This window comes from Eurytemora carolleeae, unplaced genomic scaffold (genome assembly GCF_000591075.1).
Source record: "Eurytemora carolleeae unplaced genomic scaffold, Eaff_2.0 scaffold1004, whole genome shotgun sequence".
Lineage (NCBI taxonomy): Eukaryota > Metazoa > Arthropoda > Copepoda > Calanoida > Temoridae > Eurytemora > Eurytemora carolleeae.
In genome coordinates this window covers 27,840-99,928 of record NW_019396892.1, presented here as the reverse complement: position 1 = coordinate 99,928, position 72,089 = coordinate 27,840, and the positions used below count along the sequence as shown (strand labels likewise).

General features: G+C 31.2%; 3 protein-coding genes across 9 annotated transcripts in view; all 3 read left to right on the top strand.

The window, feature by feature from the left end:
* Positions 1–14,003, top strand: part of LOC111709846 (T-complex-associated testis-expressed protein 1) — a 25,058-nt gene extending 11,055 nt beyond the window's left edge. The window contains exons 9-16 of one of the 4 annotated variants that reach the window (XM_023483764.1): positions 1,503–1,628; positions 3,734–3,865; positions 7,273–7,304; positions 9,851–9,944; positions 10,750–10,856; positions 11,243–11,296; positions 12,550–12,624; positions 13,676–14,003. In XM_023483764.1, the coding sequence (XP_023339532.1) occupies positions 1,503–1,628; positions 3,734–3,865; positions 7,273–7,304; positions 9,851–9,944; positions 10,750–10,856; positions 11,243–11,296; positions 12,550–12,624; positions 13,676–13,745 (690 nt within the window). In that variant the 3' untranslated portion in view covers positions 13,746–14,003. The remainder of the gene's footprint in view (positions 1–1,502; positions 1,629–3,733; positions 3,866–7,272; positions 7,305–9,850; positions 9,945–10,749; positions 10,857–11,242; positions 11,297–12,549; positions 12,625–13,675) is intronic. The other 3 variants (XM_023483763.1, XM_023483766.1, XM_023483765.1) reach the window with 3 other exon arrangements.
* Positions 14,004–15,772: 1,769 nt separating this feature from the next.
* LOC111709845 (uncharacterized) lies at positions 15,773–35,289 on the top strand. Of its 4 annotated transcripts, none has more exons than XR_002766953.1 (8): positions 15,773–15,898; positions 28,607–29,145; positions 29,579–29,632; positions 31,376–31,450; positions 32,233–32,325; positions 33,546–33,660; positions 34,497–34,966; positions 35,175–35,289. XR_002766953.1 is itself a non-coding variant. In XM_023483760.1 (7 exons), exons 2-7 carry the CDS (start codon positions 29,092–29,094, stop codon positions 34,655–34,657), a joined length of 552 nt encoding a protein of 183 aa, XP_023339528.1. In that variant the 5' UTR covers positions 15,773–15,898; positions 28,607–29,091; the 3' UTR covers positions 34,658–35,281. The 4 variants fall into 4 exon arrangements, 2 of the variants coding, with proteins under 2 accessions (XP_023339528.1, XP_023339529.1); XR_002766952.1 differs by having other exon boundaries at positions 35,161–35,289; XM_023483760.1 differs by having other exon boundaries at positions 34,497–35,281.
* Positions 35,290–43,696: 8,407 nt separating this feature from the next.
* On the top strand, positions 43,697–63,634 carry LOC111709843 (tachykinin-like peptides receptor 86C). The gene is made up of 12 exons (XM_023483759.1): positions 43,697–43,772; positions 46,545–46,676; positions 48,044–48,155; positions 49,311–49,415; positions 50,398–50,538; positions 52,257–52,328; positions 54,129–54,162; positions 56,462–56,552; positions 56,845–56,950; positions 60,157–60,288; positions 61,635–61,706; positions 62,509–63,634. Exons 1-12 carry the CDS (start codon positions 43,739–43,741, stop codon positions 62,561–62,563), a joined length of 1,086 nt encoding a protein of 361 aa, XP_023339527.1. The 5' UTR covers positions 43,697–43,738; the 3' UTR covers positions 62,564–63,634.
* Positions 63,635–72,089: the final 8,455 nt, after the last annotated feature.

The following is a 72,089-nucleotide window of genomic DNA, read 5'->3' as shown; positions in this document are numbered from 1 at the left end:
CAATCTTTTAAAGCAAATACAAGATGGACGCTTTATTTTATTTCATTTTAAATTCAGTTATTATATTCAGAAATAATGGATTATTATAAAAAATCTAAAAAAGTACTTTTCTAATCATTTTTAATTTTAAAATGTCCTATTCCTGAACTTGTGAATAATGTTTTGTAAACCTGAACATGGTTTAAAAATTTGTTCCTTTTAATTAATTTTCTAAATTTGACTGCTCTGGTTTGTATTAAATATGGTCAAAATATATGAAATTGTTGTTGTTCCAATCCTTATGATCAACGTCATGTGTCCAAGTAACGGCAGCAAATGTTGAAGGGCTGCCCTACATATTTGCAACCTGATGTCGTAGACCTGTGATATTTTAAACTACATATTCAAATAGCCTAAGTGTGAAAGCAAAGGTTTACATCACCTGGTTGCAAAGAAATGGGGGCATGACAATTAGAGTAAGTTGGGATGCGTTTTTTAACTAAAGGAACTGGAACAAACCAAAAATAACGTTTTGTTAATTTTAAGTTTCACGGAAATGATATTTTGAATTTTCAACTTAATTCTTAATATTTAAATAGAATATGCTGGATGTCGCAAGAAACATGACAGGTGGTGAATAATTTTTATGCTTTCTGCCATATTTTGTAGATCAGATTAAAGACTTCTTGTAGTTTATTTCTTTGAAAAATCTTTCAATCAAATTATTCACTAACTACTGTCATGTTTCATGGGACACCCGCAGAATATACAATTTTTATCAAATATGTTTAAAATATGTATTTAATATTTATCAAATGTGTATTTAGATATTTAGGTATTTATTAAATATTTTAATATTAATAAGATGTAGAAGTTGAAAAATGAAAATGAAGGAATTCTGTTTTGGGATTCTTAGGATTCTATTTTTTAGAAATATTTAGTAACTTATTTCTTTTTCAAATATTTAGGAAAATAAAAACATTTTATTGAATCCTCCAGGGTTGGAAACTACACCCCCCATGAAATCATTTTTATTCGTTGCGTGGGGTGGGGTGGAGAGTGTGTGACATCAGATTCAGTTCTCGTTAGATCACTGAAGTTAAGCACACTTGTCCACAACCAGTAACTGGATTGGTATCCAGACTGGTGTGCACGGGTTCGATTCCCGTACTCCACTCAAGCATGTGGTTTCAAAAACATCTGAAGCATCTGGTTAAGCAGTTATGACCACCTGACGGATGTAGGAGGACAGAAGGGCGGCTGTAAACAACTCTCGCAGAGAAAGGGTGCTTCTACTAAAAGAAGCTTCAAGTGAATTGATCCAAGTGAATGATGACGAAGAGCTGGAATGGTGGAATGGTGGGCCGCTGAGGAAATCTGTGACCCCTGCTTAATTCTGTATAAGCGCCCTTGATCGATATTGATTATAGATCCAATACATGGTTACTTGTTAAATGACATATAGATTTCAGTAGCTACGAGATTAATTAGATTTACCATTTCATATTTGTTTATATATTCAGGTGAAAAAGTGTGGACTAGAGTTTCGATGGAGTATGTTTGGTTTGACAGAGAAGGATGCAGATAATATTGGGACAGGGTTAGAACAGATAAACAAGATTAAACTTATCAGTATTAAGAATAGCAAGGTTAGGATTTTGAAATTCTTTAAAGGGAGTGTTCGCGGCGAAAAATGAAAGAGGGTATAGTCTTAATGCAATAAAAAAAGCGCTTTTGATCGCTACTACTTCTATCTTACTTCTATCTGTTGCGTCTATAAGGTGAAAATTGTTAAAGACGTCTCGACATACCGAATAACTTAGCGCCCATACAGAATTAAAAAAATTGCAACATACGACTTAGACCGTAAAAAAGCAATTTAATTTCAATCAAATCATTCAGATATTACAACTAATAGTCAGGGCAGGGCTTAAGTTACTTAACCCCTTGGGCGGTCTGGGTCTCCCATATTGGGGGGGCTTTCAGATTTAACTCTTTATCTTTATCTTAATAGTCATCGCTTATCTTTCGCAACATTTGTATATAGTTTATATTTTATAATATTATTTTTTTAAGAAAACGTTTTTAACGGATTTCGAAAAATGTGAGTGGTGCGCGGCATTCTTAGATAGTTGCTCAAGAGCAAGAATGTAATGCAAGGAAAGTTATTTCAGAAGTGTACACATCTTTTGTACTGCAGTGTACTCTCTCTGGGCGCTAATGTAAACACAAGACGGATGTCGAAGCCTGACATGGGATCCATCTTTTACATAAAAAATCAATGAAATATTCTGGTCATAGGAAACAATTATGTGAATTTTTAAAAATTATCAAAATTTAATGCTTTTAACCTCCTCGGATACTAAACGAACACTGATGCATCTATTATTGTTTACAAATTCCGCCCAGAGAGAACTGGTTTTAATATGTACACAGAGTATACACAACCGCAATTGACTTTCCTTGCATTACACCCTTGCGCAAGAGACAAGAGAAATAATCAAATTCGAAACAAATTAATTAAAAAATATTATAAAATATAAACTATATGCAAATGTGGCGAAAGATAATCGATGACTATAGATTGTAATATCTGAATGATTTGTTTGGAATTGAATTGATTTTTTTACGGTCTAAGTCGTATGTTGCAATTTTCTGAATTTGTATGGGCGCTAAGTTATTCGGTATGAGACGTCTTTAACAATTTTCTCCAGGTTTTCAATGATAACGGCATTTCTGATCACTCATTTTTCAGTTCGAAAAATAAAGATTTCTCCTCCAGGATCATACAAATTGATCAGACGTCAAGTTGAATGGATATCGTTATGAATCAGAAACGAACCTCAATTAAAATAACGTATACGGTCCATTTAAGTTGTCCTGCTCTAGGTGTCTGACTATCCCATACGGTCCCTTTAAGTTGTCCTGCTCTCAGAGTCTGACTCTATATCCTGTAAAGTCCCTTTAAGTTATCCTGCTCTAGGTGTCTGACTCTATCCTGTACAGTCCCTTTAAGTTATCCTGCTCTAGGTGTCTGACTCTATATCCTGTACAGTCCCTTTAAGTTATCCTGCTCTAGGTGTCTGACTCTATCCTGTACAGTCCCTTTAAGTTTCCCTGCTTTAGGTGTCTGACTCTATATCCTGTACAGTCCCTTTAAGTTATCCTGCTCTAGGTGTCTGACTCTATCCTGTACAGTCTCTTTAAGTTATCCTGCTCTAGGTGTCTGACTCAATATCCTGTACAGTCTCTTTAAGTTATCCTGCTCTAGGTGTCTGACTCTATATCCTGTACAGTCCCTTTAAGTTATCCTGCTCTAGGTGTCTGACTATCCCATACGGTCCCTTTAAGTTGTCCTGCTCTTGGTGTCTGACTCTATATTCTGTACAGTCCCTTTAAGATGTCCTGCTCTAGGTGTCTGACTATCCCATACGGTCCCTTTAAGTTGTCCTGCTCTAGGTGTCTGACTATCCCATACGGTCCCTTTAAGATGTCCTGCTCTAGGTGTCTGACNCTAATTTATTACTAGGTGTCTGACTATCCCATACGGTCCATTTAAGATGTCCTATTCTAGGTGTCTGACTATCCCATACGGTCCCTTTAAGTTGTCCTGCTCTAGGTGTCTGACCATCCCATACTGTCCCTTTAAGATGTCCTGCTCTAGGTGTCTGACTATCCCATACGGTCCCATTAAGTTGTCCTGCTCTAGGTGTCTGACCATCCCATACTGTCCCTTTAAGTTGTCCTGCTCTAGGTGTCTGACTCTATCCTTTATATGGTGCTGGACGGCCTGGAGAAGATGAAGTTGATTACAGTTCTAGATTTCCCAAATAATATCATCACAGATGAGAGTATTGAACCTCTTGTCAAATTTATCACAGGCAAGGTAAATAAACTCAAGGCACGGTAAACTAGAGGTCTTGGTTAAGTGCCTAGTAAGTCTAAACATTAGAACCCATTTTAAACCATTGCATTTAAAAATTACGAATTTACTATTTCATACTTTATTGTTTATATATTTATATTTAATTATACAAGATCTACGTTATTTTTTACGGATTTTAAATGAGAGATCAAAATGCAACTAAAAATATTCAAATAGAGACATCATGTATTTCGATGTAGTTAGTTTTACGTGAAGGGGTGGAGTCACGGCGTTTTAATTTTTCAAATTTTTTCTTTATTGAATTATCTGCAGGAAAAGATTTTCTCTTGTTCAATCCTTAGAGGGGTTTGGAGGGAATTTTGTGAGCTACCAGTGTTTTAACTTCTCAAGTGAAAACTTAATGTACAAGTATCTCCTAGCCTCGGCTCTAGGCCCCCAGCCTGTTCTAGTCACATTGCTCGGTCCGTAGCACATTCTTGCCGCAGCGCTTGGGCCCCCATTGCAGTCTGCGAGGCCTCAGAATGCCTAAACTAATCTTCGGGATGTTGTCGCTAGGGAAATTGCACTGTTATGATGCTGTAGGTAGGGCTGACCACGGTCCAACTTTTCTAACGTTAGACGTTAATGGTTTGTTCCAACCGTTAAAAATAAAATTTTCAGGTAGCCGTTAGTTTTAAAGTTAAGTACGGAATGTTCGTATATCGTTAACACTATTTTCCTTTTTTTTATAAAGTTACCGTCAGCTAACGATCCCAATTTTATTAACGGCTTTAACGGAAAATATTCTGCTGTTAATTTGGTTGATTTTTGCAATTAACGGCATTAGTCGTTCAGAAATTGCGCAAAAAAATTCTATAACGGTTGTTTGTAGTATTAACGGTTGTAACGGTTTGCCAAAACTCCAAAATTTCCATATAAAAATTGTTAACAGTTTACTAAATTGGATGCACGGACAAGCCATCACCAAATTGCGAAAAAAAAGTCTTTAAAAGTTCCATCACTGAAAAAGAAACTTAAAAACTAAAATACAGTTCAAAATATTTTTTTTTGCAAGTTTCATGCAAGTTTAGCAAATACAAAACGAAAGTTGCCGATTTAAAAAAAATCCCATCCGTTTCGTTTACGTTTTCAACCTTTAATTTCTTTTTTCATAAACAGATAATCTGTTTCGTTAAAAAACTCTTCCGTTAATTCTCGAATACCTTTGTTTCGTTAACGAAACTTTGCCCAGCCATAGCTCTGTAGGGCTCGTCGTGGCGTAGCTCCCCTCCCGAGAACCTCCTCTTATCTTCTTTGTTTTATTTTAACCCAAACCCAGTTTCTATGCAATAGAGATATTTTATATTGAGGACTCAAAGGGAGTGACTGATTAGGTATGGTACAGGGTGTCCCAAAAAAACATGGGAATTTAGTGACGAATTCGATATCGTCTTTGTTATGAATTAGCATTGTAATACCTTATTTCAAAAGCCATAATATTATTTTGTCTGCTAGAGTTTATTTTATGAAAAGTGTAAAAGACTGTAAAGATGTGTCTAAAATGTCTCCTCAAGATGAACAGTGAAGACGGACAAGTTTAATCTGTTTGTATACTGCAATTTTCTTATTTTACTAAGTACAACCGTATGCAGTCAAAACATAAACAAACAACATGTGAACATAGCAGACGAAACTCTTATAGATTATAGCTTTCTCAGTAGGTATCACTATACTAAATCAAAGAATTATTAAAAAAGACGATATCGAATTCGTCACTGAATTCTCATGTTTATAGGGACACCCTGTACTTGAACTGAGTGTGCAAAACTATAGAGAAAAACATTAAGATTCATTTGACACCTAAGTTAATTTTTTTCAATACTGACCTCTCAGTTTTACTACCATACCTCAGGAAGAATTTAAATAATTTGAACCGCGTCTAGACACGATTTAATAGCTGTTCAGCGACGCGGTTCTGGCCAGTCTCTTCCTTTTTAATGAAGTACATCTGTAACTAGTTTAAATCTCAACCATTTTTTAATTTTAAGAGTAATTTCCTTTGTCTTAAATATCTCTGAAAGAAAGAAATGCGTAAAGTTAAACTACAGAATCCGCAGAGAATAAACAATGAGGCTAAATCTGTATTCTATGTTTGCTTAATTTTGTATATTTTGTCCTTAAATAATGACTAATTCTCTTGTTCTATGTGTTTAGTTCACCAGTCTAACAATGCGTCAAAATGTGACTGGCTGAAGTGTCCGGCGCTGCCGTGGCATTAGCAAAAATATACGTACAAAGAGCTTTATCTTTATATATACTTTGCTTGTCTGTCTGTCCGTTTGTATCCAATAAACGTCAAAACGGCTGAACCGATCGGGCCTAAATTTTGGGTGGGACCTCACGTGACCCCAGGAAAGTTTTATGAACGATTAAAATATTATGAAATCCGCAAAATTTTGTTTGTATTTTTTTTTACTGTACAAAGAGAAGAGGCTCATAGGTAAATCCACAATTAAAAGTTGTAATAGAAGATGGGTGGGAAGCGCCTAAACGTCTAGCTATATATATATTATACGACCAACTTAAAATTATGTTATACATGGTTCCCTTTGCTCTATATTCAAAAGCTTCAACGTTTTAAGGAACTTGACTGTCTTTAAGTGTAATGTACATCATCTAACTAGTGATGACGCCAAACGAAATTAAATTTTATGTGGGGATGAAAGGAATTATGTTTTTGCCACAAATTCACATTTTCCGATCCCTATTTCTTTGCAATCTTTTGGTGTAAACCTTTGACATTTCAAACTTAGATTATTTTATCCAACATAATTCATAGTTTGAAATATCAAAAGTATATAACATTAGGCTGTAAATATATGAGGATTAGAAAATCAGAGTTTGTGTCAAAGACTCAAATCCTTCAATGTGTTTTCATAACTCCTCTTATTAAAATAATGAAAATAAAAATTTTTTAAGTGAAATCAAATCTAGAGGAACTAAGAGGTCACAAAGTCGCACCAATATTGTCGTTAAAATTTTACCTTCTTTTTCTGTCTAGTTCACAGTTTGATATTACATTTTCTTATTTAAGGTATTGTCTGAACTTTTAAAGAGAAAAATGGTCTGAATATTTTAAAGATAAAAATCATTGTGTATCTTGGTTCCTGGTTCAAAGAGTGACCCATAAAGATTCGTTGGCGTGCTAAAACTATGCGTTAAGGATTTATATACAAGGCATAATTTTTTTATGTTTTACAAATTTTTGAAATTTTTTATAAAAAATGTTCTCTAAAAGGGCGTTTTACCTTCAAAATTAGGCCTATTCAAAAATGTGCTCGATCCCATTTCCGAAAATAAGTATTACTTTTATTCTACTAAAAAGTATTCTGGCAGGTACAAATAAGTAAGAAATAAATTATTTTTAGAATGTCAGAACACTGAACTTATCCAACAACAGGAGGCTTAATAATTATTTCAAAATTAGATTTTTTAAAAATATTTTTTGTTTTATTTTTCGCCGGCATTTTATCTATCTCAAGCTGCCACTTATCAAATACGATTCACAGAAAGTTATACGAAAATTGATAATTAAATTTTAACTAAAATTGAAAAAATCAATTTTTGCACAATTTTATGAATTTTTTTTTCTCTTTATATTCAAGGATGTAATACACTCTTTCCACAAATTTCGCAGTGTTCGGACATTTGATTTAAAGACATTTCATAGATAAAAAATCATAGAGTTTTTTAGATAGCATATTTAAAGAAATAATTGATAGGACATTTCAAAGATAGCTTGGAGATTTTTTCTGTTGATTTTTAAATCTAAACATTGATAAAAAAGATATTGTTTATGGTGTGAGTGTCTCCACTAAAAAGATATTAACAAACTGAATATCAATTTAAGGCGAAAATATTAATAATATGAAAATTAAAAATCAGATAGAGATGGTAGAAATAACAGGATATGTTTTATACAATATGATTTCTTTGTAAAAAATAATTTACCTTTTTTAAAAAAATGGTTTAAATAATAAAGGTTTTTAAAATCAGGCTGCAAAGATAATAGGATTTAGTAATCAGAATTTTGCAACATTTTTGTATCAACATTTTTGCATCAACATTTTTGAATTTGTTAAACCTTTGGCTCTCTCAATTTTGAAAATTTTCTTTTTAAAGGAATTGACTCTTTGCCACAAACTCTGATTTTCTAATCCCTATATCTTTGGATTCCAACGTCGTAAACCTTTGAATTCAAAATATGACTTTTGTTAGATCAAAAAATATAAGTTTGAAATATCAAAGGTTTACGACATTGGGTTCCAAAGATATAGGGATTAGAAAATCAGAGTTTGTGGCAAAGAGTCAATTCCTTTTCTAATTTATTAAACCTGGTTTAGTATAGATTAAGAAATGAAGGAGCTACATATTTTCTAGTTTATTAAACCTGGTTGAGTATAGATTAAGAAATGAAGGAGCTACATATTTCCTAGTTTATTAAACCTGGTTGAGTATAGATTAAGAAATGAAGGAGCTAAATATTTTCTAATTTATTAAACCTGGTTGAGTATAGATTAAGAAATGAAGGAGCAAAATATTTTCTAATTTATCAAACCTGGTTGAGTATAGATTAAGAAATGAAGGAGCTACATATTTTCTAGTTTATTAAACCTGGTTTAGTATAGATTGAGAAATGAAGGAGCAAAATATTTTCTAATTTATTAAACCTGGTTGAGTATAGATTAAGAAATGAAGGAGCTACATACTTTCTAATTTATTAAACCTGGTTGAGTATAGATTAAGAAATGAAGGAGCTACATATTTTCTAATCTATTAAACCTGGTTGAGTATAGATTAAGAAATGAAGGAGCTATATATTTTCTAATCTATTAAACCTGGTTTAGTATAGATTAAGAAATGAAGGAGCTATATATTTTCTAATTTATTAAGCCTGGTTGAGTATAGATTAAGAAATGAAGGAGCTACACATTTTCTAATTTATTAAACCTGTGGCCGAATTTAAAGAATTTGAGCGGCGGTTTAAATTTAAGCCGCGGTTTAAATATGGTTGATTCAACTTAAAACTGTATCAAATGTTTCAAGATTTAAGCTGGCGCTAAATTTAAACCTGGTTTTGGCTGATTTTGGCGGATTGAAACTGCGGCTCAAATTCTTTAAATTCCATCTCTGGTTGAGTATAGATTAAGAAATAAGGAGCTACATATTTTCTAGTTTATTAAACCTGGTTGAGTATGATTAAGAAATGAAGGAGCTACATATTTTCTAATTTATTAAACCTGGTTTCTAGTTTATTAAACCTGGTTGAGTATAGATTAAGAAATGAAGGAGCTACATATTTTCTAATCTATTAAACCTGGTTCAATATAGATTAAGAAATGAAGGAGCTATATATTTTCTAATTTATTAAGCCTGGTTAAGTATAGATTAAGAAATGAAGGAGCTACACATTTTCTAATTTATTAAACCTGGTTGAGTATGATGAAGAAATGAAGGAGCTACATATTTTCTAATCTATTAAACCTGGTTGAGAATAGATTAAGAAATGAAGGAGCCACATATTTTCTAATCTATTAAACCTGGTTTAGTATAGATTAAGACATGAAGGAGCTAAATATTTTCTAATTTATTAAACCTGGTTGAGTATAGATTAAGAAATGAAGGAGCAAAATATTTTCTAATTTATTAAACCTGGTTAAGTATAGATTAAGAAATGAAGGAGCTAAATATTTTCTAATTTATTAAGCCTGGTTGAGTATAGATTAAGAAATGAGGGAGCTAAATATTTTCTAATTTATTAAACCCGGTTGAGTATAGATTAAGAAGTAAAAAAGCAAAATATTTTCTAATTTATTAAACCTGGTTGAGTATAGATTAAGAAATGAAGGAGCTACATATTTTCTAATTTATTAAACCTGGTTGAGTATAGATTAAGAAATGAAGGAGCTAAATATTTTCTAATTTATTAAACCTGGTTGAGTATAGATTAAGAAATGAAGGAGCTACACATTTTGCAATATTTCTCTCCTCCGGGAAATCAAGTTTAACCTCCCTCAACTTCAACCTTAATCTTATCCAGGTAATCAGCTGAAAGGGACTGTACAGATATTTGGTTAGTGTGATAGGATACACATTGCTGAAGAATGGACAAAAATTTTCTATTTTTTAAAAATTAAAGTTTCTGAGAAAAGTGAGGCTAGATCTTCACTACCTAATACCTTTAATGTGTCAAACTATAAATTTCTGCTGGACAAAAGAATTGAGTCTTTCCCACAACCTTCAATTTTCTAATCCCTATATATGTGCAACTTGATGGCGTAAAAACTTTGATATTTAAAACTTGGAATATTTGATTTACCAGAATTCAGAGTTTGAAAAATCTAAGGTCTACGAGGTTTGGTTGCAAAGATAATGTGATTAGAAAATCAGAGTTAGTGGCAAAGACTCAATTTCTTAATCAAGATATAACTTTTTTGATCGTAATCTACACAGATAACTATTAACAGCAGAATGATTAATTCTTTTTCTTAATTTTTTTTTCTAAAATGTAGAATTTCTGGCTAAAAATGTAGTATTTTTAAAGTTTACTATAGTTGGAACATAAAAAACGAAGGTGACAATCATTCCAATCGTTAACCACTGTGTACTTACATTGTACACACAAACTCTGAAAAAAAGGAAGACGACTGTTAATACAAAGTTGTAACTTTAATAAGTCCAATGCACATGAGACACGCCAATTGTGCAGTGTAAACAGGCCCATTTCAATTAAGTAATGAAAGACTATTTGCTTCGTATACAACATCAATTACAATTAATTATTACTATAATGTCGTCTTCCTATTCCATTGTTTTCTGGTTATCACAGTAAAATTGTATATTAGGATGAGGGAGGGATCAGTTTGCTTAAAGCTTTGTCAGTTGAGAAGAAAATAATAAAGTTTTGTCTTGCATCAAACAGACTAACATCAAACACTGGACACGCTATCAGGTCTTATATATAATTAAATAATTTAACCCTAACAAGGCTAGGATAAGGAGTAGGGGGTATAGGGGTATTTGGTGGACCCTTTTAAGTTTTCTGTCTTATCGATCTTAATGCTCATAAAATCTATACAAAACCATAATTTTAAGAAATATGGAGGGATGAACATTTTTATTTTTTAAACCGGATTTGGTTAAGCTTCCCTTGAAAAATAAAAAACCATATTTAGAATAAATATCCTGCATATTTCACATGGGTCTGATTTAACAAGTATGTCAACTTGTTAAGTTTTCAGTGTCTACTTTTCGCAAAATTTCACTATTTTTTAATTTTGAAGAAAAAAACACTCGTTCAATATCTGAATAATTTTTTGACTATCAAAATAATTTAAGAGATCTCCTGAAGCTGAATAGAACGATAGAACATCTGGAGTTTTCATGTAACAGGTACATTAGATATATTTTTATCTCTCACCTACTTAGTAAATTATGTATTTTTATATCCCCCCACTATTCCAACAACCATTATGTACAATTGAAAAAATAAATCAACTATTTGAATAATAAAAACTTTGTTTCTCTGTGAATATTATGTAACTATAGCACTTAAAAATTGATCTTGAACAATTGTCAGCGATCGATTATTAAAGATCCTTGAAATGTTACAAACTTAACTTAATCGATACAGGAAAATAAAATAATAAAAAATGAATTTTAAAATGAAATTATTTTTAAATTGTCACTTTAACTTGAAGTTATACAATACATTCAGCTGAGAGGAAAATGTACTTTTTGATCCGGATCTTTGACTCTGTTTTAACCCCATGAGGGTGATACAAACTCAAGATCATAAACTTCACTTTTAAAGGGAGTGTTTTGGAAAATGACATGGATATTAGTTGATCCTTTATATAATATATAATATATGTAGCTATAAGATCGGTATCAATATTAACAACCTGACATAAAACCGTGTACATATCGGATCGAAAAATCCAACTTGAATAAAAGATCGACATTTTAATTGCACTTATAATTATACAATGAAACTCCTAAAACAATGAAGTAGGAAGACGACTATAACCCTCCAGTTAATCTTTTAAAGAGTTCAATGAACATAAACACAACAATAGTGTAGTGTACCCGGGCCCCTTTTAATTAATGTTCAATTTACGGGTTAAAACTATTTGCTTTATGACAACAGAAAATATAGGGAAGATTGATTTAAAAGGAGTGTCTGCGTAATTTTGAGTGCCCCCCCCCCTTGAAAAAATGGTAATCCCCGATTTACAACGGTACCCTTGAAACGCTCTGATAAAAAACGTGGATGGAAGAAACCGTCGTGTTTTATTATGATAATTTCTCCATTGCTTCCTATAAGCAAAAAACGCGCAAATCACTTTTGCAGAGAAACCGCAAATTATCAGTTTGAAGACACAAAAAGATTCATACTTAATCAGACAAAGCTTTTAAGTGTACCATTGTGAATCGGACATTGTCTTCTTGGTGCAGGAAGAGTCACTTGACATTACTCCTCACAGTCCTTTTACATTCGTAGCTTCCTAGTCCACAGTTGAATAGGGCTCACTGTATGTAGGGTAAATAGGCAGCAACCTATCCCCCTTTCATTTTCATCGAACAATGCCTGTAACATAAACCATTTTTCACTTTGAAATATTTACAATATTTATTTTCTTTAGATTCGAAGGAGATACTGGAGACTATATACTGGAGGGAATCAAATCCAATACAAGCATAAAGTTTATGGATCTCAGGTTAGACTAGAAAATATTTCATTTTTATTTATTTTGGCTTTAACACGTATTTAAAACTTATAGGGTGTTCCAAAAAACGCTTTTTTTAGATACAAGAGCTCTCATGAAAGTATAAGTTTTACTTTTTTTTGACAATTTTTAAAATCTATAGAACATTTCCGATCGATGGTCATTGAATGGAATTGAGAATATAAAGGAAATTTAACTATCATCACAATTAATTGTGCCTAAAAGAGATTTTTCTTAGGACGTACATGCAGTAATAAATATTAAAATCAATAGTAAAAAGATAGATGGGGAAAACAAAACCCTGCTATGTATCTAAAAATACAACGTCTAAAAATATATCCAATAAAAAATAAAAAAAGTTGTAAATATAAATATAAATTGTTATTATCTATCTATCTATATTTCTACTAACTATCTTTTAAAGGAAAATATATTTATTTTATAACAAAATTCTAACAATTTTGTTGTTAAAATATAACCACTTTTTACCTAAAACACAGCTTTTTCAATTTTCTATCTTATTACCATGAGATCTTTTTTTAAATAAAATTTAGGGTTTATTGTTATAGTTTAAGGTAATCATTAAAAAATAATTAAATTTGACACTTTTTGCAGTCATGTCAAAATATTTATTATTATTATTTTTCGATATTTTAATGCTAATTTAGATTGGTCATTATTCGTATTTTTTATCTATTTACCATTTTCTTTTTTATCATTAATTAGTCAATTTTTTAGAATTATTTATTATTCTTTTATTTTTTACTATTTTAAAAATAAAAGCATTTTTTTATTTACTATTACTGTTTTTTTTTATTTTCTATTCTTATTTTTTAACTATCCACTTTTTATTATTTACTATCTTATTTTTTTAGTATTTTCTTTTCATATATTTAAACTACTTCCTGTTTTTATCTTTTTTATTATTTTCTATTTTACTTCTCTTTTTATCAACTTTCATTATTTTTTTTTAATTGCTTCACCTTATTTCCTTAATTATCTAATATTTTTTTAATTGCTTAATTTTGGTTATTTTGTGCAGGTTGAGTGGAATTGGTCAGGAAGAGGAAGCTGAGATAAGTGCCATTATCCGGAAAAATGTCGGAGTCTAAATCTGGCGTTGATGCACTTTGTATGTAATATGTATGTAATATGTATGGACTTTGTATGCACTATCTATGTACTATGTATGTACTGTTATGTACTATGCATGCATTATGTATGTACTATGTATGCACTATGTATGCACTATGCATGCACTATTTATGTACTTTGTATGGACTATGTACGTACTATTTATGCAAAATGTATGTACTATGTAAGAACTATGTATGTAATATTTATGTAATATGTGTGTACTTTGTATGTACTATGTATGTACTATGTATGCACTATGTATGTACTATGTATGCAATATGTATGCTCTATGCATGCATTATTTATGTACTTTGTATGGACTATGTACGTACTATGTATGCAAAATGTATGTACTATGTAAGAACTATGTATATACTATGCACTATTTATGTACTTTGTTATGCACAATGTATGGACTATGTACGTACTATGTATTAAACCTGGTGTTCATCACGTCAAACATGAGTTAATTTTGCGTAAGATCTAATATGTTTTCAATCTTTACTCATCTTATTAAAGAGTTATTAAGAAAGACAAAAATGTTTTGCATTTCTAATCTAACGGGATTAATTTTGCTTTTCTCATTCTTGTGATTTAATCCTAAACTATAGAAGCTGCGAGGTCACAAAATCGCACCAGTGATGTATATCATAATTTTAATTGTTTCGGAAAAAAAATTCAAATTAATTATTACTTTTGTAATATTTATAATATTTTAAGATTTTTCAATTCCGTTAGATCGTAAAACTGTTAAACTGTGAAACTGTGAAACTGTGGTCTGTGAAACTGTAGACTGTAAAACTGAAAAATTTTACAATCTAAATTACATTTATTTTATCTAAATATTTTTGTTTTCAAACCTTTTCTCTGTTTTTTTTGTCATTGTTGAAAAGGCAAATATTTGAGATTTTTGTCAAAAAAAAAATGTTTTGAAAATGAGTAGTTTTGAGTTTTGAATTTATAAAATAGTGAGAGTAGTTTAATTAAATACGGCTGGTTTAACTACTGGTTAAAGTTGAGCTTGGTAGCACAGGACAGGAGTTCTCCTTATCGAAGAATTCCCATTTTAGTTGTAGATAAAATTGTGTACTGTTTCATTAAGTGATCATTACCTTTTAACTTTTATGTATTCTTTAAATACTCTCCAATTTCTAAAGAATAAATTTACAGTTTTACTAAAGGTCGTTAATCAAATATTTCCCTTTACTGTACTTTTATAATTTAAATTGTAGTGAGAATGTTGCTCAAACTTAATAAAAATAAATTGAAAACAAGTTAACGCCTGAAACTTATTGTTGTTTGAGAATATATGAAAATATAGGATGGCAAGAATTTCTGTAGGAATTTAATAATAGTATATCAGGGAGTGCAAAATACTCAATTCCTGGATCCCCTGTATCCCCTGAATCCCTTGAATCCCCTGTATCCCCTGTATCCCTTAAATAAGGGATACCCCGAATCTGTATCCCTTGTATCTCCTGAACCCTGTATCCCTTCTGTATCCCTGTATCCCCTGTATCTCCTGTATCCCTTGTATCTCCTGTATCCCCTGTATCCCCTGAATCCTCTGTATCCCTTGTATCTCCTGTATCCCCTGTATCCCCTGTATCCCTTGTATCTCCTGTATCCCCTGTATCCCCTGAATCCCCTGTATCCCGTGTATCTCTTGTATCCCCTGTATCCCCTGTATTCCCTGTATCCCCTGTATCCCCTGTATCCCTTGTATCTCCTGTATCCTATGTATCCCCTGTATCCCTAGTATCTCCTGTATCCCCTGTATCCCCTGTATCCCCTGTATCCCTTGTATCTCCTGTATCCCCTGTATCCCCTGTATCCCCTGTATCTCTTGTAAGAAACCCCCTTCATGTAACGTCCAAAAGCTTTCTTCGGACAGTAAGTATATTTCTCACTAAAGAATCTTTATTATCACTGTTAACAATATCAACTAAACCTTAAAAATCTCAAATTCATGTAATCCCGAAAATCCGCGAAAATCTTGTAGAAAATGAAAATCCCTGAAACACTAATTCCTCCGACTGCTCGTGTCTCTGAAGACAATACAGCTGTTTCTACTCATTAACAGTCGAGGGGAATACTTCTAGACAATCTGTAGATATAATTGAATCAGGTAATATTATTGATCAACACGAATTCAGCTAAATCATGAAAAGAAATTCAAAGGATATTTATTCTCACTAGCGTCTGACATCTTACAATAAAAAGTAATGACTTGCTTTTTTAAATTTCTTCAGAAATATGAAAAATCTAAACTTTTTTTTAAGAAGTCAAACTTTGGCTTCTTTGGTAAGATGAATCGAAAAGACATATATATCTAGCTATCTAAGAAAATATTGAAAGCTTACACAAAAATATCAAAAAGCTTAAGAAAAATCAAGCTTTTAGCCAATTCATATTTTGTCTTTCAAATATAGTATAAAAAAATTTAATATTAGCGCTTTTCACATATTTAGAAAATAATATTTTATGTTATACAATAATTATTTTGTATTTTACAAACCGAAGTTTGCAATGTTAGAAAAAGACATATTTGAAGCATGTTTTTTTTCAGGGTTCCATTATTTTATCTATCCAAAACTGATTAAAAAAACATGACACTTCGTTTCCTCGACTGTATATTTTACTTCCTCTAGCTCCCTTATACAGTGTCAATCCTACAGTTCTAGTATTTTCACTTTACTGTGAGGAATTTAATTTCTGCCAAGTACAACAGTTTTTAACTTAAAACGTGAAGAAAGTAGGTTGCGAATATTTTTACGATAGAATTCTGTTTTTGAAATCATGTAAAAGCCTATTAGAGAGAACTAAAAACTTTTTTTATTTAATATTTTTCAATGGCATAGTTTACAGTGAAATGACAAAACTACTAAAATAACTAAGATTCAACTATAGACTTGAAAAAGGATTGGTAGTAAATAGCCAAGATTGTGTGGAATAGAAAAACATTTTTGTACACAAACTTTATTTACATTTAACGATACAAACGGTTAGCGTTGGATCAACTATAAGATTAATCTAAATAACACAACATTTGCCTGCGGCGAATATATTTCCATTTGACCCTTCAGGCTCAGTACTGAGAACTGGCTTGGTCTTGGGGCATAAGATGGCTGATGAAACTCCTTTCTAACTCGGCCATCGAGTGCTGTTACATACATTTCTCCGGCATTGATTTCTCCCTAGCTCTGCCCTGTCTAACTGTACTGACTTGATATAAACAAGATAAGGAAGGTTTCAATATCCTTTAGGGTTTAGCCTGTTGGATTATCAGACTGGAAACATACTAAGAGATCAATACCCTTGGCGTTTGGCTTGGGCTAGATTTATTGCCGCTTGGGAGCAATATATACTGTATGGTACTATATACAAGTTGTAAACCCTTGGGTTGGGTTCACAGCAACAATCAAAATATCAAAAATATGAAACAGTGAGAAACAAAAGACTCTGAAATAGGAAGATATCATTAGAATTATGAATTTATATAGTCTGCAATGATTATGAGATTATCAATTGTGCAGTGTACAGAAAGACCAATTTCACTCAGTGATTCAGAAATTAAAGCTATTTGCGTTGATTTAACATGAAATATTACTTTACTGTCGTCTTACTATTCCACTTTTCTCATTCTCACTGTACAACAATTTGTTCATGGCCTTTAGTATAATTTGTAGATAATTGTTATTGAATATTGGATATTGGAAACTAGTCAGTTCTATTACCTGGTTAGAAGTAGTAAACAAAATATTCATTCAGTTTAGGATTAGAAGTGACAAACCAGTATAAGCAGTGATAAAAAAGATCAGCAGTAATAAAAAATCAGCAGTGATAAAAAAATCAGCAGTGATAAAAAAATCAGCAGTGATAAAAAAATCAGCAGTCATACAAAATAATCAGCAGTGATAAAAAAATCAGCAGTGATACAAAATAATCAGCAGTGATAAAAAAGGATAAGAAATGATAAAAAAGAATCAGCAGTGATAAAAAGATTAAGAAATGATAAAACAGAATCAGCAGTGATAAAAAAGGACAAGAAATGATAAAAAAGAATCAGCAGTGATAAAAAAGGATAAAAATGATAAAAAAGAATCAGCAGTGATAAAAAAGGATAAAAATGATAAAAAAGAATCAGCAGTGATAAAAAAGGATAAAAAATGATAAAAAAGAATCAGCACTGATAAAAAGGATAAAAAATGATAAAAAAGAATCAGCAGTGATAAAAAGGATAAAAAATGATAAAAAAGAATCGGCAGTGATAAAAAGGATAAGAAATGATAAAAAAGAATCAGCAGTGATAAAACAGGATAAGAATTGATGAAAAAGGATTTTCAATAACCGAGCTTTTTATTTTTACTTTCAAGAAAACATATTTCTGCAAATAATCTTTTGAATGAGAAAGACCTTTGCACAAATAGTAATTTTCTTAACAGAATCTAGTTACTTTCAAAATATTATTATTATTAATTGATTATTAATTATTAATAATTGAAAAGTAAATATTACAAATTATAAGTATACAATTCTTGAATAGGATTTAATAAAAATTATGCCAAATAGTTTTTCATTTGTTGATAACAACAATATGTTCATTCTGCATTGATTGTTGTAAACAATTAAATACTTTTAACATCTTGGGCTTTCCCAAAAAAACTATTGCCATTGTAATTAAAATTGAGAGGAATTGAGTCTTTGCAACAAACTCACAATTTCTAATCCCCATATCTTTGAAACCTGATGGTGTAAATATTTGATATGGTTGACAAAAAAACTTTTACTGATTATTTTCTTTACGCTAATTTCTAACACAAATGGAAATAAATAAATATATTTAGAAACTTTCATTTTCTAAATATTTAGTTTGGTACCCCTGTAAATACCTGGCATAGACACTGTGATGAATACTAATTTAATTCCTGTGTAGAAATTAACAAGTTAGGGAGTTCGTCTCACAGTAGGATATACACCAATAGAGTTATAATAGATAGAGACAAGTATACTTGAGTACAAGCAAATAAGGTAGATCTTAAAAACATTTCACATACTTTCTCCCAGCTTTCTACAAACTCAGTGACCCCTACGGCGGAATATTTATAAAAATCCACACACGTAGCACAGCACGCTCAGGGGAGGAGGTTCCAGCTAGCACAAGCAGGAAATGGGGGAAAAGGGGGAATATAGACTCTATATATCTCCATTATCCCATCATACACACGCTTCCCAGCCCGGATCTTTAATCTACCAAATACATTGAGCCTAGAATTTAAGACAGTGTAAATTTGTAAAACTAGGTTTTCAGATTTCAATAATTTTGTCAGGAAATTTCTTATGGATAATTTCATATACTTTTTGTAATTTCTTAAATTAAAATTACACAAATGTCGTGACTCTGAAAATTAAATTTTGGGATTTTTTTCCGGCCCAGCTGAGAGATGTAAAACTTTGTGAGGAATTTTGAATAAGAAATCGGGAAGTGATATACAAAACATACTGTGAAATAAGGAAATAAATATTTTGAAATAAAAATAAGAATGTTGTATATTTTTAAATTTCAACATATTTCAAATTTCAATGCAGGAAATGCATGAAATTTCCAAATTCTTAATGTGAAAATGTACATACACAATTCCCATCCTAATTATACAAAAACCCATCCTACTCACTTACAATACATTTGATAGGCATCCTACTCATATGCAATACTCGTCCTACTCACATACAATACATTTTATAGGCATCCTACTCATCTACAATACCCGTCCTACTCACTTACAATACATTATATAGGCATCCTACTCATATACAATACCCATCCTACTCACATACAATACATTTTATAGGCATCCTACTCATATGCAATACCCGTCCTACTCACATACAATACATTTTATAGGCATCCTACTCATCTACAATACCCGTCCTACTCACTTACAATACATTTTATAGGCATCCTACTCATATGCAGTACCCGTCCTACTCACATACAATACATTTTATAGGCATCCTACTCATCTAGAATAACCGTCCTACTCACTTACAATACATTATATAGGCATCCTACTCATATACAATACCCATCCTACTCACATACAATACGTTTTATAGGCATCCTACTCATATACAATACCCGTCCTACTCACATACAATACGTTTAATAGGCATCCTACTCATATACAATACCCGTCCTACTCACATACAATACGTTTTATAGGCATCCTACTCATATTCAATACCCGTCCTACTCACATACAATACGTTTTATAGGCATCCTACTCATATACAATACCCGTCCTACTCACATACAATATTCGTCCTACTCACAAACAGTATGCGTCCTTCGCCCATACAATACCCGTCCTTCTCCCAGACAATACCCGTCCTATTCACACACAATACCCAATCTATTCACATACAATACCCGTCCAACCCACATACAATACCCGTTCTATTCACATATAGTACCCGTCCTACTCACATACAATACCCGTTCTATTCACATACAGTACCCGTCCTTCTTCCCTACAATACCTGTTTTATTCACATACAGTACCCGTCCTTCTTCAATACAATACCTGTCTTATTCACATACAGTACCCGTCCTTCTTCAATACAATACCTGTCTTATTCACATACAGTACCCGTCCTTCTTCAAAACAATACCTGTCTTATTCACATACAGTACCGTCCTTCTTCAATACAATACCTGTCTTATTCACGTATATGATACCCGTCCTACTCACAGGCTTATCTTGTTTTCCGTAAAGTAACTTTTATAACTATTCTATAGTTTTTATTTTTATAAGTTTAAATTTAATATTGTTCAATTATTACCCTTCAGAATAAGAATAAACATATTTTAAAACACTTTCAGAATATTTACAAAAGATATTTTATTCTAGTTTTTCTTTTCCTTTTACTCAAATTTTTTCAAGTGTGATCTCGTAATCAAAACTTTCTAAAATGTCTTTTTTAAAGTTAGAACAGAGTGAATTTAACTCGCTCCTCTGGCATTATTTGTAGAATTTTTTGTTATTTTTCTCAAACGTGAATAAGCCGTTTTAATACTCTTGAATAACCTGACTTCTGCATGTTATCGATCCATCTCTCTTTTACAAAAATTCTGAATTTTATATTTTTTCATTTAAATTTTAATATTCTCCTAACCTTACACTTGAGACATTTTGACTACATACTTTAAACACTTTCCGAATATTTTCAAAAATATTAGGTCTGACCTTTTTTATTAAAATTATGCAAGTGTATATGTAGGTTTCTATCAAGTCAAAACTCTTTCGATATATAACTAATGAGATATCCATTCAGTTCAAGCAAATTCTCTTGAAAATATATAGATTTAAGAATTTGGATTTATGAATAGCTAGAAGTAATTTTACTACTGCGTTATATCAATACATACAATAAATACGACTTTTTATTTTTGATCGGGTTTTTTTCTAATTATAAACAAACAAAGATTCTCGTTTATCCATGATTATGTGTATCCATGCTGTTTGAAAGCTTGGTAGAAATTAAAAATTGAAATCGAAAATCGTCTTCACTGTATCGATATATTTGACGACTACTGTAAACACGGCTAGTTTTAAACTACAGAGCGTCCCATATCATATTAGATTGCCTCCAATCTTTAACACCAAAATAAACCCTTAATACTCGAAAAACTTATTATTTTCCGCAGAAAAAGTCTTATATAAGCCTTATGTTATTTTTCAAAATGATTCATTCTAATGAAATTTTCTAATTAGTCCCGAAAATCGTAATTTAGACCCGTTCTCGGTCTAATATGATGTGGGACACCCTGTACTTTCCCTGCGCTGGTTAAAGTAAAATCGGCAGCACCGTGGCAAGATAACCTTTATAAAAACAACATTTTTTTGGTTTTTGTTCCATTGAATTAAGGAAAATAAAGGCAGGTGAAAGGTGAAAACCAGTTGATGTCCAAATTCCATTTTTCCCTCATGTGCATCATATTTGAAAATTTTGTCTTGAAAATATCTAGCCCAAGAAATATATAGACCAGGAACCGCCATATCTCATGCGTCAAATCTGTGTACTGCATGCAGTGGGAGGAGATCAAAACAAAGAATTCAGGGGCAACGCATCATTTTTGAGGGCAAAGGGCCCAGGGAGTGGAATAAGAATATATTGCTATTCTAATTTCCATATTGACCAGAAAGCCAAAAATGTGAATTTGATGTGTATTAATATCATATTAGTTTGTTAAATCAACACACAACGTTTACTTAAAACTACAAGCGCACAGTGTACGCAGTACACATCAGTAAACACCATAATGAACACATGTTTGAGGCAAATATATAAACTAGCTGAGTTTGCTTAATTTATTATTTTATGAATGATTGACTCAAGTCTGCAAGTGTTGTGTATTAATATAACTCAGTCATAAGCTGTTTTCTATTCAATACAGTGCTCTATACAAATATTCAAAGAAGTAGATTTTAAAGGGACAGTAGGCGTAATTTCAAGTGACTCTTCTATTTTAGAGAAACATATCAGATTCACAACAGTACCCGTAAAAGCTTTGTCTGATATCCTTTTTTTCTATCGGAAAATTGATTATTTTCAGTTATGGTTTCTCTATTTAATAAAATTTGGACTTTTTCTTAAATACATTGGATGAAAAAATAAAGGAAAACGACATTATTGATACCATTAAGGTTTTTCAAAGATTTTGATCAGAGACATTGACCTGTGTCTTGCACATAGTGTGGTATGTGACATGGAATCCCAACTAGGAAATAATGAAATTATTTTCTTTATTTTAATCATGAACTTTTGATCAAGGAAATTTTTACTTTTCTATGATTGATATATTTTTAAAAGTATTCTGAGAAGTGGGAGCATTCTTAGAAATCAAAAACATACTCCTTAAGGAAATTTTATAAGGAAAGAAAACGCAATCACTCCATTGTTTTCTGGATACCACTGTATAAACCAACATGTTAGGGATATACGTTCATTCATTATCAGACATGAGATAACAATTAGGGGGGGGGGTCTTAAATGTGGAGAAGTACTGTGAAGNGGGGGGGGGGGTGATCTTTATGACTTTAAATTCCAAGAAAGGTCAAAATTTCACCTCAAAAATGTGTACGGGGCTGGGTTTAGAATTCTATATTTCCGTAGTATATATATTGCATTTGAGCAAAAATATTTTGTTCAAAATCAATCGAATTATGCAAAATAAAGTTGAATGTACGTTCAGTCTGACTTTTCTATGTGCATGATTTTTGACTTGGCGCATGAGTTTAAGATTAAATATTGCGATTAAACAAGATTTTAATTCTGATAAGCCTGATACAATAATACATGATAATGTAGTTTAAAAATTGTTAAAAAGGTGCACTTGGAAATCAAAGTAATATATTTCTCCTCTTCTAAACAGATAAATGTTAACTATATTCTGAACTCTGCCGCCTAGGGTTTGGTTCTATTTCTGAACTCTGTGGATCAGAGAGCGTGACCTGTGACTAGAAACTGCTCGTCTGCTTCATGCCATTCTATAGTGTAGTGCTGTGCTGTATGCTCATAGTTAGCATTCTTATCCGCCTTAAAACTTATATTCTTCCGCCTTTCATGTATTCTTACCCGCCTTCAGTGTATTCTTATTCGCTTCAAAACTTGAATTCTTCCGCCTTTTTTGTATTTTTGTCCGCCTCAATATTTGTATTCTTCCGCCTATAAACTTATACTCTTCCGCTTTTATTGCATATATAGGTTCGCCTCAATATTTGCATTCTTCCGCCTTTACTGCAGATTTATTCGCTTCAATATTTGCACTCTGCCTTTTTTATTGTATATTTATTCGCCTAAATGATCGTACTCCCGACTTTTTCACTAATAACTATCCGCCTTTTATGATATTTCATCTGCCTCTATACTAATATTATTCCGTCTGTATTTTTGGTATACTTGCCTGGGTAGTCCGCAGTACTCATATTTACTTTTATTTTCCTGTTATCATCATTTACATTTATTTCTTGATTTCTTCCACCTTTAATGTATTTTCATTTGCCTCCATATACTCTCCTCTTCTGCACTTTCATATTCACCCAGTAGGGAGTAGGGAGTAGGGGCTAGGGGGTAGTTCTTGAAGCTAAACCTTCTGTTAATATTTCAACATTTCAAAATGAACATTTTAATCAAAATTTTTAAGAATGAACTAGGTAACACTTAACAAATGAAAGTTGTACATTATGTTTTTGAAAATTAATTATAATTTTTATGAATAAATTAGGGAAAGGAAATTATCACCTCTTAGTTCTATTCTAGAGCAGAAAAAATAAATGAAATAAAACTTATATTTTATCATTCTTTTACAGTCTCTCATCTAACATATTGTAACTGATAAGTTTTATGAAAACAAGGCTTTAGTGTCTCTTATCTAACATATTGTAACTGATAAGTTTTATGAAAACAAGGCTTTGTTTAGGGCGCTTCGCACCCATCTTCTATTTCAACTTTTCATTGTGGCTGTGAGGATCTTCTCTTTGTAAAAACAAAATCAAAAAAGTTTCGTAGATTTAATAATATTTTTACGTGGATTTTACAAATATTACAAAAATCTCAATTTTGGAGATAACTTTTTGAAATTCTGAGAATCCACTCCACGTTGGATATACTCACATTTGAATTAAATTAAAAACATAAATTAGATTTACAACTTACCTGCAATTTACTTTATAGATTGACGTGAAACTTGACTTGATAATTTCTGGCATTCCTCTTTCGACCGTAGTTTAACAATTTTAAATTAGTTTTTATAAATATTATTAATTTATGTTTTTGTGCGCTGAAACTAGAAGTCTTTGAAATTGGATCTTTGTAGGATAATAAACCTTAATGAACTTTTAACAAAATACGTTGGTATTCTAAACTCTCTTTAATCATTCATGAAATGGACGTAAATTGAAAGAGTAAAATGTTTTTTCCCAGGCGCAATTTATCTGCTTTATGGTTCTATTCCATTACTTAATTTTCTTATTTCGTAAACATACAAATTTAGACTAACCAGTGTCCGAATTTAATGAATTTAAGCCGCGTCTCAAATCCTCCCAAAACCAGTTTCAATTGAGCGCCGGCTTGAATCTTGAAAAATTTAATACAATTTTAAGTGGAACCAACCATATTTGAGCTGCGGCTTAAATATAAGACGTGGCTCAAATTTTTAAAATTCGGTCTCAGGGCTATTTGCGTTCGTTTTTTTCAGTCAAATTCAATTGAATTTTGATTTATATTTCAACCATCTTTAAATTTACAAAGTTGTCGTCTTCATCTTAAACGCACCCAAAGACAAAAAAGTTTAAAAGAAAAAAGCGAAAAATGTATGTTTGATAAAATAGGTCAAATTGTGAAAAATGTATGTTTGATAAAATAGGTCAAATTTTGAAAAATGTATGTTTAATAAAATATGTCAAATTGTGAAAAATGTATGTTTGATAAAATAGGTCAAATTGTGAAAAAAGTATGTTTGATAAAATAGGTCAAGTTGTGAAAAATGTATGTTTGATAAAATAGGTCAGATTGTGAAAAATGTATGTTTGATAATATAGGTCAAATTGTGAAAAATGTATGTTTGATAAAATAGGTCAAATCGTGAAAAATGTATGTTTGATAATATAGGTCGAATTGTGAAAAATGTATGTTTGATAAAATAGGTCAAATTTTGAAAAATGTATGTTTGATAAAATAGGTCAAATTGTGATCGAAACCGAACTTATGATTCAGTAAGACACACAATCTAAATAATTAACGGTATACTTACATGCAAAGAAGCCAAAATAAATATATAGATATATCTGGTTGCGCCTATGTGCATCCATAAACAACTGCAGATAATGTCAGGTTAATAATCAATAATAATCTATAGTTATAACGATATACCATTTCAGAAACATTTAATTAAAAAATGTAATTCTTTTCTTTTTCTACCATTGCAAATTTAACAGAAGGAGAATATAAAATTCATGCGACGTTACAGCGGCGACTTTATGACCTCGTAGATCCTCGAGTTTTGAAATTCAAAACATTTTCATTCTTCTCAATAGCTTTTCAACAAGTGGAGTTAGGATTGCAGATTTAAAATCTTCCATAAATTTTACTTTACCTTGACGTGCCTCGGGTATTTCTTGAAATGTGACACATTTTTTTCTTTACAATATCTTTGTCAATTCTATGTTTCATGTTTCTGCAATATATCTAATATTTTTTAGGAGTTATACATGACTTTCAATTGAGTGCAGTTATTAAAGAATTAATTATAAGTCTGATGTAAAATGTCCAGTTTTCAAATAAAAAGAACAAAATAACTGATTACTCTCCACAAACTGTAATTTTCTAATTTCTAAATATTTTCAACCTTTAATATTTCAAACTTTACTGTTTGAGCTGACAGAATTCGTTGTTTGAAATATCAATTGTCCTTCATGACATCCGGTTGTGTAAATATATAAAGATTAGAAAATTAAACGTGATGAAGTTCTTTAAATCCTCTGATAGTTATCCTGAGGGCTCAAGAAAGGTATCAGAATTATATTGAAGCTTCTTAAACTCTTATGTACAGACAAAACCTGTAAATAAAACTAACAACGTTTGGTAGAATGCACGCCTGATATAGCTATACGTTATACTCATTAATCGAAGTTACTAGTGTGAGCTATGGAAATTCTTTATGTATTTTAGTTCTACCATTCAGTAATCTGTATTTAAATTAAAATATTAAAAAGAAAATTTATATTTAAATTTTCATGAATGAAAGAAAAAGGGAGTGCTGTTTATTGTCTGATTAACTGAGTAATAATTGATGATTTTTAGGTTTATTTCATTTAGACTGAACAAGTGTTCAAAGTTAAAATTGAAGTTCTTAGTTCTATGCATGTTCGAACACCAGACAAACTGTGTTAAGCTATAAACAAGAGATACAAGGAGAAACATAACCCGGAAATTTTCATATTTAAAAAAAAAGAATTAAAAAATATCTAAAATTTTGCTGTGAATTGGGTGTGCAACTCTGTAAATAGAATGTCACATAAAGTTACGTTGTCAGTCCCTTCCCAATAAGAAAATTGATCACCGATGGATCTCAGATATAAGAGATTTCATCCCAAACTCGTAAACTACGCAGTTCGCGTCTATTCCTGTGATTTGACGCATATTATGTGTTTATGCGAGAATAAAAGCTAAGCTAAAGCTCTCAAAACTTTATCCTATTTTTTAAGAAAATACCTGTTTTTTTAATAAAATGTTATATATGCTTTATTCTACGCTTATCAGCCACGTTGGCTAAACTGAATTGATCATACGTTTATTCAAAACCTTTAAATTTTCGCATGAAATGAGTGAATTTAAGTCAAAAATATTCAAATTTCGCCGTTAATCCCTATCAACTCAAGATATTGCCAAACAACCCTTCGAGACTAGAAGAAACCCGTCCTTTAATTAAATGTTTATATCGAGGTCAACATAAAATAGGAAAAGTCGAACTAGCCCGGTCTGATTGATTTTTAAAAAGTTCTGATAAATCTTTAAAGTCTAAATTATCGAAACTCTCCAAACCTTCAACATCTTTTCTTTTTTTAAATAAAAAACTTTACACAAACATGGAATAATGAAATGTGAGTGTTGTAATCTCATATTATTATTATTTTCAAGAATAACATTTTCTAAGCTCTGGGGGACAAATTTAAATTGGACATTTGAAGGCAAGCCCCTCCCCCATTTTACACTTTCTCCCCAAAAAATCATTAATTTTTCCCTATTCAGCGATGTAAAGTATTTGCATTCAGTCGTACCATCCAGTCTGGACTACCCATTGTAGGGTCGACCCAGCACGTTGTATGCAACAAATGTAGCCTGGCAAGATCACAGTGAATAAAGTCATCAGCAAATAAACAGATTAAATCTACGTTATGTAACATATATTTTATGAAATTATAAACCAGAATTATGATATAATTAGTTAGATATTGAATATTGCAAATATTCATTATTCAATGTATACAATATATATAATTTCTATTGAACAAAAGAATATAATAGTATACATTATGTTGTAATAAGTCCCCAACTCTACATACATAAATACTAGATAGAGTAGCTTGAAAAAAACTCTATTATGCTTGATTATAAGGAGTTCATGCCATCCGTTTTCAATTGCGTATATAGGGGAGGCAAGGAGGTTTAGTAGTAAAACTACAAATTTAAGTTTTCCATTTTCTTAGAATAATGAACAATGTACAATTAATTCAAATATTGCATAACTTTTCTTTTTTAAAGATTTTAGTATTTATTTATTATAACACTTTATCTCGCAAACTAAATTATTATAAGCTCTAAAATTAGTAAAAATCTTATTTGAAAATTTGCATTCAGAAAATACAAGAAAAATCTCTGGGTATTCTGTGCGTATTTTGGCGTTAAAGCTTGAAGATAATCTAATATGATATGGGACGCATTGTATGTGACAAAGAAAGATTATGTTGCAGAAATAATTGGATTTTCATAAAATTAAAACGGAATAATCTAATATTTTTAAAAGATTCAATAAATTCTTAATTTAATCAGAAACCAATTTAACTGAATTAAAAGAGAAATTTTTCAAAAATTTAAATCATTTTCTAAACTTAACTTCACGATTTCTAAAAATTACGTCTCAATAAACTTTATCGTCAAAATGGAAAATTCGTAGAATAGTTGTATAAAAAAAGTAATATCTATATTTTTATGAATATCTTTTGAAAAATTAATAGTTCTATTTTTAAACAAATTATTAATGCTGTTTTTTCAGATACCTCAAGAAAAACTTCAGTAACCTATGAAAATCTCCGAAAACCTCTGAACACCTCTGGAAACCTTTAAAAACCTCTGAACACCTCTGGAAACCTTCAAAAACCCCTGAACACCTCTGATATTCACCAATAAGCTTTAATAAAGTGAACAATTAAGAATGCAAGAGAAGTCATGCGGCTTGATAACAACTCAGTGAATCTTAGAATTTAGTGAAAATCGTGAAACCCATGAAACAAGAAAAAGTTTAAACCTTTAGGAATTCTCGATACGTTACGCTATGATTCAATAGAAAAAATCACAAAAATGTAAACCAAAGTCTACCCTATAGAAAAGGTTGTCCTTCAAGTGAAAAAAAGTTCTTATACCAAAGAAAACAAAACCTGAAAAGTTTTAAATCCGCGAAAACTTACTTTCAAATCCACGAAATGTGAAGAAATGTGCAATACCAGTGTACACTTTACCTCAACTATTAAATGAAAAGGAATGAAGTGTTTAAATATGGGAAGCTACTGCTCTCAATTATCATCGCCGCGTAAGGTATTTTTTAAATATTAGCTATATCTTTGCGTAGACCATATGATATTTCAAACCATGAATTCTGCCAGACCAACTTAAAAAGTTTTTTTTTTTTAAATTAAAGGTTTCAACAAAGATCAAATTGGGGCCCGGGGTCCTAAATTTGAGCCTATTAAATGACTTCATGCAAAGTTTTAACATTATATTTCACTTTTTAAAAAAAAAACACAATCTGTACAATATTATGTGCAACAAAGTATTAAATTGACCCCACCCCCCCACCCTGTTTCTCCTCTGAAGATTTTCTTAATAAAGTGGTGTGAGATAGTAAATATTGTTAAAAATGTAGATCTAATTAGAGTTAAAATTTTCTCTCAAATTTCCTCAACAGAAACTTTACCTCATGCTTAATTATTTAATGTGATAATTATTAATTATAACCAAATATATTTAGAATTCTATTCTGCCTCCTCCAGATCTCTCAACTCTACTCAACAATTATGAAAAGGTAAAAACAAAAAATAATTTAAAATAGAATCTCTGATGGAGATTTAATAAATTTCATTCAATAAATTTCGGTTAGGCGTCAATTACAAAGTGGTACCTCGGTATTCTTTCAATATTTATATGAGTAACAGTTAGAAAGATATAATCGAGTTTTATCAAAAAGTGCTAAATTCGGACAATTTTTATTACTGTTTCCTTTTGTATAGATCTGCAAGCAAATTTTTTAAAGAAAATCAATTGAAATAATCTATTTTACGAGGTTTTGCTTTTCAAAATTTGTAACAAAACTTTCGAGGTCTCAAAACTTCATTCTGTAAAAAGCTTTTTAGCTTTAATAAACTTTGCAATATTTTTATCCTTTAAATAACGTTATAGCAAGTTTGTTTTTGATTGTTTTGGTTCGTTTTTTGCATTATGTAAGAAAAGCGAATGTTTATAAAAACAATTTGAAAAACATTTTCTTTTCTTATAATATTTTAAATGTTGACTATGAAAGAAAATATAAGAAAAAACAAACCAACCGTTGTGAATCGGACATGCCACTCTAACTTACGTCATTATTCTCTTTTTGTGTAATTTTTTTATAATGGATCCAAGCATTCCTAGTTTTCTAATTCCTAGTTATATTTTCATACTAACATCGTAGACCTCTGATATTTCACGAATTAAAAAGAAATAAGGGTTAGAAGCAAAGAGAATAGAATATATATTCGAGAGGAATTTACTGGAAAAAAGCGTAAAACGGCCATTTTGTTGTACTGTTTCCATACTGCAGGTGTACTTCACATATTTGCGCTATATAACCTTTTGGACCCTGGAACATCATTTTAAAGAAAATCTAAAATTAATATTGAAAGAAAACCAAATTATTAAATAGGCTGGTTTCATAATTTACCAATGATCATTTTACGTAGACTCTATGCCTTTCAATTTACAAACGATGATTTTCCGTTATAACTATAAATCAATTGATGTTTTTATTCACCTAATTCATTTTGTAAAGTATATTTAACAGCTTTAAAAAATTCGAAATTGAAATGGATAGTCTAGGAAACATACTGTATTAATGTACTCTACTGCATATAATTTGTGAACATTTAGATGATTTGTACACTTTGAACTCCCTTTCAGGCTGAAAGGGACTCAAAAATGCATACCAAGAGATTGTCTAAATTCCCCTCTAATATATATTCTATTCTCTTTGGTTAGAAGTTTAGAGTTCAATTTTCCTTTAGAACTTAATTAGAAACATATTACGTTAAATAAATCAACATGTTTACTTAAAACTATTTCCATTTGCTGGATTTGATCAAAGATATCATTTTCATTTTCCATTGGTTTGCATGGAATTATTTCAAAATAATTCAAGAGACTTGTTTTTTATTTCACTAATCACAATTTCTAATGATGAATTTTTGTGGTGAATGATTTTAAATATATTTTAATGTTAGGAAAGTCAAGATAGTGCTACTTGTTAGGAAAGTTTTAATATATTGTATTGTTAGGATAGTTAAGATAGTGCCTACTAGTTAGGAAAGTTTAAATATATTGTATTGTTAGGAAAGTCAAGATAGTGCCTACTAGTTAGGAAAGTTTAAATATATTGTATTGTTAGGAAAATGCCTACTAGTTAGGAAAGTCAAGATAGTACCTACTAGTTAGGAAAGTTTAAATATATTGTATTGTTAGGAAAGTCAAGATAGTGCCTACTAGCTAGGAAAGTTTAAATATATTGTATTGTTAGGAAAGTCAAGACAGTACCTACTGGCTGGAAAAGTTTAAATCAAGCTTAATTTCCATGGATGAAAGAACAGACCAGGTAACTTTAATTGATAATTTTAAAAGATATTTTACTTGTTTGAACCTAATTAAATATTGTAAACACTGTAGTCTAATTCTAAATTAGATTGAGTTTCTTGAAAATTATTGTTTCACATGATTTTCATAAAAGTGTGTTAAGAAACACCTTCCTCTTTTTATATCCTATACTTTAATAATATGTTATTTTATAATTTAACATGTACAAAACAACATAATTCAAAAGATAATTTTCAAATATGTCAAACCCCCCCCCCTGCCCCCCCCCCCATTGAAAACAAACGTTTTCTATGGGTAATGTTTTCTCTCAGAATTGCTCAAATATTCCGTGAAATATTTAGAATAATTAAAATATTTAAAGATTATTATTATTAATTATCGTTTTCTCCAAGCTTTCGTTTAATCTAAGTTTAGCATTTTTGAAACAATCATCTTGTTTGATTTCTCATTTTATATTTTCTATCACTTTTTGTGAAAAATGCTTGAAAATTTTTTTTAAATTTGTCTCAATGTCACAATTAAATTCAAAGATATTAGTTTGATTCGAATAGCCACAAAGGAAAATTGTTAATGTATGTATTTCGTAGAATTGTTTTTAGTAATTAGAATTTTGGCGTTTTACGGGGCTTCATGTTTTCAGATTTTAACTTGAAAAACATCTTTTATAACTGTACTGCAAGTACAGCCAAGCAGTATGGTGGGTTTCTAAAGTCGTGTTTATATGTATTTTTATGATTGAAAGTGGAGAATATACATTTTACATATAAAAATATTTAATTCTAGATTTGGAGAACACAGTTGCTTGAATTCGTTCTTGTTTGTAGATCTGCTCTACAGCAGGGTTTAGACAACCAGGATACACTCAACTCTCTCAAGGTACTAGAATATACAATATAGCAGGGTTTAGACAACAAGGATACACTCAACTCTCTCAAGGTACTAGAATATACAATATAGCATGAATTAGGCAATCAGAATACACTCAACTCTCTCAAGGTACTAGAATACAATATAGCAGGGTTTAGACAATCAGGATACACTCAACTCTCTCAAGGTACTAGAATACAATATAGCATGGTTTAGACAACCAGGCTACACTAAACTCTCTCAAGGTACTAGAATACAATATAGCAGGACTTAGACCACCAGGATACACTCAATCCTCTCAAGGTACTAAAGCATAAGGTTTGGATAACCAGAAGTTATCTTTATGTATCAAGGAGTACCTGGAGGAAGAGGAGTATCTGTATATATCCTGTATATCTAGAAGTATCTGAAGGAGGGAGGAGTATCTGTATATATCCTGTATATCTAGGAGTACGTGGAGGAGGGCTGTAGATGTTTCTTGCCCCCCCCCCCCCAAAAAAAAATGGGGTCATCGAGTTGAGGTGTATGCGTTGCTACTAAGTAGATGTGAAATATTTTGAGATTAAATAATACATTAGTGACAAAGGGGGCAAGAAACACCAATACGGAGGAGGGAGAGTATCTATTTAAATACTGTATGTTTAGGCGTACCTGGAGGACGGAGGAGTATCTTATATATCCTATATGTTTAGGAGTACCAGGAGGAGGGAGGAGTATATGTGTATATCCTGAGCTGAAAACTTTAGAATGGGATATCCTTAATCCCGATCGGTAAATTAATCTAGAGATTATTATAAAGAGGAGAACAAGCCTTATTAAATCTGGAGATTAAGAAAAAGAGTGGATCAAGCATTAATCCTGATATCCACCATTCAAAAGTTCCCAGCTCTGTATAACTAGGAGTACCTTGATGACGGAGGGTTATCTGTATATATCCTGTATATTTAGGAGTACCTGGAGGAGGGAGGAGTATATGTATATATCCTGTATAACTAGGAGTACCTAAAGCAGGAGGAGTATCTGTATATATCCTGTAAATCTAGGAGTACCTGGAGGAGGTAGGAGTATCTATATATATATCCTGTATATCTAGGAGTACCTGGAGGAGGTAGGAGTATCTATATATATCCTGTATATGTAGGAGTACTTTGAGTATCTTTATATATATATATCCTGTATATCTAGGAGTACTTTGAGTATCTTTATATATATATATCCTGTATATCTAGGAGTACCTGGAGGAGGGAGGAGTTTCTGTATCGGATCTTGAGCTCCGAGAAGATTTGTTTCAATCATTAGAATCCTATATCTCCAAGTCCTCAGGAGCGAGGGGAACCAGGGCAGGTAAAATAAAAACTAATTTTTAAAAACTATTAAAATAAATTGGTTTTATCATTTGTCAAAAAATCCCATTCTAACTTTAAGAATAAAACAGAAAAATACATATATTTGAATACGTAAACACAGAAGAGCATGATAAGGATGATACTTCCGGGATAATCAGATTTAATATATATATTATCCTAAATTATCATTATAATTTTCCAGATAATCTAGAGATGCAGAATTTATATGACGTTGTTGGAGGACAAGCTTATTTTTATTCAGGGACCTTAGAAAAATAGCCCCCCCCCCCAAAAAAAAAAAAGTCCTTTCCCCCAAACTTAGCAATTGTATTAAGCGTAATTGCAAGTGAACCTTCATGTAAAGATGGCAATGTCTGATTCACAACGGTCCCTTTCTCATCAATACTGTGGAATTAATATATTGTTGTTTAATAAGTTTAAAAGTTGGTAAATCTGATAATTCCTATATATTTTCTGTTTTCTGTTTGATAGAATAGTTTGAAATATCTAATGTTTACACCATCAGCTGTTTGAAAGGTTAATATAATCTTCATAAATAAAATGTGTAAATAATTGTATTATTGTTCCATTTAAATTTTAAAAAAGGCCCATTGTTTTTGTATAAGAGGAAATCCACTTGTCCCTTATAGAGAAATCCCAATTAAAAATAATCTAACTTAAAGAAAAGAAACATGGATAACTCATTCATTCTTGATCAGACAAAGGTTTCTATGGTACCGTTGTGAATTGTACATGTCATTCTGTAACTCGAGGGTCACGTAAAAATTAAATTTGCATTCCATTTAATCCTAATTATTATATTTTATATTTCAGCATTATCTGGAAGCCCACCGTCTAGTGCTAAGGTTCTGGAAAACCTGAAGTTGGTCCTACTGGATCCAAGTGTCTGGAAAACTCTGGAAAATGAATATTCAAGATTTCTTAAACAAACCCCTAGTCCTCCTAAACTAGCAGTTATACTATCTATACTCTAGCTATTTAAACCCTAATCCTCCTAAACTAGCAGTTCTACTATCTATACTCTAGCTATTTAAACCCTAGTCCTCCTAAACTAGCAGTTCTACTATCTATACTCTAGCTATTTAAACCCTAGTCCTCCTAAACTAGCAGTTCTACTATCTATACTCTAGCTATATAAACCCTAGTCCTCCTAAACTAGCAGTTCTACTGTCTATTCTCTATCTATATAAATTAGCACTGCCCACTATCTGTACTTTAACAAAATATGTTTAAGTTAATGTATTCTACGATCTCTTCTATAACTGTCTGATATAATTCAAGATGTCCCAATAAACATAAGAATTAAGTGACGATTTTTTTCCCCTTTGATCCATGTGCCATTTTTAAAACAGAACCCCCGACCAATCCTAGTCTAGGGAATTCAAAAATGTGGTCCATAATATATAAAAACTCTTTGTCATGTTTTCTACTGTCAGAAATAAATTTTCACGTCGTCTCTTGATTCCCATATTATTAGGACACTTTGTACAGTAACTGTACTCTTCTATCATTTGCAACAACAAAATTAATGTGATATTTGAAACCTAATATAACAATTTTGAACCAGGCAAAGAAAATAAATTTAAACTCACACTGTTTTTGAATATATAATATTTTATTTTTATTTTTTTTTACGGTTTCAAGAACATTTTCAAATCTGAATGAAAAAATTCATAAACCGTGACGTAAACTTTTTAATTTCTTAAAATGAAAAAGGGATGAAAAGACATTTTCACGAAATAGGAAAATAATTTCAAATCAAATCAAATCAAAATTTACATATTTGTCACAAGCATACATTACATATATTTGATTTCTATTAGATATATATATATATATATACATATATCTGCATCACATGATTAACAATGTGATTTTTTGACAGAGAAATTATTTTCTGAAATCCATTGACACCAAAATTTGGGTGTTAGGTATTTTTACATCTGTAATATGTTTTATACCGCTAAATATCCAAATTAAATGTTAGAGCGTTATGTACATTAAATCACCTTCAACCCGTTTATTTACATAGTTAAGATGACATCTATATATAAATTTGGCTTGTCTTGGTGTTTGTTTGTTTGTTTGTCTGTCTGTCTGTTGGTATCCAATAAACGTCAAAACGGCTGAACCGATCGGGCCCAATTTTTTTTGTGGGACATCTAGGGACCCCAGGGAAGGTTTATGAATGGTCAAAGTTTCAAATATTTGTCTCCATCAAAAATCGATCTCCATTAACCCTATCCCTGCTGGGGTACTTGAAAACCAGGATATGCTGGGGGGGGGTCAATTTGACCCCCCCCCTCTAAATCCCATGTTTTATGTCCAAATATGACAAATGATACATCATTAGAAAGCTCTTGTGCTCTACTTTTAGAATCTGCAAATTTGCAAAAATTGAATTTTTTATCGCAAAATCCAGTTATATAGTAAAAATGTTTGCAAAAAAATAATTGTCCAAAAAATGAAAAATTATACATTTTTGAAAAGCCCTTGACCATGCCATTTCAAATATGCAAAAATTTTTGCAAAATTTTAAATAACCTGATTTTTAATCAAGAAAAACTAAAAATGTACAAATTTCCTTTGACAAGTTGTTTGCAAAAAATTTGCAATTTTGTTTTCGCAAAACTTGTGCAATCCGTTTCCTTATGTCATAGGCTTTCCAAAAAGCTAAATTTTATCAAAATCTGACAAGTGAAAAAGGGTCAAAACAAAGATTTAGTTTGTTACAGGCAAAAGCAGTCATTCAGGCAGTGTGCCTGAGGACTCAGGCAGTTAGTATTAAAGCCCGGTTTTAGGCCTAAAGGGAGGGCTTTAGGTATGTAAGCAAAGTCAGAAAATTTCAACAGCCTCAGACCAATACTTTTTGAGTTATGTAAAAAAAACTACAGGGGGGGGGTCAAATTGACCCCCCCCCCCCGCAGGAATAGGGTTTAATTTTTAAAAAAATTTTAAATCCACGAAATTTTTTGTGAAAATCCGCGAATTATTTTTGTTTTGTTTTACGATGTACACAAAGAGAACATGTTCACAATTAATTTAGAAGATGGCGCGAAGCGCCTTCTAAGGCTAGTTAAATAATAAAGCGTAAAAGCAGAAAAAATAAAAAACACATAAAATTGCACTTATTTCGATGTAAGTTAATCATTTTAGCTGATTTTAGCCTAAAATTATCAATGATATTTACAATTTTGTCAGACATAGAAAACTGAATTGTAAGTCGTGACGTAGATACTGCAGCTGAACTGAGAGTGTGCGCATTCTGCGTTGCCATCTGTTGTACTTGATAATCTATTTTAGTCATAGAGTAATAAAACGAAGAGGTTAAGCATAGCTCAGATGTACACAACCGACCTCCCTAATAATTAATTAATAGAGTGGTCGGTTGTATACATCACGATATGTTTACGTATCTAACACTGTACACTTGTATATAGAGTGATCGTATTTCTAAGGGGGGTTTTATGGAATTGACGAATTTTTAGATTTTATTATTTTATTACTCTATGATTTTAGTTTTTAGTCATTACCAGTAGAAGTGGAGTAAATATTCAGTAGAGGTGGAGTAAATATTGTCTTTGATTAAGAATCATGTAAGATATATAGCTAGAAATGTTTTATTTATAACTGGGAGGTCAGAGTACATTTTACAGAAATATAAGAAACAAATTACAAATATCCTTAGGGACATTTATAATTAAGGAAAGAAAATAAGGAGGGGGCACGATGATGAGGAGGGGGAAGTGGGGAGGGGAGGATAAGGAGGAGGGAGAAGGGAGAATACTGATAGGACAGGTAAAAAGAGAGAACAGTCGGAGAGATTCTCTTCTCGAGGTTGGTAATAAATACTATAGTATCTTCTCTTCTCTACATCCTAATCTTTCAAGTCAAATTAAATAAACCTCAAATGAATTTAAAATCTTACTTGTTTTCGATTGAAACTTCTCTTATTAAAGATCTATGGAGAAGCACAAAAATATTTTAAAGGAATTGAGTTTTTGCCACAAACTTAAATTTTCGAATTCCAATAACTTAGCGACATTTGATATTTCAAACTTAGATAAGTTGAGCTAACATAATTCATAGTCTGAAATATCTAAGGTTTACGACAATTGGTTGGATCAATACAAGGACTAGAAAATCATAGTCTGTTGCAAAGATTCAATTCCTATCTCGTATGTAACCTAATAAATGAAAAGACACAATTCCTATCTCGTATGTAACCTAATAAATGAAATTTTCTAATACTTGCGTGGAAATCAAAACAGGATCTGGAATGTACGTTTACTTTATTTTCATTCATTTTACCTATTCCGGTTTTTCATTCAATTGAGAACTGATTTCAGAACAACAAACTTGATTCAATGACAGGACTTAATTTTCGGTTATAATGATTCTTAAGTTTACTTGACGGTTTTGGGACATTCTGCTTCTTTATCAATTATTATAATCATTATAAGAACTATTACATAATTATAATTGTTAAAGTATTGATAAAAATATAATGGAAAAGAGCAAATTTATAAAGGAAAGAACGAAATTAATTAATTGTAAGGTCAGAACTTTTGAGTTGGGATCATCTTGTGTAGACCTAAGAAGTAATTTAATTCCATTTAATTATCTTTATGTGATCGTAACCTAGGACCGCATTGAATGAATTAGAGAACATTGGCTGAACTACTTACCGCTGGTTCAAATCCTGAATCATCGATTTAAGGTTAAAGATTCATGAGGATTTGAATCAGTGATTCAGGATTTGAACCAGCTCTAGGTAGTTCAGCGACCTCTCCAATTAATTAAATTCGGTAAAATGAAAGAATCATGCGGCAATCTTTTCTCTCAAACTTTAAAGTTGTCCCAGACAATATCGAAACCAAGCGTTGTAGCGCCGTTTCACACAAAAGGTTCAACTTCATAACCATAGTTTTGAAGTGTTATCAAAGTCTCTTTCTTTGTATTTTTTCATAAATAATTTCTAAAAAATTTCATAAAAAGTTTAAATTAAATATATTCGTGTACTCATAATATGCAACGTTATGAAATGTACATTTGGTGTATGAACATGTAACTGTAAGAAGTCATAAAAAAACATGTCCTGTGCACAAATCAATTAATCCTAGTTATACTTAATCAATTCATTTACTCGTGACAAAGGATCAGAGTTTCTCTGAATAAAAAATAACCTTTTTTTGGTAAAAAAATAAAAATGTTTTACAAAATACAGTCTCCGGGATGTCAGGGAAACACTATAATGATGATTTGATCACGGAGGAATGATGATTTCATTTTCCTATTTTATTTAGAAATCTAGTCACGAGCTTGATCAAAGAAGATTTATGATATTAATGTCGGGATCAGAGCTGTAGACAGGAGTTAGTAGAGCCAGATTCCTAAACCTAGCTTCCTAAGCCAGTATCTTCCTAAACCAAGCTTCCTAATCGCAGCTTCCTAATCCCAGCGTCCTAATCCCAGCTTCCTAATCCCGGCGTCCTAATCCCAGCTTCCTGATCCCGGCTTCCTAATCCCAGCGTCCTGATGTCAGCTTTCTAATCCCAGCTTCCTAACCCCAGCTTTTTAATCCCAGCTTCCTAATCCCAGTTGTCTAGTCCCAGCTTTCTTAAACCAGCTTCCTTATCCAAGCTTCCTTATCCCAGCTTCCTTATCCCAGCTTCCTTATCCCAGCTTCCTTATCCCAGCTTCCTAATCCCAGATTTCTAATTTCAGCTTCCTAAACCTACCTTTATAATTCCATAGCTTCCTAATCTCATTTTTCTAATCCCAGAGCTTCCTAAACCCAGCTTACAAATCCCAGCTTACTAATCCCAGATTCCTAATCCTAGCTTCCTAAAACCAGTTTACTAATCCCAGATTTCTAAAACCAGCTTCCTAATCCTAGCTTCCTAAACCCAGCTTCCTAAAACCAGCTTCCTAATCCTAGCTTCCTAAACCTACTTCCTAAAACCAGCTTACAAATCCCAGCTTACTAATCCCAGCTTCCTAATCCTAGCTTCCTAAAACCAGCTTACTAATCCCAGCTTCCTAAAACCAGTTTCCTAATCCCAGCTTCCAAAACTTCCTAGACTAAGCTTCTTAATCTCAGCAAAGAATGAGAACGATTTATATTTATTATTACTCAAATATGTCAAATCTTTGTAAAAATAAAAGAAAAATTTAAAAGATATGAATTATTCTTTCTTTATAGTTCCTTTCCCTGTCAATTTTCATCCTGGAAGCTAATTAGTTTGAAAATAGAAATAGAAGATTTCAGATTCGGACCAGATGCACATATTTCAGATTCGGACCAGATGCACATATTTTTCAGATTCGGACCAGATGCACATATTTCAGATTCGGACCAGATGCACATATTTCAGATTCGGACCAGATGCACATATTTCAGATTCGGACCAGATGCACATATTTTTCACAACTCACAAATGAAAAACTTGAAATTTTTGGCAAACAAATAAAAAACGGAGCACTTGCCACAAACTCTTTTAAACTTTAAAAATCTATTTGAATCAAGTTTTACAATATTTCAAAATATTTATATGATATCAGATGAAAATGTTTTGAGATTTCAATATTTCTTGTTCTTGATTTTCTTCTTGTTTCTAGTTGTACTTCTTTCAGCTAATTTTGAAAGAAAATTTTTTGGGGGGGATATCCTTGTGGTTCGCCACTTACAAAGGAAAGAACCATTTTTAGAGGATCTTGCTTTTTTTACTTAACTCTGTATTTAATTAAACTAGCTGAGAGGATTTAGCTGTTTTTTTTTCGGAACTCTATATAGAATTGTTTACTTATGAGTTGCATCTGACTAAGCAAAACACCAATTCCTGATAATTGCTTAGGGGGTAGGGAGAGTGCTTGCCTCCCCCCCTCCCCCCTACACGTTTCCTGGCGGGGGGGGGGAATGTCTTAAAAGCCCTTCTTAAAAGTCTTCAGGACTTCTTGACATATCAAAGGTCAGCAACATTATGCTGTAAAGATGTAAGGATTAAAAAATTAGATTTTAACGCCAGTAATTAATGTCACTTATTAGCGGCAGTAATAATTATTTACAACTACTTTAAAGGGAAGTTAAGTGAATTTTTCTTTACCAAGGGTTCCCGAGACCAATATTGTCACAAAACATCCTGTGCGCAACGAGGGATGTTTTGCAGGCCAAATTGGTCAAGGGAACCAGTGGTTAAGTAAAATTATTAATTTCTCGAAGAAGTAGTTGTTCACAATTTTATTGTCTTCTGAAAATGCGCAAATTTTTTCACGAAAACTTCGCAGACCGGGTCGTTAATTTACTTAGTTGTCCCAAGGGACGTAACTTAACTTAACGTCCCTCTGATGAGGGATTCATAGTTTTTTAAGTTTGTAAAAAGCCGGTAAAACAAATAAAAACATAATTCAATATTCAAGATTATATGAATAGGCAGCAATCCTAGTAGAGTTAACAAGTGGCATATCCTTCAAAAAAGACCTTTATTTTATATAAAAGATGTTAATGCACATAATGTTATGAAAAGTTGCTTAAATTTTAAAAGACTTGCAGGTCCACTCTAAAAGTGTTGCAAACCTTGGGCTTTGATTTTATCTCAATAACTTAATCATACATTTTTGTAGTCCTAGACATGTTCATTTTATATCTAAACAATATTTGTTTTCAGCTTTAGTTTCTCATCGATGTTTTGCGTGAGATAATTTACTAGCTGTTTCAATTACTATTACTGTATCTGAAACTAGCTGAAGCACTTTATGCATATTCAATTTAATTCATAATTTTGAATGTAAACTTAATTCCAAGTGACTTGCCATGCAAAGATAGCAATGCCCGATTATCAACAATACCTTAGAAACCTTTTTCTGATCTAAAGTGTGGCAGATATTGTCGTTTTTCTAGGTTTTAAAATTTTAATCTGAATAATTCCTATTTATTTTCCATCATCAAATGTGCGCAAGTCACTTTTTTTTGGAGAAACCACGATTAAAAATATTCAGTTTTCCAAAATAAAAACATTGATATATAATACACTCTTGATTTGAGGATTTTTGGTAATGAAGACGACATTTTCATATTTTCCAGTAATGTTCGAAAACAAGTTGTAAGCTAAATATTATTTTAAAAAACAAAATCAAAACTAGTATGAAATATTAAATTTTTCGCAAACACTCCCTTTAAGAGAGAGACATTACTGCAGATAGATTGTCTACATAGTTTTTGTTTATAAAAAGCCATCGCTATCCTCAGTTGAACTTTGAAACATTAAACTTAAGTTTATACTTCATGTAACCTTTAGTTTTTATACATTTCAAAATAGATCTAACAATATGTTTCACGTTGGACTAGGGTCAACCGGAATTCGAACCAGACCGACCCCTTCTACCGGGCTTAGTGTCGCTCGTCAAGTACCGCCCCGCCCCTATCCTGTGCTGGCTCAGTTTTTCCTTTGATGGGGCTGCCAAACTTTTGACGGTACCTTCCCTAATATAGTCCTGATTAACTAATGTGGTTTAGTTCTAAACTTTGAATTCATTGGATCATTTTCTAACAGGAAAAAAACTTAAACAATAAAAATGTTTATTTTACAATACATTTCGGGCAAAAGTAAAGATAACTGATCATGACCTATATTCATCATGCTATTTTTTCATACCAATAAATTTTTGCTTGAAGCTAGCTATAGGCAAATACTTTAATATAAATGATTGTTACTTTTTATTATTCATGTTTCTAAGAGCTCTTTCAAACATCTTTTGATCAGAGGGATTAAGCTGCAGAGACTTACTAGAGTCTATCCTCTTCTGTATATAAAGGAAAAAAGAAGGTTAGGATGTCAGTCTAATATTAGAAGTATATAGGTAGAATGTCAGTCTAACATTAGAACTATAGCTAGGAAGTCAGTCTAACATCGGAACTATAGTAAGGAATGTCAGTCTAACATCGGAACTATAGTAAGGATGTCAGTCTAACATCGGAACTATAGTAAGGATGTCAGTCTAACATCGGAACTATAGTAAGGATGTCAGTCTAACATCGGAACTATAGTAAAGATGTCAGTCTAACATCGGAACTATAGTAAGGATGTCAGTCTAACATCGGAACTATAGTAAGGATATCAGTCTAACATCGGGACTATAGTAAGGATGTCAGTCTAACATTAGAATGATAGGTAGAATGTCAGTCTAACATCGGAACTATAATTAGGATATCAGTCGAAACATCGGAACTATAGTAAGGATACCAGTCTAACATCGGAACTATAGTTAGGATGTCAGTCCAACATCGGGACTATAATTAGGATGTCAGTCTAACATCGGGACTATGATGAGGATGTCAGTCTAACATCGGGACTATAATGAGGATGTCAGTCTAACATCGGAACTATAGTTAGGATGTCAGTCCAACATCGGGACTATAATTAGGATGTCAGTCTAACATCGGGACTATAATGAGGATGTCAGTCTAACATCGGGACTATAATGAGGATGTCAGTCTAAAATCGGGACTATAATGAGGATGTCAGTCTAACATCGGGACTATAATGAGGATGTCAGTCTAACATTGACTTAAAAATGAGTTTGAGTTTAAAGCTTGAGAAAACTATAGGTTTTAAATTAGGATGAGACTTCAGAGACGACTTATCGGAATTTATTAAGTCATTTTATGAAAAAAAAGTTCCATTTTTTACCAAAGAAAGTAGAAAACATGTTCATAGACAAATTTTGATTCCAAAATTAAATTTCCATTTTTCAAAAAATCATTTACTCTCTCCATATTTGTGCATTGTTTCTAAAATATTATGTTTATATTGATACATTATTGTTTACTGTAGATTAATAAAGAGTAAATTAACAGTGTTTAATGTTTACTTAATTTACAAGAATCAAATTTATCAAAATCATAAATTTTAATCCTAGTTTGAAACCATATTATATTGTTTAATTTTAACAATTTTCGCCCTATAACTGGTTGCACGGCCATAGAATTTCTTAATTTATTTTAACAGTTTCAGACAAATTTCCAGAACAAGAAATTTGAAAGAGTTTTCACAAAAATGGAGGAGTACTATGCTCTTCCGGAAGATGAAAACAGTCCTTCTACTCCCTATAAACCCCTTCTATCCCCCCAGCAGTATATTTTCTGAGTCTGCTATATTATATGTATATATATTTTTAATTGAGAATATACTTGACTGAAGAGGAAATGAGATATTCATGATATAGAAATAAAGATATATTATGAGTATTAGTACCTCCAGTGACTGAGTTTTAGTATAGCTGAAATTTCCGGCGATGCCCGTGATATTTTGACAATTATCTAACATTTTGCATAAAGCAATCTTCTGTTCTGCAATATCAGGGATAAGCTACACAAATCCTAGCGTAAGAGAGCAAATTTATTTACATGTCACGCATAAGTTTGTTTATATCAAATTTCTGTATAGCATCGTACAATTACATAAATACAAAAGTTTTAAAAAAGAATAAAGTTCTAAAACTTATAATTTCAATCTTGTTATTTTTTATCTAATTTGGGGACATTTTCTCTAAAAGTGAGTAAAGATTTTCTCTTAGTACCAACGTAACAACAAGGATAATTCTAGAATACATACAAATATTACTTATGACATATTATATACTGACAAATGACATGCAGAAAAAACACACGGCGTGCATGGTGGACATGCACGTTGCAAGTTTAATTTGAACTACCGGACAGAATTTCAGGCAGCTTGGGCAAGTTGTACAGAATACAGACAGAATTTCAGGCAGTTGGGACAAGTTGTACAGAATACAGACAGAATTTCAGACAGCTTGTGCAAGTTGTACAGTATACAGACAGAATTTTAGGCAGCTTGGGCAATTTGTCCAGTATACATACAGAATTTCAGGCAGCTTGGGCAAGTTGTCCAGTATACATACAGAATTTCAGGCATCTGGGACAAGTTGTACAGAATACAAACAGAATTTCAGACAGCTTTGGCAAGTTGTACAGAATACAGACAGAATTTCAGGCAGCTGGGACAAGTTGTACAGAGTACAGTCAGAATTAATACGGCAAACCAACGCAGTATTTCAAATGCTTCATCTCCTTCGAAAGATTAATGAGCAGCGCATCTCCTGAGAACCCCCCTTTGACCGGTTCCTTAATGTACTATTTGACCAAGGCATGGGGGATTTGAGCTGGGTTTTCACTCTTACAATTGGTTGAATTTGCAGCTATCGACCAACTTGAGAGGGCGCCGTGCAATAGGAAGACTAAGTGAACCTCTTAGAGTGTTCAAAAGACCAATCTGACTTTTGTACTTTTGAATGATGGATCCCAAGATTAGGATTTCTGGCATGAAGGTGAAAGGTAGATGGAGTACGTAAAATCATGTACAAAGTCTTCTTACGTTCTATCAACTATAGCTTAAAACAGAGTATAACAACGTATAGACTGCTATCACTTCCCAAAAAGTGTAAAAAATTTCAATCTAGAAGGGACTGCTGAAAAAATGTCAAACCGAGGGAAACTCTAATTTTCACTAAATATATATATATATATATATTCTCTGGTCTGAAGCTATCTTCAGTTCTGAACCTGAAGCTGACAACCTTATTATATATCTAGTTAGAACTGGTTCACTCTTTGCATCATTATTAATTAAAATTTAAAAATACCTAGTTCAAGTCATATGTTTAGAAATACTCTGATACGGTTTAACCTTTTAAATATTTAGACAAAGCCTCATTTAAAGTTTTTTAACATTCAGGATATCTACTTTAAATTTTCGAGCTGGTGGTGCAACCGACTCCCGGTAACCATGATCTTTAGAAAATTGTATTCACGATTAAAGTTTTAGAAATCTTTTGATGTTAAATTGGTAGCTGAAGCTATGGCATCAATTACAGTTTAAAAAGTGTGAAGCACCAGAGGTTTTCCCAAACTTTAAACGTTTAAATAACATTTACTATAATGATTAGATATGATACAAGATTTCTGTCACTTTTAGTAGATTTTCGTATTGTCAAAAAATACGAAAATTGGTGCATAATTGAGGCACTTACATTAACTACTGTTTTTTAGACACCCTGCGTATACAATAGGACAAGGAGAAATCCCCCCCCCCCAAGAAATCTCGCTTTCTGTTCATGAAACTGAAAAAGGACGAAAATAAAATTCATGAAATCAATAATGTCCTGCAAGCTTCATGCAACTTGATTTTCTGCAAGTTTCATGCAATTTTAAGCAGAAAAACGTCTTGTTGTTTTACAACACATCTCGAGTTTATTTTTCAATAATTTTTCTTTTAATAAGGACTTTTTCTGATAGGTAACTGTTTAAAAATTAACAGTTTTCGCTGTTCGTTAACGGACTCTTCCACTTACGTTTCGTAAACGGAAGTTTGCCCAGCCCTAGTTTATTGTAATAGAGTAATAATGTACGCGAATCCTTTACAATGTATAGGCCAGGAACTACATGTTATGTATATTTTATTATTATTTTATAGCTATAGGCAAGAATCTCGTTCTATTCTCAGTAAAAAGTCAAAGTAAATATGCTAGAACAGGTAAACAGCTATCAACCCCCCTGGGTCCTGTGTTCAAATTTAATTAATTTAAGCAGCTTCTCAAATCCCCCAAAAACCAGTTTCAATTGAGTGCCGGCTTAAATCTTGAAAAATTTAATGCAAATTTAATTGGAACCAACAAAGTTTAAGTCGTGGCTTAAATTAAAACTTTGGCTCAAATTCTTTAAATTCGGCCTCAGGTCATGTCCCAAAAGGGACATAAAAATCCACACTGACCGTGGGTGTTTTTGAATGGAGTTTAATGGTTGACTGAATATTTTCATCCCAAAGTGTAATTAAACTGTTTACAGGACGATTACTGTTGAATGGAATTGGATAAGATGGGAGCAAGATATTGATTACTTCTGGACATTTGCTTTTTCTATGATTGTTGTCACCGCTGTCTTGGGCAATGCTACTGTCATATGGATCGTTATAGGTAGTTTTTATTCTAAGTAGGCGATTTGTTCCCCCTACCCCCGCCCCCCCCCCATATTGCAAAAAATAATACTTGACAAAGCTTACTTGTATTTACGTAGAAAAGGGCACGCATTTATTTTAATTTATTTTTGCGATATAATTAAATCTTAAAGCTCGGAATAAAAAAACACATTTCTTAGCCATGGGAATTTTGCTTCAATTCTATGTCGTCGTCGTCATTTGTTGCCTTCCATTTAAATAGTGACAAACCTTTCTCTGATCAAAAGTGTGAAAAATATCATCATTTCTAGCTTGAACACTTTTTTCTGGCAATTTTATTCAAAATTGATTTTGCAGCAAAAATACGCTTGTCATTTCTATAAATAAACGATTTTCAAGGAGAAAAACTTAAATATGTTATTCACTCTTGATCAGATAAACCTTTCAAGGATACTATTGTGAATAGGACTCATGGAGAGACCTTTAAGGTTCTTTTAAAGTTCCTTTAAAGATTGTAAATTTCAATTTATAATCTTCATGAAAAAATCCCAAAATAAAATAAACTGAGAAGATATTTTTAAATGTTTGACAGTCGACAGGAGATGAAAATGTTCGACTGAATTTATGTTTGACTAAAATAGGTTGACTTGGCGGGAACCAATATAGAGAAGATATATTGCCTAAAACTAGCTTCATATATTCTTCACAGAGGACTCTCTTAAATCAAGTTTTTAATAAGTTCTTATTCGTTTTAACTTCGTATTACATTCAGATATTCGATTCCCTCGACCCCTTTCTTTTAAATTTTCATTTGATTTCAAAAGTTAGTTTTCTGAAGTTGAACATTACGTTTTGTCATTTATATTTTATAACTTAAATGTTCTCCTGATAAGTCTCAAATATGGATGTTGGTCTATTATCTCTCTAGAAACACAGAACGTAACTAGAGACGTCCTTAAGTATAATCTTATGTAAATACATCACTGACCTAAAAATATAGAATTATAGAATTAAAACGTGCTACATTTAACATACAGAGTAGAGAATAAATACGTATAACTGCGTTTTTGCCAAAAACTCACTTTTTCAAATCTCTATATCTTTGCAATGCAGTGTCGTATAGACCTCAGATCAAATAAATAATCTATGTTTTTAACATTATCCGGTTGCAAAGGTATACAAAATTTTGTCTAAAAAGTGTAGAACTTAAATGTTCTCGTATTTTTAGCGCGTTTTTTCTACGTCAAATGGGCAAAATTGGGTAATTTACGACGAAACAAAAATTGCACGCGCAAAATGCGGTATTTGCATTGCGCGCAACAATTTTCTATTCTGCTGGAAAGCCTATTCTAGAGCAAGCACGTACTAACATATATTTTTGAAAAGGACATAAGCGTATGTGGAGTGTTACGAACTACTACCTCCTAAACCTGACAATGGCTGATATTATGATGGCGACCCTCAACTGCATCTTCTCCTTCATCTTCATGAGGGACAGGTACAGGGCGTCGAGAAAAACATGATAAACCAAATTTAGTTACAAGGGACTGTCGAAGATATTTCCACGGATCCTTTTTAAAAAAACAGATTCATGACAGATTCTCGACGATACCCTTTAAACCTTTATCTAAGGAGCAGTAATGAATACAATGTCGTTTTTATTGCTTGACAATATGGATGTCTAAAGTTGCGAATATTGCCCTGCTGCTGGTGTTTTAGAATTGTCAAATTGGTCGATACTCGATCTAGGACCAAAAAACTTTCCGCTGAAAGGTCCTATATCCTATTCAATTTTTAACTGATTTTTACGATTTTAGCGTTTTTGAATTCAGTGCTATACTTTCAAGACATAATTTTAAAAAAATATATATTTACTTGCAATAGTGATTTATTATTCACAAAAACGTGATCAAAATGAAAGAGAAAAAAAATCAAAATTCATTTTTTTGCTTTTTATGATAGAAACTTTAAAGACACGTGCTGAAAGGATCTAAACATTTTTATCAAATGAACTAACTTAAATTGTCGTAATATAAATCTTTAAACTCATTTTTTGAGAGAAAAAGCTTGTAAAACTTCTACTTTAGAAATGTACATTCATGATTTGCAAAAATTCATTTTTTTCAAATTGATAAAACAGTTTTAAAAATATTTTTACAAAAATTTGTACTCACAGAAAAAAGGATTTTGATTAAAGGAATTGAGTCTTCGCCACAAACTCAAATTTTGCAATCTGATGGTGTACACCTTTGATATTTCAAACTTAGATTATTTGATCTTACAGATTTCATAGTTTGAAATATCTAAGGTCTAATGAGCATTTAAGTTAATTATCAGATTTCAATTCCAAATCCTTTCAAAATAAATCAAACATGAAAAACTGTTATGCCATTCGATTTTGAATGATTCACAACAGTATCTTTTAACCATTGTCTGACCATCGATAAAAGAGAAATCCATGTTTTTCTAACTTAACATTTGAAATAGGATCTGTCATATAAACACTCATTTTCAGCTGGAAAAAACTAGGATACTTTAATTAGCTGTGATCGGTTTAATGGGTACAACTGTAAATCGGACATGCCATTCGTAACTCTAGAAAAGAAGGATCGCTTAGAACTAAGTCGACAGCCTTTAATTAATTTTATTCTAGTAAATGGGAGTTTGGTCTGGGATACTGTGTGTTTAATCACTTTACTTCCTTGGTTGCAGTCTCAGCTAGCGTCTTCTCTCTCCTAGCCATCACACTAGACAGAAGGTAGGTCTCAGCTAACGTCTTCTCTCTCCTAGCCATCACACTAGACAGTCTTCGCTCTCATAGCGATCACACTAGGCAGAAGTTAGGTCTCAACTAACGTCTTCTCTCTCCTAGCCATCACACTAGACAGAAGGTAGGTCTCAGCTAACGTCTTCTCTCTCCTAGCCATCACACTAGACACAAGGTAGGTCTCAGCTAACGTCTTCGCTCTCATAGCGATCACACTAGGCAGAAGTTAGGTCTCAACTAACGTCTTCTCTCTCATAGCCATCACACTAGACAGAAGGTAGGTCTCAGCTAGCGTCTTCTCTCTCCTATCCATCACACTAGACAGAAGGTAGGTCTCAGCTAACGTCTTCTCTCTCATAGCCATCACACTACACAGAAGGTATGTCTCAGCTAACGTCTTCGCTCTCATAGCCATCACACTACACAGAAGGTATGTCTCAGCTAACGTCTTCGCTCTCATAGCCATCACACTAGACAGAAGGTAGGTCTCAGCTAGTGTCTTCTCTCTCCTAGCCACCACACTAGACAGAAGATAGGTTTGATTCGTAGTCACATCCCATTTTAAGCGCCCCCCCCCNCTCCCGCCACCGCCACCTTTACAAAAAAAAATGTCACCCCCCAAAGAAACTTAATTTATCACCCCCTCCCCCTTCCCACTACTAGTAAAATCTCCAAATCTCTTTTTTCAAGATTTATTGACATATAAATATTAGAAAGAGAAGATTAAAGATTAAAGATGATCAAAAATATGTTTATCCAGCAAAAAAAATTCGATATTCTTTTTTTTTGTGAAGTAAATATTATAGAGAAAGATTTAGAGAGTTTGATTTGTACTCCTAATTTTTTGCAGCAGAGAAAAATAATGAAATTGACAGAATTCAACACTTTTCCCTTTGTTTAAGGGTACCGTTGTGAATTAGGCATGAGGCTCTAAAAATTCATTGACAGTCCCGAATAAAAATGTATTATTTAGGAAGGCAATAATGAGCCCTCTGAAGCCTAAACCAACGAAAGCCTGGGTTTGTGGCGCTATCCTGGCTATCTGGGTATTCTGTATTCTTCTGGCACTTCCCTCTACACTTCACACCTCTCTACATACTGTCAATACTACAGGGTAAGTTTATTCAACAAAATTCAGAACGCTTCGTAACTTTTTTGCATATACTTGACTCTAAGGCCATTTTAGCCGGACTTATCCGTTCAGATCGACTGCTTTAAAGTTTTAGATAAATTTAAAATACGTTTTGCAATGAATATTGTACGTAGAAAAGAAAAAAAAGAATTTTGCACAAAGCGAACCACTTGTATTATAGCTCCTATTTATTCGTTTGCACAGTGGGACTTGGTATTTAATACAGACATTTTTGTTCAGTTTTTCTTTTATCATTTCTTCTGAGCAATCAAACCAAACTTTTCGTTCAAAACCTTTGAAGTGTGATAACTCTAAAAAGTACTTGCAGAGATAATATTTCCTGTATTATTTAACCTCAAGGAGATACACGTGGTTAGAATAATATGACAGAGAAAATATAAAGTTACTAGGCTTTTAGGGCGCTTCGCGCCCATCTTCTTTTTCAACTTTTAATTGCAAAGATATATGGATTAGAAAAATTGAGTTTATAGCAAAGACTCAATTCCTTTAACATCATACTAAGGGAGCGGTTATATACTGGAATTTTCTGAGTTAAGATATTCATGTTAAACTAGATATTTCATTAATTATTCATGGCATGCATTGTTCGTTTGTACTGCTGGTATGTGAAATATTTATTAATTTCTGAATAATATGTTATGCCTGATTATTCAACGATGTTTTACAGTGGTCGGTCTTTATTTCAATACAATAAAGACGACTTTTCTATTTAAGTTTTGATTTATAATAAAGCATTTTTTCACTTCAACAGAAAATTGGTTTACATTAAAGTTGTTGACACAAATCACGGACAGTTTGATTGTTGTTGGATGAACTCCTAGTTACTGTTACCACAAACACAAGGTTGCAAATATGTTTTAGTAATTTGTTCTCAGAGGAAGGTGATTGGGTCAGTTTAAAACATTTAATTATTACTTCTGAAATAAAAACCCCGGTTGTTTAATTAGAATTGTTACGGATTGTAGAATTTTTTGTTTTAAATGTTTTACTATTTAACATGTTTTCTCTGTCAGGGACAGAGCTATATGCCGTAATACATTCTCTGGTTTTTAAACTGATTAAACCGATTAAAGGTGAAGGGTAGGAAGACGACATTACGCTTGGATAAAGTAGGAGGCAGATGTATGTGCAACAAAATATATTTTCGGGTTAGAGCACTGCATTCAGATCCAAAGGAATTGAGTCTTTGCAGCAAATACCAAATTTTCTAATATCTATATCTGTACAACCAACCAGGTGATGCAAACCGTTGATATTTCAAATTTAGTTTGAAATATCAACGGTTTGCATCATAGTTTGAAATATCTAAGGTCTATGACATTGGGTTGTAAAGATATAGGCATTAAAAAATCAGAGTTTGTGGCAAAGACTCAATTCCTTTTTAGAGTTGACATATGCTCTAATTCGTCCATTTTTTAAAAACCAAGTTTCAAGTCAAGACTTTCCAAAAACATAAGTTTAACACAAATATATAGTTAAATATAATCTTTTAGTTTGAAAAATCCTCAAAAATGAGAATGATTTGGAGCATATTTAATTTTGAAAAAAAATTATAAATAATGGTTTGTATCTTTCTGATATGTGTAACTGTACTATGAAATATGGTATTACCACCATTTTAGGTTTTAGACGAATAATAAGTTTGTTAAAATTTGTATGTTTTCATTTTTGATTTGTAGGGTAGAAAATTTTGAGGTGTGTATTACAATCTGGCCTGATGGTCTTCAAGGATACTCCACTTATGATTTCTAGTAAGTTTATTTACAAAAATATATTCAAACTAAGTTTATTTACAAAAATATATTTAAACTAAGTTTATTCAAAAATATATTTTAACTAAGTTTACTTACAAAAATATATTTAAACTAAGTTTATTTACAAAAATATATTTAAACTAAGTTTATTTACAAAAATATATTTAAACTAAGTTAATTTACAAAAACATATGTAAACTAAGTTTATTTACAAAAATATATTTAAACTAAGTTTATTCACAAAAATGCATGTAGATTAAGTTTATTTACAAAAACATATGTAGACTAAGTTTATTCACAAAAACATATGTAGACTAAGTTTATTTACAAAAACATATGTAGACTAAGTTTATTTACAAAAAAATAAGTAGACTAATTTATTAAGTTTAATAACACAAATATATGTTAGATAAGCTTATTTACAAAAAAAAATATGTTGACTAAGTTTATTTACAAAATCAAACTTGTAATAATTGTAACCTACATTAAATGCTACTTTACCTGCATTTTTCTTTGTAAATTGCATAAACATTACAATCTTTTATATCGTAAATTTTCCTGATTTATTTGGTGGATAAAAAAAAAAAAAATAATTCCATATTTTATTAAAAACGACCAGTTCAGCTGTTTTTGTATTTAGTATTAGCGTTTTATGGATTTTAGATTTAAGTTCAAAGTTTTAGGTTATAAAAAAAGTATCATGCGCTTTGCTTGTAATCCGATAGATTCGGAGTTTTTTCCATAAATGTTTTTTTATCATTAGAATAATAATGGTATTATTCCCTTGATATTATTTTTACTGTATCTAATTGATCTAATAAATGCATATACGAGTCTAAATAGAAAATATAAATATTCTAAACAATTTTATTTGTTTGGCTCAATAGTATTCCATGATAAAAAAAAAAATAGAATCACAGTCCGAAAATTCTCTCGAAGATTGTAACAAACTTAAATATTTTTCTTAAAGTCGCCATTGTCCTTGAATCAAAAAAGGCACATATCTTTAGTTTTTAATATATGTTTTTATTCTATTGATTTATTTAATATTTAATACATACGTGTTAATGACAACATAACTAGTAAGGTGTGACAACTTTTTATGATTTTTGAAAAAATTGTGTAAATGTTAATCTTGCTAATGCTTAAAACAAAAGGCATTTGAAACTAAAGGAGCCAGGCCTAAGAAAAGAATTTTATACCTAAATATCAAAAGTTTGTGAAAATTAACCTAATGCTTTTTATTTTGGGCTCAGCTGATTATCCGAAAAAGTTCTTTTGATACACATTTTCAAGAATTTTTTTTAATTATTAGAGTTACATTGTTTAATTTTTATCTGTAAATGCACAGTTGTTGTCCTTCTCCATCTCAAATTAGTATACCAGAGTTGTACAACACAATTTGTGCAAACATTCTAGACAGCAAATCGCGACAGTACGCCGAATGAATCATTTCCTTCTTGTGAGATCAATGTTCCTAAAATGAATATTGATATCATCTTATATCCTACAAGGTTACCAAGGAAGGAGTAAGGACAACACTTCAGAGACGACTGTGCGAAAGTTTTTCACTCTTATTTTTCACAATAAAAGATCTCTTGCATCTTGTTTATTTCGTTGAAAGATCATGAGGTATTTCATTAAAACTTCATTTTCGACAGGAATCATTTAGTTTAACCTTCAGATCGTCATATGTCAAGAGTTACAGGTCGTCGTTCGAGTCGCATTAGTAACAATGAACTTCGGCGTTATTATACGATTGTATACATCCTTGGTATTAAATATTCTTATATTTAGCTACAATGTAATCTACATGGTGTTAACCTNGGGGGTTGCTTTAATTCATACTAGAAGATTTAACTAAATCCTTTAAAACATTTATTCAATATGACAATTAAGTAATGTAGATATTTCTTATTCCTAATATTTTCTAATAATAATAAATATGTAAACATCAATTTAGAAACTTTTACCAAAGTTTTAGAAGTTTTTGATTCCTGATAGAAAATTTTCAAAATATTTCTTAAAGCAAGGCAATTAGTTGTATGCTAAAGCAAGTTCTTGATAAATCTTGAATTTGCTTTTAAAATAATTATACTTTTATCATAATATAAACTTCAATTTTGATTCATCGAGATGATCTTATTTTTGTTAAAATCTATTTTAGATTAAATCCCCAGGTAATTTAAAATTGTTTTTTTTTGTTATCTTTATTATTTCTAAAAATAAATCACATTTTTACGATAAAAATAGAAATTCCAAAGCTTACCATACAAGATTCTCAAAATTATCGTTCAATTTATATTTATTTCGTTCGTTTTCTCACTGAAAGATCTTTCAGTAAAATCGTTCGTTCAGTTAAAACTTCGTTTAATAAAATCGTTCTTTCAGTAAAAAACTATCGTTTTCATTCAAAAGATTTAAATTGTTTGTTTATGTTCTTTGTTTCTTTTTAAAAACCGATTGTTTTTTATTTCTAAGAACGATCCAAGTCGTTCGGCCATCGTTAGTTTTTTTTCTGAATAACACCATTATTCACAAAACTTTTTGTTAGATATAAAAAATTTGGTTCGTTGACAAATCGATGTCCATCTCTATTTAAAAATCGCACAGGATAATACATTTTTAAGCAGAAAGGAATTATTAACAAAAATAACGTTGATAAATTTTTAAAGAATTCCCTTTATGATCCTAGCTTCATTGTTTCCTGAAGGTTCCTCCTCAGAAGGTTGCTTGAGTGAATTAAGGGTGCTTTGCTAAAAGTTTGATTAATTAACAAGATAATTTAATCATCATAAGAGAACGAAGTTAATTAAGTATCCCCCCCCTCTTCCACTTCTTTTCCAGAAGAATTGCATAATTAAACCCCCCCCCCCTCTTTTTCCAACAGGATTGAATGATTAAGACCCCCACCTTTACAATTAAATTTTATGATTATTACCCCCGGCCTCCCCCTTTCCTTCTTTTTCTACACAATTGGATGATTAAGACCCCCTACCCCACTTTTTTTAACAGATTACATGATTAATTTTCAGTCAAACCGCATGAAAAATTTTGTTCAACAAAATTAAAAAATAAATACCCTACACCCTCTCATTTAAAAAACCTCTACTCTCTCCCTACTCCTGCTAAATTCCAGCAAAAACAAATTATTAATATCCCCCCCCTTCCCCCCCCTCCCTGTACTTTCAACTGTCAAAAATAATTCTCCTTTCATCCCCCCCCCTTTTCAGTACAATTACATTATAAGATGATCCTCTCTGCTCTTTCTATAAATCTCTAAATTGTCATTTATATTACTAGGTTTTTAGGGCGCTTCGCCCACCCAAAATTTGGGCCAGATCGGTTCAGCCGTTTTGACGCTTATTGGATACAAACAAACAGACAAACACCAAAACAGCCACCCAGAGAAGCTAAATTTGTATAAAGTTGATTCATGACATTTTTATATCACTTAACTATATTATATTTTAAGATAATTAAATAATAACTATAATTGTTTTGATTTTGTTTGACATATATACAGGACATTTTTCTTATAGAAGTTTTTTATACGTGGATTACAGAAAAGAGAGGGAAAGGGGGACCGGAAGGGACCGGAAGCAGGGGCGGATACAGGAATTTTTAGGAACAAAAAAATTCATAAGTAGGAACTAAAAATCGTGCCGCAGGCGAAAATTTATTTTGACTTAAAAGACTCAAAAAAGTCAAAATTAATGACTAATGACTAAAAAACTAGATTTTTAACTTTTCACACGTTATAGTTTATTAAGACAGATATTTTTCCTGTTTTGCACTAGGGTTTCTTTCCCTTAAGCATGCTATTGAGAAGCTATTCTGAAAATAGGAACAAAAAATTCCAAATTCAGGGGAATCTGTCAGGGGGGCAAATGTCCCCCCGACCCCCCCCCTGTATCTGCCCCTAAACGGAAGGGGGGATTAATGAATTTAACATATTTCGAATTAAAATTTGGCAACTTCTGAGAGGTTGACACTCTGGAATGAATCGATTTAAATCAACTCAAATAAGTAAATTATAGAAAACACAAAATTAATAAAGATAAAGATATATATGGGGTACCTTCTGTTATTAATTTATCAATTTTAAATAAAAGATTGATCTGTTTAAGGTGGTGAAAATGTTTGGAGTTGTGATCACTATATTCGGAGTTTGCTGGCTCCCTTACCATCTCTACTTTCTCTACTCATTCTATCATCCAGGTTCATTTAACAAATATATAAATAAGTATAAGCATAATACATTAAAAAACCTATCATAATGAAAATAAAAAAGGTAATTATTGAAAACAATATAGATACAAATATTTCAATATAGTTTCCAGTTTTGAAATGCTAATATAATAAAATAAACTGAATTGTCAGATACTAAAATTGTATTATATCACTATAACAGTCACCGAAACTATATTGGTATTAATGCTGACATTCAAAGATATATTTCATAAAAATCTTGATTTCTAAAAAATGTTGAATTTATGTTATATTTGTTCAGAGGTGTTCAAATCTGCGTACACCAAGCACGTGTACCTAGGGTTCTACTGGCTGGCGATGTCCAACTGCTGCGTCAACCCTATCGTCTACTACTGGATGAACAAAAGGTAGATAGTCAACATATTATTCAAACAGATAGTACAACCAGATAGTCAATTATTTATTCAACCAGATAGTCAATTATTTATTCAACCAGATAGTCAACTAGTTATTCAACCAGATAGTCAACTATTTATTCCACCAGATAGTCAGCTATTTATTCAACCAGATAGTCAACTATTTATTCCACCAGATAGTAAACTATTTATTCAACCAGATAGTTAACTATTTATTCAACCAGATAGTCAACTATTTATTCAACCAGATAGTCAACTATTTACTCAACCAGATAGTAAACTATTTATTCAACTAGATAGTAAATTATTTATTCAACCAGATAGTCAACTATTTATTCAACAAGATAGTAAATTATTTATTCAACCAGATAGTCAACTATTTATTCAACCAGATAGTCAACTATTTGTTTAACCAGATAGTAAACAATTATTCAACCAGATAGTAAACTATTTATTCCACCAGATAGTAAATTATTTATTCCACCAGATAGTCAGCTATTTATTCAACCAGATATTCAACTATTTATTCAACCAGATAGTCAACTATGTATTCCACCAGATAGTCAACTATTTATTCAACCAGATAGTCAACTATTTATTCAACCAGATAGTCAACTATTTATTCCACCAGATAGTAAACTATTTATTCAACAAGATAGTAAATTAATTATTCAACCAGATAGTAAACTATTTATTCCACCAGATAGTAAATTATTTATTCCACCAGATAGTCAACTATTTATTCCACCAGATATTCAACTATTTATTAAACCAGATAGTCAACTATGTATTCCACCAGATAGTCAGCTATTTATTCAACCAGATAGTCAACTATTTATTCAACCAGATAGTCAACTATGTATTCCACCAGATAGTCAACNTTAAATCCGTTATTATGAAACCTGGATCTTTATTTAAGATAAAAAGATTGATAAAATTTGTTATTTTAAACCCTGATCCTTATTCAAGATAAAAAGAACACAAGATTTGTGTTTATTTTTTGCACTTTTGTGCTGACCTAAGTTAAGAGATTGAAAGTTTCTGTGTTAACTTTTACCTTTGTAAATTTATTTGTTCTGTTTCTAACGAATAGAAAACATTGATAAACTTATCTATCAACTCTAGAACAATCTTCAAGGTCAGAACTTTTCTGTGAAACATCCTTCATCTCTAATGCTTGATCTTGATATTTAATGTGGACACTTTAAAATTTAAGGGTAAATGCTAAAGCATAATCCCTCCATTAAAGCTATCCGTCAGGAATATCGGAAAAGATTTAAAGTAATCCATAGGTCTCCATAAGATGGAGATCAATACTTTATCCCGATTCCCGAGATTCACAACTCAAAAGTTCTAAATTTTAAAAAAATTATTTAAAGCTTTAAAATATTGAAGAGCCATGCAGAAGCACAATGCACATGTTGTATTATGCTTAAACAGCTTGCGAAACCAAATTTTTTCGGTAAAAAGTCAAACCTCTCAACTTAAAACGTTTAAAACAAGATTAGAATATTTTCATGGTTATACCGAGTTTGAGTTTGAGGCAAACTGGTCTTGAGGATCCATGAGATATGATCTAAAATACAAACATACAAACAGAGATTACTATTTTATATAAATAGATAATGCCTGAGCTGAAGATTATAAAGATTGCAAAATTCAGTTTCTAGAATAAAAAATGTTGTTAAATAAACTTTTTAGTTTATTTAACAAAATTTAACCTTCAGAGAACCAAATCCTAATTAAACTCTTAATAACCCTTTTTTTCTGGAAGGGATCCAGCGGATTGGGAGAGTAATATCACGTACTTTCTTAAAGATGGAGTGTAAGCGTAATTTCAAGTGATCCGTCATTCAAAGATAGCAATGACCGATATACATCGGTACAATTAAAACTTTAATCTCATCGAATGTGGAAGATAACGTCGTTTTTCTGACTGAAAGAGTGTTTATTTCTGTGAGTTTCTCCATTGTTTCTTAAATACAATAATGCGCAAGTCCACTCCTGTATGCCGCGTCCATTAGCTCCAGATCCAATCAGGGTTCAGTCATGTGTTTGTTGTCTATTCTGAACCAACAGAAATGGTCTGGCGGTAACATCATCTATCTTTCTATCTATCTCCTCATCCAATTATAGATAAATCCTTATATCTGCGCCATAACAGTAAATGGAAATATTTACTTCTACTGAAACTATAGTGAGTCACGTTCGCAGAGAAACCGCAAATGCAAATAAACAGTTTTAAGAAACAAAAAAGGTTGAAATCTAATTCATACTTGATCATTCAAAGTTTTTTAAATCGTTGTATATCGGGCATTGCAATCTTTGCATGGAGGGTCACTTGAATTTTTGCTTACAGCCCCTTTAATGTTGTTTTTCCCACAACTTTTATAACTTTCTTATGATAAATAATGTAAATGATCTATTCCTCATTTAATCCGTTGATCAAAGAAACTCATATAAAGCTTTATTATCTTATGGATTTAATCAGTAAATGTTTCAATCCACTATATTTGTGGTAATGTTGACAAGAAAAGAGAAAATTATTTATAAGAACTGCCAAATGCATCCCCCCCCCCCCCCCCCACAGACGTCGGCCAGCTGTTATAAATATTATTACATAAAGTACCACTAGTATTCTCAAACATACTAGTTTATATATATGGTTGTTGTTCAGATATATATTCTGATATATATTCTGATGTTAAATACGATTGTATCTTTGGTTGGTGTTCTGATATATATGTTCTGATACATATTCTGATATATATTCTGATATATATTCTTATATATATTCTGATGTTACACACAATAGTATCTACTGTATTCTGATATATATTCTGATATTAAACACAATGGTATCTATGCCTGGTGTTCTGATATATTTTCTGATACTAAACACAATGGTGTCTATGGTTTATAATCTGATATATATTCTGATATTAAACACAATTGCATCAATGGATGGCGTTCTGATTTATATTCTAATATTAAACACAATGGTATCTACGATGTTCTGATATATATTCTGATATTAAAAACAATGGTATCTATGCCTGGTGTTCTGATATATATTCTGATATTAAAAACAATGGTATCTATGTCTGGTGTTCTGATTTATATTCTGATATTAAACACAATGGTATCTCTGGTTGGTGTTCTGATATATGTTCCAATTTTAAATCTATGGTATCTAGGTTCCGAGACTACTTCAACTACGCGCTGACCTGCGCCCCCCGCCGGATCAAGATGAACCTGCGAAAGCTGACTTTTCGCTACAGCCGGCGAGGGTCTTTCTCAGAGCATCAGAGTGAACTCATCATCATGAGGAACCCAATCAATTAATTAATAAATCATTTTTATTGTTAAAATGAGATTATTGTAGTTGCTGATAAATTATTATAATGATGATACAACTTAAATTTCAACTGACTCACCATTAAAGAGGAATTGAGGTATCGATTGTTCAGGTATAATAAAAAGGGGCATAGGCTGAAGTATAAACATTCTACGAGTTGATCGCTACCAATATTAGTTCTATCTGATGTCCCTATCTCAAGAACTTGATATAAAGCTGTGTTAAAGTTATAAAAAAACTTATTTACACGTTTTCTAGTCGAAGGAGCCTTCTGGCTAGATACTGAACGGCGGTCGGTGGAAATTCTGGTCATGTGATACAGACAGGGCCACTTGACCAGATACTGCACAGCCATTGGTGGAAATAATTTTCACGTGATAAAGACATAACAATTATATTATCAATTATATCTATTACAAATGAATAAGTATTATATTTAAATCATATTAAGAGCATACCTAAACTGTGTAGGATCTTCTTAGTTATCGTAATTTTCAGATTCATTGCATATTTGCTGAATATGATCTGTTTGAAACTTTGATTCATATACCAAATCTCATATATATGAGTTTTGGTATCCATTTCACACAGTTTTATCACAATTTCTTGAGACAGGGTCATCAGATAAAAATATTATTGGTGGCGATCAACTCCTAAAATGTTTAGGCTATACACCCTTTAATTTTACCTAAACAGTCCTTTGGATAAATACTAATAAAAAAATACAGAACAAAAACATTTGAAAAGTGTAAATTTTGAAAATCCAAAAAAAATTATTTATTAAAATATTACGTTTTGAACGTATTTTTATTCCTGTTACCCTGACAAAAAGCAGAAAACGTGTACTAGCTTAGGTTTCTCAATGTTTGCTTAGATGGATATAGAAAATGCATATTCAGTAATCTTGTTAGTTTTAGATAAAAGGTTATTGAAAGTTTCAAAGAGATTGCTGCATTTTTATCCAACGGGTAATTAATCTCTCTTATTCTTAACTTTTAATTTTATCTCTTATTTTTAATTTTTATTGAATTTCTTCCTTACTTGATGCGGGACCTGAAAAATTCAAATGTTGAATCAGCCTATAAATAAATTTTTTTCTTCTCTATATTGCTTAAATGAATGTTTAATTGATTAATTAATTGATTTCTGATCAGATTGATTTGATAATTGATTTAATAATTGTGTACCCGATTGATTGATTGATTGACTAACTGATTATTTGAAAGCTGATCAGTTTAGTAGTTGATTGTTTTGATAACTAATTGATTTGTTATATAAATGATTGAATTATTTATTAATTGATTGCCCTGGGTCCAGGAGGTTACAGTGCAATGCAGTGGGTGGTGCCCCCAAACAGAACAATGAAGACTCTAATCAATCTGGAGCAAGGTAAAAAAAAAAAAGAAAATTAATTACTTTTTTTGCAGTAAAAATAAAAAAAAACTAAAGTCAAACTTCAATATTTAGATGTCGGGCTCCAGCTGATATGTAAAATTTTTATATTTACTAAACTTTTTAATTCAGTGTAGATAGTTAACACCATCAGATTGCAAAGATATAAGAATTGTGTGAGATAGGTGTATGCAAATCCTTCTTATTTGTTAAAAAAGAATATTACAAACCTTTTATGATTTTTTATTCTAATTTTTTATTTGAATTTAATTGGAACTTAGATTTGCTGAAACTGTTTTAATGCATTTTTTGACCCCTTGACTTCATTTAAACTAAATTTGATAAAATTTTAATCTAGAATGAAAGTTTTGATTGTAACCTCATATTTGAAAGTTTTTAGTTTCAGTGAGCAAATCATTAATTCAAAATCTCATTTAAGTTAAAACAAATTAAATAAAAATAATGCTTTGACACCTCGAATAAAATGTTTTCAAAACAAAAACTAATTATCTAAACTTTATATCTTTGCAACTTGATATGTGTGTCTCTAATATTTCAAACTATGAATTATGCTAGATATAATTTGTTGGATAAATGGCTTATTTTTCACAGGATTAAAGAGACTGTCAATGTAATTTCAAGTGACCAGGGTGTTTTAAAGGGTACTGACGTGAATCGGTCAGGGGGGGGGGCCGGGGGTTGAAATTTTACGTCAACAGTCTCTGTCACCTTCTACACGAGAATAAAGTCAAGTTAAGGCGAGTTTGAAAAATGTTAAAATAAAAATATGATTTATTAGAGGCCGAGCAGTGCCACCACGTCGAGCAGATGAGAGCAGTGGAAGTTTCATGTAAACTCAGAACCATGATTTTAGAACAAAGATCTCAGAACCAAGTTCCTAGAACCAAGATCGTCAGATCCAAGATCTCAGAACCTAGATTTTAGAACCCGGATCTCGGAACAGAGATCTTAGAACTAAGATCTCAGAACCCAGATCTCAGAACCAAGGTTTCAGAACCCAGATCTCAGAACAAGGTCTCAGAACCCAGATCTCAGAACTAAGATCTCAGAACCAAGGTCTCAGAAGCGATAGCCAAGAACCCAGATCTCAGAACCTAGGTCTCAGAACCAATGTCACAGAGCCAAGATCTCAAAACCCAGATCTCAGAACCTAGATCTCAAACCAAGGCCTCAGAACCAAGATCACAAAACCAAGATCGCAAACCCAAGATCGCAAAACCAAGATCTCAAAACTAAGATCGCAGAGCCAAGATTGCTGAGCCAAGGTTGTAGAACCAGGATCGTAGACTCAAGATTTTGAAATCAAAATTTTATTACCAAAATTGCAGAACCAAGGTCCAAGACTGTAGAGTCAAGATTGAAATTCAATTCAATGTTTCGAAGATACAAAACCAAAACCCAGCCAACCTTTCAAAATAAACCAAAACAAAAACGTATAATTTTTTAATAATAAAATATGATCATGAAGATTATAAAACAACAGTTTAAGATTTGAACGTTTCAAGCACAAAGGCACCTTGAATCAAATCTTTTGAGTGAAGTAAACAGTGAAATGTGGTTCGAACGAATTTTATTGAGCATAAAATTTCCTAGAACTGAATTTGGTTTAAAGAGCTTTAAAGTCTAGAGCTTAAACCATTGTTAATTACCAATGGTTTATTATCTCTGAAGCTGAAGTGATTGTTAAAATATTTCTTCAGTTAAAGTGATGGATCCTTTTCCTGAGACAGAATTTAATGAATTTTAACTGCCTACCTCCGGTTCAAATTTGAATCACCGCTTTAAATCCTTCCTGAATCTTTAAATCAAAATCGGTGGTTTTGTTCGAAAAGAAAGATAAGTAATTTAAAAAGAACCCAATAATTGTTTCAAGAAGCAAAATATTTTAGTTAAAAGTAATTTGTTCAATCATTAAAAACAATATTCATCTAATTCAAACTTTTGAAAATGTGACCTCAGTATGAAGTTTAAACTTTTTTAATTGGACATTGTTCTTCAAGTTTATTTGGAGTTTCTTGAAGATATAACTTCAATTAAAACTTTAATAGATTTCTAGCTCTTAGTTTACTGTCTAAGTCCTCTAAAAATAGTTTTAAAAACAACCAACTTGCAGACAATTCATTTCCTAAATTGAACAATATATATAGATGGAACTGTCTAAAAAAGTTGATTTAATGGAAATAGGTCTACCGTAAAAATTTGATTGAATGTGACTGCCAGAAAGTTTTGATCTAAAAGGACTGTCTAAAGTTTATATAATTGTAATTCATGGCTCTCTGTTGAAATATTATCATTATACCAAATGCTTGTTTAAAAAATATTTTTTAAGAAAACCTATTTAAATAGATTTTGCAGAAAATTAAAAAAAAATGTTATTGAAAAACAACAACTAACTTTTTTAATTCATACATTGCAAGCAGTCGCTGAAAAGAATTTAGAAATTTAATTTCAATGTGTTGTTTTCCTGAAATTGAAATTGTTGTACTTAAATAAACCAAGCTTAAATAAAAAAAAAGTTAAAAAAGAATAAACATTACGTTTTAAAACTTTCTTGTATGAAATTGGAATTGTGAATTTTCTACATTTTGTGGTTTGTTTGTACAATTGTACATTTTGTGGTTTGTTTGTACAATTGTACATTTTGTGGTTTGTTTGTACAATTGTACATTTTGTGGTTTGTTTGTACAATTGTACATTTTAGGGAAGAAAGTTCTAATTATCATGATTGTAAAACCTTTATATCAAAGTATGTGACAAATATTTCATTTAAAGGGACTGTAAACGTAATTGCAGATGGCAAGTGACCCTCCATGCAAAGATGACAATGCCCCATTCAAAACGGAACTTCCAACAGTTGTCAGAATTAGACATTTTCAAACCTAGAAAAACCCCAATATCTTCCGCATTATTTGTCAGATAAAGGTTTTAAGGATACCGTTGTGATTTGGACATTGTCATCTTTGCATGGAGGGTCATTGGAAATTTCACTTACACTTCCTTTCACCTAATATTTGAATATTTGGTTTACTGCAGTCTGGTATTTTGCTGGCTGTTTGAGTTTTGAGTTTGAGTAATCTAGACTGAACAGAGAATGAATGCAAAGAAATTGAGTTTTTGCCACAAACTCAAATATTCTAATCTATATGTCTTTGCAATTTGATGGTGTACACCTAGGGTCTACGAAATTGGGTTCCAAAGATATAGGAATTAAAAAATGAGAATTTTGTGGCAACGCTTCAATTACTTTTTTATATAATTTAACCTGTTGATGTTGTATTCAAAAGAGAGGATAAGGTCGTCTGTAAAGCCTCTTTTTTATATTCGTCTCTTATTCGTAAATTTGTTGTATGCACTTGAGCATTGTAAATTGTTAAGTGGACCCTTAAAAACCAATTCTTTAAAAAGGGACTGTGATCAACAATTTAATTAGTGGTGAGTTAATTTGAAGTGACGAACCATTTATGGATTTACATGTTTGGTTGAGAACAAACAAAATTGAAATTACGGTACTGTACCAGTGCGCGCTCTAATTTCCAAAAATTCTCAAAAAATGTTACATCTACGCCCTTCTAGAGAAGATAAACATTTAAAGGGTATTTTTGTGAATCAGACATGCATATCTATAAATGACGGGTCACTCAAGATGTCGTCTAAATTCCCTTTAAAAAACAGCTCACAGTCCATTCAAGCAAATCTAATAAAAATCTTTCTTAGTAAAAGAATTGAGTCTTTGCCATCAAACTTAGATTTTCTAATCCCTATATCTTTTAACCCCAATGTCGTAGACCTAAACTATGAATTCTTTAAGGTCTAGATTAAATTATAAAAGATTTAAACCATCAGGTTGCAAAGGTATAGGAAATAGAAAATTTGAGTGTTTGTTTCAAATTTGAGTTTAATGCTATATTGTCTATATTAAAAATTATATTTATGTTTGTTGTAAAGCGCACTTACAGAATATTTATTCAAATTTCATTCTTGAAATATTTTTAATGTAAAAGCTATTGAATTTACTATCTATAATTTGAGCCAAGTAATACAGGTTTCGTCACATCCTATATAGTCCGAATTAAAGAATAATAAAATTTATCTAAAATTTTATTTTAATCTCATGAGAAACCTAAATAAAAGGTAAAATAAAAATTTCTATATTGGCACTGTAATCAAATTCCTATATTGGCACTGTAATCAAATTCCTATATTGGCATTGTAATTAAATTCCTATATTGGCACTGTAATTAAATTCCTATATTGGCACTGCAATTAAATTCCTTTATTGGCACTGTAATTAAATTCCTATATTGACACTGTAATCAAATTCCTATATTGGCATTGTAATTAAATTCCTATATTAGCACTGCAATTAAATTCCTATATTGGCACTGTAATTAAATTCCTATATTGGCACTGTAATTAAATTCCTATATTGACACTGTAATTAAATTCCTATATTGGCACTGCAATTAAATTCCTTTATTGGCACTGTAATTAAATTCCTATATTGGCACTGTAATTAAATTCCTATATTGGCACTGTAATTAAATTCCTATATTGGCACTGTAATTTAATTCCTATATTGGCACTATATAATTAAATTCCTATATTGGCACTATAATTAAATTCCTATATTGGCACTGTAATTAAATTCCCATATTGGCACTGTAATTTTGACAACTTAATTTGCGCAAAAAAAACGATGTGATTAAATCAGGCTTATAGTTAAATAGATAATAATTGTTATTCAGAAAAAAAATTACTTTTTCTAGAAAACCATTCCATATCATCAGACCTGAACATGTGATAGAAAATATATTAAAGAAATCAATAGAATTATTTAACAAGACCATGTTTTTCTTTATTTAGAAATAGAATGAATTTATAAATAAATATATACATATTGTTTGTCTGTCTGTCTGTTTGTTGGTAGTTAAGGCCAATAGACGTAAAAACAGCTGAACCGATCGAGCCCAAATTTTTTGTGGCAACTGACAAAATAAAATTTTGTGAAAAAATGTCGACATTAATTATTATTTTAATTGCGCCAATTTTAACTGAAAATCTTTGCTTATCGGATAAATGACGAATTAAAAAGTTAAATGCTAAAATTGTTCCTATGAAAAACAGCCCGGGGGGGTGAAAAAAAAATATTTTATAATTCACCGAAAGTTACCATTTCGAAATTAGTAACAAAATGTCGATAGGGTTTACGAAAAAAAATTGCGAAAAATTCCAAACAATTGTTTATGTAATACTTTCAGGAGTTCTATTTTATGATAAACTAAATTTTAAGGTTAAAATCGGCGCGAATGAAACAGATGCTTAAAGCGCCGTCTTGTGTAGAACCTATATTCTTTTCACAACCCTTAAAACCTATTTTATTTTTTCAACATAACAAATAAATTTTTAATTTTTAGCTCTAACAGTTGTTAGTTTATCGTCAAAAAATAATGACAATCCACCACCAGTTATATTTATTGTAATGTAAACGATAAATATTTAACTTACCTTCTCCATTTTTTTTAGAATTGGGGGTAAATATTCCCACAGCCTCTATTTTTGGAGGTTTTTTAAATATTTTCTCCAGAAACACTTAATTTTGAATAATCATGTTATATTTCATAAAAAGTAACTACTTAACAGTGCAAAAGAGGTGAAAAAATGTTAAGAAATATTTTAATACTTTAGAAGCAGATTGTTATTAATAATGATAACTATATTGATATACTAGTCAATCTGAAAACCTTTTTTGATCCAACCCTATTCGATGAGGATATCGTGACTTGAAGAATAAAGAAGCCTAATATTTTTTCTTTGAGGAAAATGACAAGAAACCTTGTTTTACCATTGTGAAACCCCTAAAGCGAGGCCGATGTTTAATGGCAAGAGCTTTTCTACAAATATATGAAATATGTATATACTATGATTTTAGGGTGCTTTGCGCCCATCTTCTATTTCAATTGTGAACAAAGAAAATGTGCTCTTTGTAAACATTGTAAAACAAACAAACAAATTTCGTAGATTTTTAAAAAATAATTCGTGGATTTTCAAATTTTCAAAAAGAGAACCTTTTCAGAGGTAAATTTTTGAAAATTCGATCATCCATAAACCTTACCTGGGGCCACGCGAGATCACACAAAAAATTGACACCATGACAAGCTAAATTTATATTTTGATGTAAACAAAGGAGCATATTAAAGGTTAGGCGTACATTTTATTCAGCAGCAATTGGCGCATTTTTTTTGCTGCACTTCCTTACACAACAAATTTGCGCTTTATGAGCGTAATTAGATCCAAAAGAATCCATGAAAAAAATATCTAAGGTCTAAGACATCTGGAATCCGGATGCCATTATATAGGAATTAGAAAATTAGAGTTAAAGGGAGTGACCGGCTATGTAAGGTAGTTAAACTGAGTATGCAGTGTTGTGCACAAATTCTTTAAGAGATTATAGAAACTAATAATTGAATAAGATTACTTATTTTTGATGATAAGATTAATTTTCATTTTCTCAACCTGTTCTTAAACAATTAATTAGTTTAGTGTAGAATTTTGTTTAAATTTTTTGGTGTCGTTATTCAATAATAAAAAACGAACAAATTTTAAAATTAGAGTTAACGAACAGATTTAAAAATTTGAGTTAACGAACAGATTTAAAAATTAGAGTGAAGGAACAGATTTTAAAACTAGAGCGAAGGAACAGATTTAAAAATTAGAGTGAATGAACAGATTTAAAAATTAGAGTTAACGAACAGATTTGAAAATTAACGAACAGATTAAAAATTAGAGTTAACTAACAGATTTAAAAATGCTTACTTTATACAGGTTTATCATTATTTCAGGTCAATCTATTTTATTCATTATATTCGCCATTCCCCCTGGAAACATGTTATGTATAAAATCATTAAGTACGACCCTATAACTTAATTACTGTCTCTCTTTGAAAAATTATTTCTGCCAGAAACGGTTTGGCAATCCAGTCTTCATGTGTTTATTATACTAATCAGAACAGGTAAATTAGACAAGGGACCGAACTTAATGAATTTGAGTTAGTTCGCAGATAAAGCAATATTGGACAAACCGTCCCCTAGAGCTGGCTCAAATTTATTAAATCCGGTTCCAGAGCCAGAGCTGGATACTTTTGTGTAGAGATTCCTTAACTACAAACGCTTAATCTTGATATCCAGTGCGGGTACTTTAAGATGTAAAGATCAATGCATGATCTCTTATTTAGATATCACTGTAGGATAGGACGATGTAGGAACATATAAGACGCATTGTAATCTAGCCAGGCTACATTTGTTGTCAAACTTGCTGCAGGGTCGACTCTACGATCCCGGTAGTTAATACTGAACAATACGACTGAATGCATAAATATGTTGTACTGGCTTGCAACTTTTAAAGTGGGATGGACGAACAATGCTCGATAGATAGATACACAATACAAAAGTTTTTACTTTAGAATCTCCACAAATCGAATGTACATAAGTGCTGACGTCCTGTATAACTTTTGTTAAATACCCTTTTCATTAAAATGTCAGAAAACTAGTTTGGAGGAATATCGGAGAATTTACCTTTTTACCAAGGCTAAAAATAAAAATAACTGTTTTATCTGTAAAAAAATGTCATGAAAGTTCAAATACTTAGATATATAAACAGGATATATAAACCGGATATATAAACCAGACATGTTTTTCCTCATTTTTCCAACTGTTCTTTTTTTACAATTTAAACTTGGGAAAGATGCATTTTTACATTGATGCTTTAATAAATAAATAAATATCTAAATAAAAAAATAAAGAGTTAACATATAAATAAATAAATAAATTTTTTAAAAATTAAAAATGAATAAAAAAATAAATGATACACATTGATAATTCTAGAATAATTTAGGGTCGAACCCCAGGACCGAATTAATGAATTTGAGCTGGGCTACCGCCTGTTCAAATATTGATCAAGTTGGAAAGATATGAGGATTAGACAATTAAGTTGGTGTCAAGTTCTCAATTTCTTTGCAAGTTTAAAGATAATAAAATCAGATTTTTGTATCGCACTACTTACCCATTTGCTCTGGAAGTTGTTAAGTTTAATTTTAAAAAATTTCAAATAAAGAATATTTACATTTTTCAAATATCTTGGTTGGGAGGTTTAACTAATTAACTCTAAAGCATGGTTCTCATCTATTGTGCATTAAGCTAATTAAATAAAACCATTCTATTAGAAGCAGTAATCTTACATTACAAGGGAAAAAAACTATTAAGATTTAAAAAAATACATTTTCAAGCTCAAAAGTAATATGTAATGAGATTACAGGACCATACAAGGACATCAAATCGATAATAAAACTACCGATTCCGTCATAAAAAAAAGGAATTGCATCAAACTCTTTATCTTTATCAAACTATAAATTTGTTCAAATAATCTAAGTTTGAAATATCAAAGGTTTACATAACCAGGTGCAAAGATATAGGAGTTAAAAAAATTAATTTTTGCAAATACTTAAAGGGAGTGACCGGCTATGAGTATGCAGTGTTGTGGAAAACTTCTTTCGGATTCATTTGAGACATAATAAACTTGTTAAATATCTGTAAATCCTGAGTTTTCGCGCAATTCGACGCTCAAAACTCCTACTTTGGGGGTGGATACGTTCTCAGAATTAGTTTTTTTTTAATTATTCACATCACATGCTTAAAACGTATGTAATTCTAATTATTTTCAAATTTTATGTTTTCTCCTCTAGATCTAACTTATCACCACCAGTAAATAATATCATGGAGTAAAGCAGTTTATTTAATTTGAGCAAGCAATCACAAAATATCTTTCTGACTGAAAACTGATAAAAATAGATAAACATATTTTTGATCATTTAAAATATAATTTTTTGATATCACAAGTGTTTAGCAGCCTCTAATTATTATCACAGCTTTGTCAAATTTCTTTAAAGAGATTGTTTTTTTTTTACTTTTTGGTTAATAATGATTAAATTTGCAGTAATACAATTTAAAATAGTCTATTTTCATTGCAACTCTTTTTAATATTAATGATATAGCAAAGATTTTCTACAGTTTAACTCAGAATTTCGGAGATATCGAAAGAATTTATATAATATCGTTTTCTAAACCTCCAATAATGGAATGCTGCACGTGTTTTGTTTTTAATTGGATATTTATGCGGAGATCTTTAAAACTGTTCCCGCATATTTCATGGCTATTCATTTGTTATTGTAGTTACTGAGATTCAGGTATTAGTATGAAACACATTGAAAAATTTTAAAGACAGCATTTTATAAATTATTTCAATATTCACCGAAGTTCCTGTAACCAAGCAAGAGTTTGTAAATTTTTGATATTTTTAATTTTATAAACAATCTTTATAAATAAAACAATTTGATGTGCTAAAGAGATTCATAAAAAATTTATAATTTAGAGAAAATTATTTAAATTAGATTTGTCAAGATTATAAAACTTTTTATTCCATTTTTATAATTAATATCCCGTGTATTTTCAAATTCTGGATTTCTTACTAAATTTTGTGGATATTAGAGTTTTTTTCGAGGTTTTTCGGTTTAAAATGGAATAAAATTATTAAAAAAAATTAAAAATCCCGGCAAAAATATACTGTCCCGTATTATAACAAGGCAGTTGCATGAATATTTATAAATATTAAACAAAATTAAATTTTGCACATCCTGCAGCTTTGTTAAGATCTTTTATAAATAAATAAGAGGATTATAGAGAAGATTTTCTCTTAAAAGTTCATATCAAATGCAATTATATTGTGCAATACAGAATTTCTACCTACACAGTACAGAACTAAATTAAACTTTTCTTAATTTTCAAAAACTTGATGAATCTGAAGCTATTTGGAAAAGATATTTTGATCATTTAAAATATAATTTTATTAATATCACAAGTGTTTAGCAGCCTCTAATTATTATCACAGCTTTGTCAAATTTCTTTAAAGAGATTGTTTATTTGTTTTTTTTTTACTTTTTTGTTAATAATGATTGAATTTGTAATAACGTTTAAAATATTCTATTTTCATTAAAACTGTTTTTAATATTTATTATAAAGCAAAAGATTTTCTACAGTTTAACCAAGGAGATATTTAATATCCCAAGGAGATATTGAATATCTCCTTAAGTTTAACTAACAATTTCGGAGATATCGAAAGCATTTATAAAATATCGTTTTCTAAACCTCCAATAATGGAATGCTGCATGTGTTTTGTTTTTAATTGAATATTTATTCGGAGTTCTTTTAAACTGTTCCCGCATATTTCATGGCTATTCATTTGTTATTGCAGTTACAGAGATTTAGGTATTATATATATTATTTGACAACATTTTTAAATTATTTCGAT

Excerpts from the sequence above, each read along its gene's own strand:
- LOC111709845 (XM_023483760.1), top strand. The coding sequence starts at position 29,092 with ATGAAGTGTTTAAATATGGGAAGCTACTGCTCTCAATTATCATCGCCG. Across the intron at positions 32,326-33,545 it reads ATACACTCAACTCTCTCAAG|GAGTACCTGGAGGAGGGAGG; the intron begins GTACTAGAATAT and ends CTGTATATCTAG. Across the intron at positions 33,661-34,496 it reads AGCGAGGGGAACCAGGGCAG|CATTATCTGGAAGCCCACCG; the intron begins GTAAAATAAAAA and ends TTTATATTTCAG.